Below are 66834 nucleotides of genomic sequence, written 5' to 3'. Positions count from 1 at the left end.
CCTCTGTCCAGTTCTAACTGTTGCTTCCTGACCTGCATACAGATTTCTCAGGAGGCAGGTCAGGTGGTCTGGTATGCCCATCTCTTTAAGAATTTTCCACAGTTTATTGTGATCCACCCAGTCAAAGGCTTTGGCATAGTCAATAAAGCAGAAGTAGATGTATTTCTGCTTTATTATTCTCTTGCTTTTTTTACGATCCAGCAGATGTTGGCAATTTGATATCTGATTCCTGTGGCTTTTCTAAATCCAGCTTGAACATCTGGAAGTTCACGGTTCACATACTGTTGAAGCCTGGCTTGGAGAATTTTGAGCTTTACTTTACTAGTGTATGAAATGAGTGCAGTTGTGCCATAGTTTGAGCATTCTTTGGCATTGCCTTTCTTTGGGATTGGAATGAAAATTGATCTTTTCCAGACCTGTGGCCATTGCTGAGTTTTCCAAATTTGCTGGCATATTGAGTGCAGCACTTTCACAGCATCATCTTTCAGGATTTGAAATAGCTCAACTGGAATTCCATCACCTCCACTAGCTTTGTTCATAGTGATGCTTCCTAAGGTCCACTTGACTTTGAATTCCAGGGTGTCTGGCTCTAGGTGAGTGATCACACCATTGTGGTTATCTGCATCATGAAGATCTTTTTTGTACAGTTCTTCTGTGTATTCTTGCCACCCTTTCTTAATATCTTCAGCTTCTGTTAGGTCCATACCATTTCTGTCATTTATTGTGCCTATCTTTGCCTGAAATGTTCCCTTGGTATCTCTAATTTTCATGAAGAGCTCTCTAGTCTTTCCCATTCTATTGTTTTCCTCTAATTCTTTGCACTGATCACTGAGGATGGCTTTCTTATCTCTCCTAGCTATTCTTTGGAACTCTGCATTCAGATGGATATATCTTTCCTTTTCTCCTTTGCCTTTAGTTTCTCTTTACAGGCTTACAAATGTTCAGAGGTCAATTCTGCTTTAGACTAAATATGCAACCTGTGCCCTGTCCTGGTCCAGTCCCTGCAGAGACAGGGGCTGTCACCCTGACAACAGTGATGCGGGCATGGTCTGAACTCACCAAAGCTTCCACTGTCCCCTAGTTCCTACTGACGAAGAAGGACAATAGACTCAAGTTCTTCCAGAAGCCTTTTGAACACAAAGGCAAGAATCAAAGGGGAAACCTCACATGACCAGACGTCCCCGGATCTGAGTCTCCCCCCATGCAGATCCTGCTCATCCAGATGTGGCCACATATTGGAACACACCCAACCGCAAGCTGTGATTCATCAGCTCCTCAGCTGAATTCAACAATCATTCTATTCAACCTGCTTTATGAGTGTAGGCGAAAAATTTCCAGCCCCAGTTGCTTAGGATGTCATCAGTGATCTCAAAGGCAGTTGCAACAGACTAAAAGGAAAATTTGTTTATTTGCTTTAAGTCATAGACCCTCCCTTTTATAAGCAGGGGAGCTTCAGAAGCCCATCTAGATTATTCCTTAGAGCAACAGCAGTGTATGTATTATCTGTTAGGGATATAAAGGGGTTTTCTGTGTACATTCTCCCATTTGACTCTCCAAAAACCGTAACCCAGAAGGGGAGGTGTGTTGTTACAGGAGGCTCCGAGCTGTCTTGACTTGCCCAAACCTGCTCAGTTTATAATGACACCACCGTGGGAAGTTCACATTGTCGACATGATCTTATTTAATCTTCCCCCAAAACCTGGAAGGAAAGTGCTATGGTCGTCCCCCTTCCAGAGACAAATGAATCTTTAGAAGACATCCTGCCTCACTCAAGCTCACACAGCTTAGCAAGCCTCAGAGCTGGTCTTGAGTCCCAGCTGCCTGATTCTCAGGTGACATTTGTGATCACTAGTCTGTCCTGTGTGGGGCCAAGACAGACCCGACAGCTTCGCTGGCTCTTGACTTTTTTTCCTCCACATTTGGTTCCACAGTGAGAGTTTATCTCCATTTTCAACTGGATGAGATAATATATACCCTTGAGGCATTGCCCTTGATTCTGTTACTTTAGGCAAGAACTTTTGATGGCCAGGCCTGATGACAATGGGGCTACTGTTTAAAGATTTGCCAGATTAAGGGGCTCAGTATCCTGTCAATTGATAGGCAGGAATGTTTACGGGGGCTCACGGATCCCCAGAGTGTTCACAGATAGCCTTTAGAGAAATATCCATATGAAGATCTTATAAGTATATGCATTTTTCTGGAAGGGAGTCCATATCACTTCTCATGAGAATTTGTGAGGTCTTTGTGACCCGAAAATAAATTAAAACCAAAACCAATTCGTATTGTTTTCTACTTGTATGGCAGGCTTTCTGGAAACCACCTGATTTTCAAAAAACAAACAAAAAAAAACACCTCTTGCCTTTGAATATTGCAGTAGACAGAGCACTAAAAGGAGAATTCCAACCCGCACCCTCAGCAGATGCTTGAGAAACACATGGTAAGGGCCATGATACTTTATAGAGAGAGCTCTGGTCCCTGGTCTGAGAAGGAAATGGAGTGATGTGTCTAAGGACCTAGGATGCTCATCATCCAAACAAAATCACCAGCGCCTCTGGGCTCCACCTCCAGAACATGCCTGGGATTCCTGCCCTGCTCCCCCATCTTCCACTTTGCTCTTATATTCATCCTGCCTTTCTGTTTATTGACACTCCCCTGGGGTGTCCCACTGCCCTCAGAATATACCTAATGAAGGAGTCTTTTGGGCCTAAAAAGAGAACAACAGTCTCAAAGGCCCCTTGCTGAATCATCTAACTTCAGAGAAAACAAAGCATAACTTTAGTTCCACCCTGATGCTCCAGGCCGGTTGCATCTATCTGGGACTTATCACCCCCTGTCCGGAAACCTACCACCCCCTACACCTGCCCAGAAGACTTATCACCCCCTGCCCAACTACAAGTGTCATCTCAACAAAAGAATACTCAAAATATCCCGCCTGACTGACGTTTCCCTTATCACTTCCACAAACCTCCCTATAAGTATGAAGCCTCCCTGATCCCTCTCGGCACTCAGCCTGGTCGTTAGGCCGACTGTCGCCCCTCCTTGCCTGAATAAAGGTAACCTACTTCTGTTCAGGTCGTCTTTCCTTTTCTGCCTCGCCGGAACTATGCCTTACACCTAAGCTCCTGGTGATGGCTGCACAGCAGACACGACCTGCCTGGTTCCCTACATTCTATGCTTTCAACCTGGTCCGCTTTCAACCTACTCCAGCCTTTGAACCTTGAGCTTGCTCCTTCCTCAGGCCTCTGCATTTGCTGGAATCTTCTGCTCCTCGATCTTAGCAGGACCACATCCTTCTCATCCATCAGGTCCCTGGGAAATGCTGTCTCTTGAGAGATGCCTCCCTTCTAAGGAATCTATTCTATGGGAATGTGTGTTTGCCTTTCTTTCCAGGCGTTATCACCACTAAACAATGATGTCCTTTACCTACTTACTTGGCTAGCCTGTAGGGTACAAGCTCCATTGGCTTGCCTGACTTAGAGACTCAATAAATACATGTTGAGAAGGAAGGGATGGGCAGGTAGACAGACAGGCAGAAGGTCAGCGTTCTCCCCGAAGCTGAGGCTTGCTAGAGGGAGCCCTGCAGTAGGGAAGTGTTGGAATGTTATGGGGACAGACAGCTTCCTTCAAAGCCCGGGAGGCTCATTTTCACCCCACTTAGTAGTAAATTATGTTACCTGCTGGTGAGGGCGATGCCACAAGGCCCGTAATTAGTTCCTTGATTATTCACAATTGGAGCGATCACGGCTAACGGATGGTGTTCACCACAAAAACCTGTCGGAGAGCCAGACCATTTGGCAGCCACCGCGTTCCCAAGAAGGCAGATCAATTTCCGTTTGATTTGTTTAAAAATAACAAACAAACAATGTGGAGCTGTTTGCAAGGTTTGGGTGCCTCCTTCTCTGAAATCTGGGGAAAAGAGGCAGCTTGAAATTGCCAGTTAGGAGAAGACAGGCAGAGCACGCTCATGGCCCCATCAGATTCCCCTATAATCAGAGCTAATAACTGTGTTTTTCTACCACTAAACAATTCTGTTATTTTAAAGCTTCTAGTTAGCGAGTGGGCTAAATGGTACATGGGGGCTGGCCAAGGAGAAGACTCCTTCTGAAATGTAGCAATGAAGCTTGCTCCCCACTTTGTTCTGATCATATCGCAGGCTGATGTGTGATCTACTGACACTCATGGGGAGAGATACTGGACAGATGAAATGTCTCACGAAACCCAGAAATGCACATCTTTTCCTGGAATTCAAAGGGCGCCAGTATTGCCTCTAGGATCATGAATTTAAAAGCTTCCTCTGCCTCAATCCACTCTTAATCTTGGTTCTTCCCTGACCAATGCTACTTCCCGAATATCTAAGTACATCTCTTTTTCCAGCTAAACCCTTTGGTGATTTCCCACTGCTGATTTTCACCACTCAGGTGTCTCACGTGACCATGTCAGCCTGTCCCCTACATCCTGGCCCCACCTTCCCCATACCCATCCATAGCCCCACCCCTTTACCTTCAAGCTCTCAAATAGTGAATCATCATCTCCATGTAAAAGAGTGATCAACGTTATGTAGTCTGGGAGTTAGGATGCCTGGTTCTAATTCTAGCTCCACTACGTTTCAGCTGTGTGGCCTCGAGCAAGTCATTTGACCTCTCTGGGCCACAGGTGCCACATCTTTAACAAGGGGATAATAGAAGTGTTTACTTTACAAGGTGATTTTAAGTGTTAAATGCATGATGGTTGTACAGTGCTTCCAACAAAATGGTTGATGGATGCTGTGTGCTCAGAAAAGGTAGGTGGGAAGTAGTATTCCCCTACTATGCTTTGTTTTTCTTTGCACATGCTGGTTTTTTTGTCTGAATCCCTCTTTCTGCCCCAATCCCTTATTCTCTAAGTGGACTCCTCTTTTTGTTTTCTGTTGAGATGTTTCCTCTCCCTGGAATCCTTCCAAATCCCATATCTGTGGGTTAAGTGTCTTTCTCTGATCCAAGAGCACTCTCAACTTTTTCCATCACAGGTGTCATCCCCAGTGTATTATTTAATGTTTATTTCAAGATAATTTTATGTTCACACACTGCTGCAATAAATAATACACAAAGATCCCCTGTGTCCTTTGCCCAGGCTTCCCCAATGTCAAACTGTAGTCCCTACAGACTAGAACATTGACTTGATATGGTTCAAGATACACATTTCCATCATCACAATTATCCTTCCGGTTGCCTTTTTATAGCCATGATCACTTACCTCCAGCTATCTCCACCACCTAAAATTTGGCAACCATTCAACTGTTATCTGTCCTCCATTTCTATAAATGTGCCATTTCAGAAGTGTCATATGAGTGAAATGACAAAGTATGTAACACTCTGGGTTTGAAGTTTTTCACTCAGGGTAACTCTCCTGAGATTCATCTACATTGTTTCCTGGATCAATGATTCCTGTGTTACTGAGTGGTTTTTCTTGGTGGAAAGATATCAAAGTTTGTATGCAATCCTATGTTGAAGTCTATCTATGTTGTTTGTGGCTAATGTGAAACTCATCAGCAGGAGAAGGAAACAAAAGCCAGAAAGCCTTCAATGAACAGATGAGTCTAACATGCTCTATGTCATCACCTCTATCCCAATTCCACAGTCTCCTGACTGGGCGCTGAGAATGAGGGGCCTTGGCAAAAGGCAGCATCCCAGGCTGGAGAGCAAACGTGTAAAGACTTTTTTCAGAGGATTTCAACTGCATAATGACTTGGCCATTAGCATACATAAAATTCAAAAATGACTTTACCGTTAGCACAAATCATTATTGCATATATTAAGGTATCTCTAATGGCAAAAATGAGTACGTATGCATAGAAAGTTTTTAAAGATTGTACCATATTACAGTTTGTATTAGCAACAGGAGAGAAAACATTGTGTGTGCCCGTCAGCTGGGAATGCTTCAAAAATTACAGCCATGTGTTACACAGAATATGTGACAATTAAACTTAAATGGGGCACATACATATTTAATTACCTGAAAATACAATAAATTCCTCTGGAGAGAGATAATTCCAGTTGGCAAACATTCACATTTAAAAAAAAACATGTAGTTGACATACAGTGTAATGTTTCAGGTGTATTATATTGTGGTTTGACATTTGCATATGTTATGAAATGATCACCGTAAGTCTGGTAACCCTTTGTTTTCATAACAAGTTATTACAATATTATTGACCATATTTCTAATGCTGTATATCACAGCCCCATGGATGACTTATTTTATATCTAGAGGTTTGTGCTCTTTATCACCTTCACTGTTTCCCACCCTGATCCTCCTCTCCTCTGGAAACCACCCATTGTTCTCTGCATCTATGAGCCTGTTTCTTTGTATTTTGTTTTGTTTGTACACTCCATGTGTAAGTGAGATCAGGCTTCCCAGGTGGTGCTAGTGGTAAAGAACCCGCCTGCCGATACAAGAGACGTAAGAGATACAGGTTTGATCCCTGGGCTAGGAAGATTCCCTAGAGGAGGGCATGGCAACTCAGTCCAGTATTCTTGCCTGGAGAATCCCCATGGACAGAGGAGCCTGGAGGGCTGCAGTCCATGGGGTCACAAAGAGTCAGACATGCCTGAGGCAGCTGAGCACACATGCATAGTTGAGATCACCCGGTATTTGTCTTTCCTGACTTATTTCATGTAGTAGAAAAGTATAATACCTTCTGGATACATCCATGTTGTCACAGTTGGCAATATTTCTTTCTTATGGCCAAGTAACATTCCATCACATACACACACACACACACACACACACACACACACACACACACACACACGTCTTCTTTATCCCCTCATCAGTTGATGGACAATTAAGGTGCTTCCATAGTGCAGCTATTGTAAATAGTGCTGCAAAAACATTGGTGTGCATATGTCTTTTTCTTCAGTGTTCTTATTTTCTCCCAAGAAAGACCCAGAGTGAAGTTGCTGAAATGTATGGCAGCTCTATTTTTAACTTTTTAAGGAATCTTCTTTGGAAAACAGTGGATACATCAATTTACATTTCCACCAACAGTGCACAAGGATCCCCTTTTCTTCACATCCTCACCAATACTTGCTATTTGTTGTTTTTTGATGACAGTCATTCTGATAGGTGTGAGTTAGTATCTCATTGTGCTTTTGCTTTGGATTCTCTGATTATGAGTGATATCAAGCATCTTTTCATATGTTTGTTGGTCATCTTATGTCTTCTTTAGAAATGTCTATTCGGGTCCTCTGCCCATTTTTAAATTTTTTTGTTGTTGTTGAGCTGATTTAGTTCTTTGTAAATTTTGGATATTAACCCCTTAGCAGATACATTTCTTGCAAAAGTCTTCTCCCATTCAGGAGGCTCCTTTTTTTTTGTTGATAGTTTCTTGTGCTGTGCAAAAGTTTTGTAGTTTGATGCTGTTCCAGTTGTTTATTTTCGTTTTTTTGCCTGAGACCCCCCCCCCCCCCAAAATATTGCTAAGATCAGTGTTGTGTTAAAGAATATACTGCCTATGTTTTCTTCTAAGAGTTTCATGGTTTTGGGTATTAACATTTAAGTATTTAATCCATTCTGAGTTTGTTTTTATATATGGTATAAGAAAGTAGTCCAATTTGATTCTTTTGCATGTTTTCCCAGTACCATTTATTGGAGAGGCAGTTTCTTCCCCATTGTATATTCTTGCCTTCTTTGTCATAGATTGTGTGTGTGTGTGTGTGTGTGTGTGTGCACACGCGCGTGCTTAGTTGTGTCCGACTCTTTGAGACCTCATGCACTATGTAGGACCCCAGTCTATGGAATTTTCCAGGCAAGAATACTGGAGAGGATTGCTATTTCCTACTCCAGGGGATCTTCCCAACCCAAGGATTGAACCCTCATCTCTTGCATCTCCTACACTGGCGGGTGGATTCTTTACCACTGGGGTACCTGGGGAGCCCCTTTCATAGATTAATGGATCATGTAAATGTGAGGGTTTTTTTCTGGGCTCTCCATTGTGTTCCACTGATTTGTGTGTCTGTTTTTATGGCTATAAAAACAGCCATACTGTTTTTATATGTTATAAAACATGTTATATAAAATATGTTATAAAACATAAAACATATATATGTTATATGTTTATGGCTATAAAAACAGCCAGTACTGTACTGTTTTGATGGCTATAACTCTGTAGCTATAGTTTGAAATTTGGGAGTGTGGTACTTCAAGCTTTGTTCTTCTTTTTCAAAATAGTTTTGACTATTCAGGGTCTTCGTGTTTTCACACAAATTTTAGAATGATTTGTTTCTGTTCTATGAAAAATACCTTTTGTACTTTGATAGAGATTGCATTGTATCTGTAGATTTTCTTGGGTAATATAGTCATCTTAACAATATTAATTCTTGCAAAACGTGAGCATGGTGTGGTATATCTTTCCATTTGTTTTAATCGTTTTCAATTACTTTTGCCAATATCTTATACTTCTCAGAGTACAAATCTTTGACCTCCTTGGTTAAATTTATTCCTAGGTATTTTATTCTTTTTGATGCAATTTTAAGTGAGATTGTTTCCTTAATTTCTCTTTCTGAGAATAAGTTGCTAGTGTATTTCTATGCAACAGATTTCTGTGTCTCATTTTAGTATCCTGAGGCTTCACTGAAATCATTTGTTAGTTCTAACAGCTTTTGGTAGCACCTTCAGAATTTTCTGTGTATAGTATCACGTCATCTGCAAGTGGTGGCAGTTTCATTTCTTACTTTCCAACTTGGATTTCTTTTATTTCTTTTTCTTGTCTAACTGCTGTGGCTAGGACTTCCAATACCAAAAGTGGTAAGAGTGGACATCCTTGTCTTGTCCCTGATCTTAGAGGAAAAGTTTTCAGCTTTTCACCATTGAGTGTGATATTAGCTGTGAACTTGTTAGGTATGACCTTTAGTATGTTTATTATGAGAGGGTATGTTCCCTATATACCCATTTTGTTGACAATTTTCATCATAAATTGGTGTTGATTTTGTCAAAAGATTTGTCTACCCATATTGAGATGGTGATATGATTTTTATTTTTCAGTTTGTTAAGGTGGTATGTTACATTGATTGATTTGCAAAATTAAACTTCCTTGCATTCCTAGGATAAATCCCACTTGATCATGGCATATGATCCTTTTAATGTATTGCTGCTTGCTTATCTACACTTTGTTTAGTTCTTTTTGGGTATATGTGTCTTATTCCTTCATTTAAAGCACATTTCTCTGACCCTCCACTTTGCTCAATTCTCTGTGTTTATTTTGTGTGCTAGGCAGGTCAGTTATGTTTCCCAACCTTGAAGAAATGGCCGTACACAGGAGACATCCTATGGGGCCTAGCAGCACACTTGTCTCTGGTCTCCAGACCTATGTGCTTTAGTGGTGCCTATGTGGGCTGCTTGTGTCCTTCTCTTGGGGTGGGGCTGATTTCTGTGGGCACTCTGGTAGACGGAGCAGGCCCCCAACCTGGGAAGCTATGAGGTTGTGCCCTGTTCAGGGACTGTGGACTCACTGGAAGGCCAGATAGGCTTCTTGCATGGTTGGCTGTGTGTCGGGGAGACATGGGCCTGCTGCTGGCTCACTGCTGGGCATGGCCAGGTCCCTGTGTGGCTGTCAGTACAGCCTGGGGTGCTCAGCGCTGGTACTGGTCCACTGGTGGGTGGGGCTGGGTCTCTGGTGCTAATTCACTAAAGGGAGTATTTTTAAATGGTGTTTGCCAGTGCTGGCATTATCGCAGTAGAATAACTCCCCCAAATGGCTGCCTGCTATGTCTGTCTCCCCAAGGGGAGTCTCAGTGCTTCCTGCCTCTCCAGGAGGTTCTCCAAGATGGGCAAGAGTGTATGACCTAGGCTCCTTTCAAACTCCTGTCTTGACACAGACTCAGAGCAAGTGAGAATTTTGCATGTGCCCTTTAAGAGTGCAGTCTGTTTCCAATAGCCCTCCAGCTCTCCTAAACACAAGCTCCACTGGTTTTCAAAGCCAGACATTCTGGGGGCTGCCCTTCCTGGTGCAGGACCCCCAGGCTGGGGAGCCCAATGTGGAGGTTCGACCCCTTGCTCCTTGGGTAGAACACCTAGGACTGTGATATTCCTCCCGTTTGTGGGTTGCTGATCTGGTGGTAAGGGTCCTGACTATATCATTTCTCAGTCCCTCCTACCCATCTCATTGTGGTTCCTTCTTCATATCTTTAACTGTGGAAAATCTTTTCCGCTAGTCTTCAGGTCATTCTCATAGGTAGCTATAATTTGGTGTATCTATGTAGGTAAGTGACTCAATGTCTTCCTACTCTGCCTTCTCTCTACCACTCGTGTGTTTTAGTTGCCAGTTTGTGTGTCTGTCTTACCCACTATCTCAGGGTTCCTCAGTCTCAACACCATTGAAATTTGGGTCCCTGTGTTGCAGGGGCTCTCTTGTGCAGACAGTATGTTAAGCAGCATCCCTGGCCTCTCCCCACTAGACACTGTAGCATGCTTCCCCCTCCATCTCCATTGTGACAACCAGAAATGTCTCCAGACGTTGCCAAGTGCCCCAGGTGGGAGCACATGTGTAATCACCTGTGGCTGGAACCACTTCACTAGACTACAGGCTCTGGGAGGACAGAAGGTGTGTCTATCTTTCTCATCCTAAACCTCCAGAATCTAGGATAACACCTACTGCTTATTTGGTCCTTAATTAATGTTTGCTGAATGGCTGAATGAAGACTCTGGGCAAAGTAGCAAAACATGCCTCAGGCAAAAGTCAGAAGACCTGAATTCTCATCTTGAATGTGCCAGTAACTGGTTAGGTGTTCAGCTCTGTGTTCTGAGTTCAGTTCTCTGAAACTGACATGGACAAGCATGACTGCTCCGCAGAGTGTGGCGAAAAGACAGGTGTCAGCATCACCTGGTCGTGGGTGAGACATGCAAATTATTCTCCTCCTCCCCAGACCCAGGGAATTGAAGTCTCTGGGTGTGGAGCCCTAATATGTATGTTTTAACAAGCTCTCTAGGGGATTCTGATTCACGCATCAGCAGTTCTTACCCCTGCCTGACTGATCTTAGAATTCACTTGGAACGCTTTTTAAAGCCGGGATGCTTGAGACGCTAGATTCCCCCAGCTCACTTTCATGAGCAGTTGTGTTGGGGCTGGCTGCTGGCATTTCCCACCTGCCTCAGGACACTCTTCATGCAGACTGCTCTGTGCTTCCCGGCTTAAACCTTTCGGAAATTGCATTAACTCTTTCAGTCCACCAGAGGGCCATTCACAGCGCTGAGAGGGAATAGGGTTCTCATTTCCGGGCAGGGGCAGCGGAGTCAGGGACCCTCAAATACACGGGGAGGAGCAAGTGTCTGCGTCCTTCCTCCCCAGCTCCACTTGGGAAAATATCCAGGCTGGATTAAGAAGCACTATAAATGTCTCTGCTTTATTCATGCTCTACACAACTTCCTTATCCCAGGATAGCAATGGGCAAATCCTAACCAAGATTCTCTGCCAGACTACAGATTTCAAAATCCATGTCAAGAATCTTCCAACAAAATTTATTTCAGAAACCCTCCATGCATCTAGGTCCAAGGGAGCTTCTTACTTCAGAAGGTAGCTGTACTTTAGTGTAGGGACAGGTGAATGTGAAGTCAGCCACACCTGGTCCTTCTTGAGTAAGCCACTTCCCTCTTCTGGATCTCAGATCTTAAATGTGGAGAAGGCAACTTACTGTCTGAGTTGTGGTGCGGGTCAACCTAGGTGAAGAGGTGAAAAAGCATTGGCAGGAAAACAGCTGATCAAAAGTTCAGTGATAATGAACATGACATTGTAAATCAAATATAGGCAATAAAAACATTAAAAATAAAAAGCAACATCAAAAAAGCTCTCAGTGGTTCTCCAAGTATGGTCCAGACCAGCAGCATCACCTGGAGACTTGCTGGAAATGCAAATTCTCTATCTCAGACGTACTGAATTAGAAACTGGAGGTGGGGCAGATGACTTCCCCTTTCCAACCCTCAATTTTCTCATTTGTGAAACTAAAATGATAGCAGTACCTATATTTCAGAGACCCGTTGCAAGGGTTAAATGAGATACAGGCATGCAAAATAGTTAGCACAGTGTCTGGTATACTGTTAAGAACTCAGTAAATATTGCTATTGCATTATCATCTTCAAACCCCTGCTCCATGCAAGGCTCGAGAAGGAGCTTTTGTTAAAACTCTGTGCAAATAAATAGTTCATGCAGGCTTTTGCAAAATATCGTATTTTGTCTCAGGATGCTCCCCGTGGAATACAACATACTGAACAGGAGTTATGGTGTACAAATGTGCCATGCTACTACGTCAGCCAGCTTTATAACTCATTCTGAGAAAGGCCATCACTCAGAGCAATATAGCTATTTATTGTAGGGTCCCATTATGGGCTGTGATCTATTTAAGCCTATCCAGCTGTCAGAAAGACCAGCTTTCCTGCCACCTATCAGGAATAAGAAGATGGGCTTGGGGCAGGGAAAAAAAACCAAAAAACAAATAGCAGACAGGACTTGAAAAATATTCCACTCATGGCTAGAGAAAATGTAAAAGATGCCGAGGGAAGGAAATAGGATCATATCTGAGTGGCCTTGCAGCAGTGGCAGAGAAATTTCTAGATGAATCAACTAAGGCAGGGAATTATCTGTTGTTTGTGGACATCTTGATGGCGAGCTGGAAGAGTGAGCTGAATTTTTTAGGCAGAGACAGGGAAGGTGGGATTGAAATTTACCTTCATGCATTGCAAGTTTCAATAATCAGGGTGAAAAGTGTAGAACCACTCAGCTGAAGATAGTTCATCTTCAGTGAAATTGGGTTTTACTTCCTTCTTGCCTCTTGCAAAGGACTTTCTCTTGCTCAGATTTTCTGAGTCTCTTTTATTGGCCACAACCACTTAAAGTCCTCGCTTCCCTAAGGATTTAATTGATTACTAGCTGAAAATAAATCACAAGACAGTGTGTTCACCTGTAGTTGGCAAGATTTGAGAACACAAACTCATGTAACTCAACAGTAAAAAGAAAAAAAAAATCCAAATAATGCAACTAAAAATGGAGGAAGGACCTGAATGGACATTTTTCCAAAAAAAAAAAAAAAGATATTCAAATGGCCAACAGATACAGGAGAAGACGTTCAATATCACTAATCATCAGGGAATCGCAAATTAAAACCACAGTGAGATATCATTGCACACAAGTTAGGATGGTCATCATCAAAAAGAAAAGAAATAAGTGCTACTGAGGATGGAGAGAAAAGAGAATCCTGTATACAGTTGGTGACAATAAAAATTGGTAAGGCACTATGGAAGACAGTATGAATATTCCTCAAAAAAGTTAAGAACTACAGTATGACCTAGTAATTCCATTTCTGGGTAAATATCCACAGGAAATGAAATCACTATCCTATGTTCATTGAAGTATTATTCACAACAGTCAAGATATGGATGTGTGTCTGCAGATGGATGAATAGATAAAGAAAGAGTAGTACATATACACAAAGGAATATTATTCAGTCATAAAAAAGAAAGAAATCTTGTTGTTTGTGGCAAGGATGGACCTTGAGGGCATTACAGTAAGTGAAATAAGTCAGGTGAAGACAGACAAACACCGGATGGCTTCACTCATATGTGGAAGCTAAAGTAACTGAACTCATAGAAACAAAGAACAGGTTGCCAGAAGCGGGGGTGGGGTTGTGGGGAATGAGGTCAAAAGGTACACTCTTTCAGTTGTGTAATGAATAAGTTCTGGGGATGCAGTACACAGCGGGGCGACCATAGTTCACAATACTACAGTGTATAATTGAAAGTCGCTGAGAGAGTAGATCAAACATTTTCATCACACACACACTAACACACATGCTTGTCTTTCTTTCATTGAAGTTTAATTGACTGATTTCAGGTGTAGAGCAAACTGATTCACATAAAAATTCTTTCTCAGATTCTTTTCCATTATAGGTTATTATCAGATATTAAATATAGCTCCTTGCGTTATACAGTAGGTCCCTGTTGTTTATCTATTTTACGTATAGTAATGTGTATCTGTTAACCCCAAATTTAATTCCTAATTTATCCCTCTCCCTTTTTCCCCTCTGGTAACCATTAGTTAGCTTTTGATGTCTGTGAGTTTATGTCTGTTTTGTAAACAAGTTCATTTGTATCTTTTTTTTCCTTTTAGATTCCACATATGAGTGATTTCATTTATTTGTTTTTGTCTGACTTAGCATGATAATCTCTAGGTCCATCCATATTGCTACAAAAGGCATTATTTCATTCTTTTCATGAGCCATTCTTTTTTTGTAGCTGAATAATACTGTAATATATGCTTCGCTGGTAGCTTAGACAGTAAAGAATCCACCAGCCAATCCAGGAGATGCTGATTTGATCCCTGGGTCTGGAAGATCCCTTGGAGTAGGAAATGGCAAACCACTCCAGTATCCTTGCCTGGGACTGTCTGTGGGGTCACAAAGAGTCAGATGCAACTGAGTGACTAACACTTCCACTTTTCATATGTGTGTGTATATATATATATATATATATATATATATCTAAATATATGTATATATGTACATATGTATACACACCACAGTATATATATATACATATACATATATATATACACATATACATATAGATAGATACATACATACCACATCTTTATCATTTCGTCTATTGGATATTTACATTGCTTCCATATTTTGGCTATTGTAAATGGTGCTGCTGTGAAATTGGGGTGCCTGTAGCTTTTTGAATTAGAGTTGTCATCTTTTCTGGATATATGCCCAGGAGTAGGATTGTTGGATCATATGGTAGTTCTATTTTTAGTTTGTTAAGGAAACTCCATACCGTTTTCAATAGTTGTTGCACCAATTTACATGCCCACCAACAGTGTAGGAGGGTTCCCTTTTCTCCACACCCTCTCCGGTATTTACTACTTGTAGACTTTTTAATGACGGCCATTCAGACCAGAGTGAGGTGATACCTCATTGTAGTTTTGATAATTAGTGATGCTGACCATCTTTTCTTGTGATTGTTGGCCATCTTTATGTCTTCTGTGTATTTTTCTGAACTGTTTGCAAATAAATTTTATATAGCATGAAACTTCAACCCTAATATCTCATCATGCATCTTCTGTAATATATTCTCATCTAACTCTGTTTATTCCCTAGCATTATTGATATACAATTACATATAGCATTGTATTGTATGGAGAGAGAGAGACGAAGAGGAAGGAGAGAGAGCAGAAATTTCAATGAGGCAACGATTATAAATCTAAGGTGGAGGATATGCATGTGGTCACTTACAGATCCTTTAGCCTTCCTCTGAAGTCATACTTCTTGGGTTCAAATCTCCACTTTCTAATTTACTAGCTGTTTAATGCCTCTAGGCAAGCTACATCAATACTCTGTGCCTCTATACTACCATCATGAAATGGAAATTATTACAGTACCTAGCTCACAGGGATTTTATGAGGAAGAAATAAATTAAAGTGATTACAACCATTCCTTGAATGGAATACATGATAAAAAAAAAATGTGAGCCCTGTGGTTATCTGTGATAGATAGATACACGCGTACATAGATAGATGAGTGGATGGGTGGATGTATACATGCATACAAATTATTAAAACAAATATGTAAATTAGACAAGGCCACACCTGGATTCCAACAAGCTAACAGCTGAAAGACTTTGTTTTCCCCTCTGAAGGGTGCCTTGTCCATTGCAGGCACCGGCAAGAGTGAGGAACCGGCAGTAACTGAGACCCATAGTGACTGCCTGGCGGTGCCTGCTCCTCACTCGGGGAGGTCACCCTCCTCCAAAGTCAATTTCAGTCCAATCTCACTCTAAGTGGTGCCCTTGTGGATACAGGAGTCCTGTTCTGCCGAGGATGGAGCCTCCCTAATGGTACTGCATGTAGAATAGGGTCCAGCACCCGGGTTGCATTTTAAACACGTTCCGCGCCATTAGGCAGTTCTCATCGCTGATAGGATTGACTGCCCCCTGGCAGGGTCCTGTGGGCTCCGGCCAAGCTTAGCCGGTCTGGCCCGGGCATCCTGCCAAGAACCTCCCGCCGAGGAGTGGCCACTCTTAGGTGACCACGCACCAGCGGCGTGACCTGGTGAGGAGAAACTAGCCTGGTGTCCACAGCGGGCCTTTGTGAATCCAGATTAGAGAGGGAAGTGGTGAGAGGCCTTTCAGCCATGTTCCTCGGGAGCCAGTCCGCTTGCAGTAATAGAAATACTCCGTGAGGTGCCTCTCTCCACCCGGCTCCAACCCTGCAGTCACTCTGAGCTGACCTTCTTTCCATTTGTCCAGCACAACTGGAACCTCCCTCACTTAGGATCTTTACCTGTGCACATCGTCTCTGGGCATTCTTTCTCCTGCTGGTCCCTGCTCACTGGGTGGGTCAGCTCCTCTGAGAAGCCCTCCTGGATCACACATGGCAGCTAAAGGTTGCTTGTGACTATCCTTGATCTCAACAATGTTTTTTCCTTCCCCCGTGGCTCACCGTCATTTGTCCATAAGGATAACGATTGGTACTGCAGGTTCTCTGTCTGGCCACCCTCCTCAGCCAGCGCCCGGCCTGCGAAGTGGTGGCTCTGTTCCCTCTCCAGGCTCTTGATGGGCAGTAAGTTCTAGAAAGTGCATGCCCCCCTATACTCCCTTAGCACTAAGGAGGTCACAGCTCCCTGATGTTGCCAGCCTCTGGCAGCCTCCCCGCCCTGGGGTATCTTTCAGCCCTGCCCACACCTCGGTCAATATCCCCTTCATCGCACTCAGCTCGGTTGCTCCTTGGATTAGGCCATTTGCTTCCTGCTACAATAATATTATTGTATTATTGTTATATCAATATAATAATTGATAGTATACCCAAAAATAATATCAATCTCACAGGGTTGTTGTGAGAATTACATTAGCGCCCGGGCAGGACGGGTAGTGCCAAGATTATTTACCATTGTTATTATTATTACTAGCTATTATTTTCTTTCCTCACACTTAGCATAATTTACACGTATTTGTGTGATAATTGTACACTACATTTCTCTGCAGGTTTGGGAGTCCATGTCTGGGTCTGTTTGTTCAGCCTTTGATGACCCGGTGCCTGGTGTGAAGCAGATCTCAAAAAATATCTGATGAATGAATGAATGAACGCAGGGTTTCACTTTCACAGCACTTTGATATATCATGCTGAATTGTGTGACAGATTGCTGCTATTAGAACTTTTTGTCTTATAAAGGCAGCAATTTCATAAGATTTTCACCTACTACCATATCCCCTTTGATTCTGGATAGTTAGCAAGATGAGGAATACAATCACCATTTTATAAATAATGAAGCAGGAGAAGTACTGAGGGAATAGCCAGGGGAGGGAGTGGGGGGACACAAACCTACTCTGTGCCTGGTCTCTGTTAGGTATTCAACAGACAGGATTTAATTTAATTTTCATAATGATTCTCATAACGACATCATTATCCTGTGGTTCACAGATGCAGAACCTGGGGGAGAGCAGTTACAGGACTCACCTACGAGGTGAGAAGGTGGCAGAACTAGTGGTATAATCCAGTCTTAGCAGGTTTGACTCTTAGTTTTGTGTTTTTTCCGCACAGCAATTCTCCCATTATATGCCCTGGAGAAACATACCCATGTACACAGAGGAATATACAAAAACCTATACAAAAATATGTTTGTAATAGTGGAAACAAATGGTATCAATCCCAAATGTCTATCAGTGAGAGAAAGGATGAGAAAAAAAAAAAAACTGGAACATTTAAACACTGAAAGAGTATATGTCAGTTAAACTGAATGAACTAGAGATATTCATACCATCTTTAATGTGGAGGAGGAAGCAGTGTGGATGAAAAAAACTGCCAAGGAGTGTATTAGTATAGGATCATTTCATATCAAGTTTCAACAATATATCAAAGATTACCATGTGTCTTTTAAGGATGTGCTGAGCTGTGCTTTGTCGCTCAGTCATGTCTGACTCTTTGTGACCCCATGGACTGTATCCGTGCAGGCTCCTCTATCCATGGGGATTCTCCAGGCAAGAATACTGGAGTGGTTTGCCATGACCTCCTCCAGGGTATCTTCCCAACCCAGGGATCGAACCCAGGTCTCCCACATTGTAGATGGATTCTTTACTATCTGAGCCACAGGGAAGCCCATGAATACTGGAGTGGGTAGCCTATTCCTTCTCCAGGGGATCTTCCCAACCCAGGAATCGAACGGGGCTCTCCTGCATTGCAGGCAAATTCTTTACCAGCTGAGCCACCAGGAAGGGCCATCTTTTCAGGATATAAACGTGTAATCAGTTCTGTTCAGTTCAGTTCAGTCACTCAGTCATGTCCGACTCTTTGCGACCCCATGAATCGCAGCACGCCAGGCCTCCCAGTCCAACACCAACATGTAATAGGCATGCTCAAATTCAAGGGATTATAAGCTTCAAATACAAAATTGTGGTTGAAGGGATGGAGATGATCTTATAGAGAGTAATCAGGGGTCTCATGGTTGCTGGGATGTTTTCCTTAAGCTGGATGAGTGTTTATTACATTATTTTATACTATTTCCCCCAATGCCTTATTTAAGGTCAACGAACTGGCTAAGTATGCAGATAGACAAGTATATCTGCCTCCTAACTTCCCCCCACAGCAAAGCTCTCCAAAAGCAGATAATCACCCCTTTGTGCGATGAGGGAAAGAGGTGAAATGCAACATTGACTAATCCTTATCTTTCCCTCCTTCCTTCCCTGATCACTGCCTTACCATCCTCCTTGACATGATGGTATGGCCAGTGACCAAGTCTCTGTAAAGAGGAAATTTGCAGAGGGGTTTCTGGAAAATATACCTTTTGTTCATAAAAGAGGAGGAGATGTGAGCAGATGGCATTCTCCTCTCTCTCTGTTTTGTATATTGTCCGGATGAGGACGTGATGTTTGGAGCTGTGGCAGCCATCTTGGGACAATGAGGAAAGGGACAAAGACTCATAGAAAAGCTATTGTTGAACTGCTGAGTGAACTCTGGAATCACCTAACCATAATCTATATGGTTAATACACTTTTATTCCAGAGTTATACTACTAGCAAACAAAAGCATGTCATCTGACTGTCCTAAGGAAAGAAAGATAAGCAGGTCTTTGGTTCAGGGGCAAATCATCTGGACTCATGCCCTTGAATGTGATCTGTTAAAAGTCATAAATAGAAGCTCATCACTCCTTTGCTTAGACCCTGTAATGGCCCTTTTTTGCTCTTTGGTTGAGAATCGAAATCCTTAACAAAGTCTTCCAGGCCTGGCTCAAAACTGGCCCCTGCTTGTTTCCGGCCGAGCCATGGCCCACACTTCTCAGTTTGACTCACAATGCTGCAGTCACACCAGCTTTGCTATTGTTGTGATTTTGTTTCACTTCGTTTCTCTCGTTCACCAAAGCCCTTCTTAGCTCAGGGCATTTGCATGAACTGTCCGTCTGCCTGAAATGTTTGCTTTACTCCCGTTGCCTGGTGAACGATTGTAAGCCTTCGATTCTCACCTGAAGCAGGAATTCTTTACGGAAGCCTTCCCCCTTGTTGTATTTCTCACTACCCTGCTTTTTCCTTCCTGGCTCTACATTTACTTATTTTTCTGGCATTGATGCTTCTACAACCTCAGTTTCCACCAATGTAATTTAGGTTCCACTGGGATAGATACACTGTGATGTATACTGTGTTCAGTCAGGTCCAGCTCTTTGTGACTCCAAGGACTGTAGCCCACCAGGATTCTCTGTCCATGGGGTTTTCCAGACAAGAACACTGGAGTAGGTTGCCATTTCCTCCTCCAGCGGATCTTCCCGACCCAGGGATTGCACCTGCATCTACCCGTGTCTCCTGCATTGCAGGTGAATTCTTTACTGCTGAGCCACCAGGGAAGCCCATAGAAGTTGGACTTTAATCTCTCCCATCCAACCCAGAATCTATGCTGTGACGCTGTACATTGTGCCCTGTTTTCCCCAAAGTGATGCTCTGAGCATCTCACCTCCCGTTCTCAAAACTACTGAAGATAATATATGTTAACTAATATTATTATTGTGACTTCTCATTGTCTACAATTAAATTTCATGTCCTTAGCCTGTCATTCAAGATTGTCTGTCATTCACTTCTTTCTTTATTCACTCAAAAAATATTTATTGAACCCTTATCAGAAAAGAATATACCTGCAATGCAGGAGATCCAGGTTTGATCCCTAGGTCAGGAAGATCCCCTAGAGAAGGGCATCTCCAATATTGCCTTATATTCCCATTCCAGTATTCATGCCTACGGAATTCCATGGACAGAGGGGTCTGGAGGGATACAGTGCCTGGGGTTGCAAAGAGTTGGATGCCACTGAACGACTTTCATTTTCATTACCATGTTGCAAGCACTGTTCTAGGCAGCAGCCCATTTGTCCCCTTTCACCTCCTCTGTCCTCACTACTATCAGCCAAGAAACATTCATCTCCGCTCGCCCCACTAGCATCTGTCTCTAAACCACAAACTGAATACTATTCTCTCCATATTGTTGCTCAAATTCTTTCTTTTGCCTAAAGTATTTCTGCTCTGTATTCACCCAATAACTCCTGACCCATTGTTTCAATCCCACTCTCTGTCTTTTACTCAAAAACATGGATTAAACCCTTCTATGTGTCTCCCTGGCTCTTGCATCAGATTGCTGATCCCAGGGGGACATCAATTGTGTGCCTTTCTTTATTGCACCTGTATGACGTCATCCACACAGCCGATGCACATAATCCACTGAATTGTGGAAAGGAAAAAAGAGCCTGAATGGAAACTTACAGCTTCTTTTGCTTTCAAGGCTTAAAACATCTGAGCCAATAGTCCTCAAATATGTTTGATCATGGACACTCCCTTCAAAGAAAAGTGGACAGGCATGCCACTTAAGCTTCCCAGATGGCACTAGTGCTGAAGAACCTGCCTATCAATGCAGGATACTTAAGAAATGCAGGTTCGATCCCTGGGTCAGGAAGATCCCTTGGAGAAGGAAATGGCAACCCACTCCAGTATTCTTGCCAGGAGAATCCCATAGACAGAGGAGCCTGGCGGGCTATAGTCCATGAGGTTGCAGAGTCAGAAATTACTGAAGGGACTTTACACACACACACACACACACACACACACACACATATAATACTCTCCAAATAACATATATATATATATTATACTCTCCAATTCACATATGAAAAAGAACTCTTGAAAAGCATGAGACACAGTCTCCAAAATCACTGCACATGGTGACTGCAGCCATGAAATTAAAAGACGCTTGCTCCTTGAAAGAAAAGCTATGACCAACCTAGACAACATATTAAAAAGCAGAGACATTACTTTGCCAACAAAGGTCCGTACAGTGAAAGCTATGGTTTTTCCAGTAGTCGTGTATAGATGTGAGAGTTAGACCATAAAGAATGCTGAGTGCCAAAGAATTGATGCTTTTGATTTGTGGTGTTGGAGAAGACTCTTGAGAGTCATTTGGAATGCAAGGAGATCCAACCAGTCAATCCTAAACGAAATCAGTCCTATTCATGGGAAGGACTAGTACTGAAGCTGAAACTCCAATACTTTAGCCACCTGATGCAAAGAACTGACTAACTGGAAAAGACCTCTGATGCTGGGAAAGATTGAAGACAGGAGGAGAAGCAGATGACAGAGGATGAGATGGTTGGATGGCATCACCAACTCAATGTACGTGAGTTTGAGCAAGCTCCGGGAGTTGGTGATGGACAGGGAATCCTGTCGTGCTTCAGTCCATGGGATCGCAAAGAGTCAGACACAACTGAGCAACTGAACTGAACTGATTCTATATTCAGAAGTCCAGGGGATCATGTAGCCTGATGTGTTTTAAAGACTGGCTTAAACTCCAGAGAGGGCTGACTCTTTCTAGTCCCCACTGAATGGCCATGAGTACCTTCTGAGGAAAGGCAAGGCATTTTGCTGCAGTGGCAGAGAAGTATTTGGCCTGAGGCTTCTACTTTTGTGGCTCCCCATGACCTTGGCATTTCTGTTCTCTGTTCCTTGAATCTTCCTTCAGTTGGATGAGGGGGCGCCTGACAGTTAAAATAGTAACTTTTTTTTTTCTTGTCTTCCTTGATTACCCATTACCTGAGATTAAGCTGCAGACTGTAGAGCTGGGCTAGATCTGGGAGCTGGCTATGGAGAAGCCAGGCCCTTATCCAGCTGGGGATTTTGCTACAGAGGAAGCAGCATCTTTTACTTCTTGAGGTAGTCAGGGGATTTCTGTTAACTTTGGAAAAAGTAAGCCTGCCAGGAGACTTGTGCAGATATTGTTTCCTTTGGTGTGTCCCAACAATTTACAAGGAGCCAGGCCATCTCCTCCCCAGCTGACTCACTCCTAGGGCCAAATGAGATCCAGCTGCTTCCGCAGCCATCTCCAGCCACCCGCCAGCCCTGCAGTGAGCAGCCCCCTGGGAAATTGAATCCCGAGCTTGGTGTGTGCATCCTCCTGACCTGAGGGCTCAACAGATCCCCTGCCAGATGCCCCCTTGAAGCAGCCAGGGGACTGAGAGCAAAGCCATCAGCTGCCCACTGGGGTGACCAACCCTCCCAGTTTGCTGAGATGGTCTTGATTTTAGCACTGAATGCTCCATGTTCAGGGAACCCCATCCAGGAAGAACCGACTACGTAATTTTGCAGGGCCTGATGCAAAACGAAAGTCCAGGGCCCTCGTTCAGAATGTCTGAAGAATTTCAGGACTGTGACCACAGGGCATTAACGGAAATGTGGTCTCCTTCTGAGTGTTGGACCCTGCACACGTTGCAGGCTCATGAAGCTGGCCCTGCTCGCAGGCAAACCACGACCGCTGGTTACCTACTCCAGATGCAGAGTCCCGACGAGGAAATGTAGTGTTATTTCCACAAGGCTGTTAGTTTCTCATAGCAACCTGTGCTGTTGAGACAACAGAACCTTACACTTCCTGAATTTTCTGAAACACAGACTCCAGCCCTTCAACGCCCTCCCGGCTGTCTACAATATTCTCAAATGTGAGTAATAATACAAAAATTGCAGACTCCTAGTATTGACCTAAATTATGTTTACTACTATATTGTTGTTTAAATATGTACCAACATAAAGCTTGGCATATAGTCTGTATGCTAATAGCTCTTATACAACAAAGCCAAATTTATAAATTAAAAAATGTAAGACTATGAAACCCATAACATTTAAATTAACAAGATTAATTTAATGGGATGGATGATGCTGTTGTGCCAAAACTAAAGTGCCCTTGGCAGAGAGATTGTGGCGCCCTGCTGGCTGCGGTGATGTAGATTCCTTCTCATGGAGATTCTGCTTTGTGCTCTGGTCCTGAGATGGCTCAGTCCTCCCATCACTTTCCTCACTATGAACAAGATGTGTCACCTTTTTTGAACATCATACCCTGACACTTTTGGAACCTCACCTGCTACAAAAACACCCCTGATGGATAAAATCCACCTTTGTTCTTTCCCCATTAATCCACGATGATGAAAGATATGCTAAGTGGTGCCAGTGGGATCACAAGTGCTAATGCAAACACAGGTATTGTAATCCCATTGCTGTCCCAGGCTATAAGTGGGCCACCCAAATGACCTAAAAGTGCCCAGATTCATTTTTTAAACTTCACTGAACTAATAAGAACAACAATAACTGGAATTTATTGAGCAACTACTATGTGCCAAGCTCTATTCTTATTACTTGCCATATAGTAACTTACTTGATCCTTAAAATCCAATAAGGCAGGCACTATTATTATTGTGTTAATGGCCCAGACAATCAGGATGGTATGGTCACTCACCTAGAGACAGACATCCGAGAGTGTGAAGTCAAGTGGGCCTTAGGAAGCATTATTATGAATAAAACTATTGAAGATGATGGAATTCCAGCTGAGCTAATTCAAATCCTAAAAGATGATGCTGTTAATGGGCTGCACTCAATCAGTTAGCAAATTTGGAAAACTCAGCAGTGGCCACAGGACTGGAAAAGATCAATTTTCATTCCAATCCCAAAGAAGGGCAATGCCAAAGAATGTTTAAACTACCACACAATTGTGTTCATTTCACATGCAACCAAGGTAATGCTCAAAATCCTTCAAGTTAGACTTCAACAGTATGTAAACTGAGAACTTCCAGATAAACAAGCTGGATTCAGAAAAGGTAGAGATCAAATTGCCAACATCTGTTGGACCACAGGAATAAAAGGGAATTCCAGAAAAAGATCTACTTCTGCTTCATTGACTACACTAAAGCCTTTGATTGTGTGGATCACATACACTGTGGACAATTCTTAAAGTGATGGGAATACCAGACCAACTTACCTGCCCCCTGAGAAACCTGTGTGCAGGTCAAGAAGCAACAATTAAAACTGGACATGGAACAACAGACTTGTTCAAAACTGGGGAAGGAGTACATCAAGGCTGTATATTGCCACCCTGCTTATTTAACTTACATGCAGAGTACATCATGTCAGATGTGGGGCTGGATGTTTCACAAGCTGGAATCAAGATTGCCAGGAGAAGTATCAACAACCTCAGATAATGCAGATGATACTACTCTAATGGCAGAAAGTGAAGAGGAAATTAAAGAGCCTCTTGATGAAGGTAAAAGATGAGAGTGAAAAAACTGACTTAAAACTCAGCATTCAAGAAACTCAGGCCATGGCATCCAGTCCCATCACTTCATGGCAAATAGATGGGGAAAAAATGGAAACAGTGACAGATTTTATTTTCTTGGGCTCCAAAATCACTGCAGACAGTGACTGCAGCCATGAAATTAAAAGATGCCTGCTTCTTGGAAGAAAAGCTATAACAAACCTAGACAGCATATTAAAAAGCAGAAACAACACTTTGCCAACAAAGGTCTGTATGGGTTTTCCAGTAGTCATGTATGGATGTTGGACACAAAGCAGGCTGACTGCCGCAGAATTGTTTCTTTCAAACTGTGGTGTTAGAGAAGACTCTTGAGAGTCCCTTTGGACAGCAAGGAGCTCAAACCAGTCAATCCTAAAGAAAATCAGCCCTGAATACTCATTGGAACGACTGATGCTGAAGCTGAAGCCCCAATACTTTGGCCACCTGATGGGAAGTGCCAACTCACTGGAAAAGACCCTGATGCTGGGAAACATTGATGGAGAAAGGAAAAAGGGGTGGAGGATGAGATGTTGGATGGCATCACTAACTCAATGGACATGAGTTTGAGCAAACTCCAGGACATAGTGAAGGACAGGGAAGCCTGGCATGCTGCGGTCCATGGAGTTATAAAAGATTAAGACACGACTTAGCAACTGAACAGCAAACGACAATTACTATTGCCATTACAGATGAGAGAAATGAGTCTCAGAGAGGTGACATTAACTTTTCTCTAATTATCCCATCAGAAGTTTTCTAAGAAAAATTCTCAAAGTGAACTCACAGACTCCAGGCTGGGATCACTAGTTCAATTACTAGTTGAATGAAGTTCAGACTCCTGAGTTTGCCAATAAAGGACCTTCTTTATCTTGCCTGTTGACCTCCTCATCTTAACCTCTTGCTGCTCCATCTCATAACATGTCTTTACTGCTGGGCTAGTGAAACTCCAAGAGGGTATCAAGCTCTGCCACACTTTCTGTTCCTTTTGTTTAAAGGTCTTCCTTCTGGTACTGAATCTCAAGTCTGTGTGCCTGATGCATAGTGAGGCCCATTAATACCAAAACATTATAGAGTCTGGAACAGAGAAAGGTTTATTACAGATTTATGCAAGGAGTTGGGTGGCTCATGGCCTAAGAACCCCAAAGTTACTGAAACCTTTCGGCAAGGCCCTTTAAAAGCAAAAGGTGACGGGGGGCAATGACTGGCAACTGTCAATGAGGAGCTATTGGGGAAGTGATTCAGTCAAGGGTCAGTGTGTGGTGGTCATCAGGTGGAGAGTGATGTTAGCGGCAGATTCAGGCCTTCTCCCAGAGGCTCTCCAGCTCACGCAGCCTTGGGCCAGTGGGTGAGCTGGAACAAACTGGAGACTACATCCTGCAGGGCTTCAGAGCCCTCACTAAAGCCCCCCACCAGCCTTGGCCCAGGCCTTGAGGTAGCAGTGAACCTTTCTCTCCCTCCTGTCTCACTCCTGTTAGTTGTTGCTAACTTCTTGGGTGTCAGAACCTTTGTTCTTGAGGTCAGGTCATGGTCAGGTAATGATTTTCCTGTAAATCTGTACAAAACAAGTGCTATTCTCTGTTCTGACCGAGAAAGGACAAAGTCCCAAGGCACAGTTTTCACCCTCCAAGGTTCCAGTCCTGGTTAAGTGCAGGCAGATCTCAATTGGCAGCTCCTTCAGGGCCAGGTTCCCACCTCCCGCCCAGCTGTCGTCCCTGAGGGAGCCAGGCGCCCAACCCAACTGGCCCTCAGTCTCCTCAGGCCACCTAAATGGGGAGGCCGGTTTCACAGACTGTGACCCGGCAGACGGCTTCTGCTATTAGGTCAGAGAGACAGGAGTGAGGATTTCACTGCTGCCTCAAGGCCTGGGCCAAGGCTAGTCCGGCCTTAGTGAGGGCGCCGGACCCCTGCAGGACATAGTCTGCAGTCTGTTCCTGGGCCCTCCAGCTCACCCATTGGCCCAAGGCTGGGTGAGCTGGAGGGCCTCTGGAAGAAGGCCTGAATCTGCCTTTAACCTCACTCTCCACCTGATGATCGCCACACCACTGACCCTTGACTGAATCACTTCTCCAATGGTCCCTCACTGACAGTTGCCGGTAGGCAGGGCCCACTGCAGCGCTGACCAATAGCTGAGCAGGGCAACTAAGGATCGCTGATTGACAGGTGGCTGCTTTTGGGCGGGGCCCACTGCGGCACTGACCAATAGCTGAGCAGGACAACTAAGGGTCGCTGATTGACAGGCGGTTGCTTGTGGGCGGGGCCCACTGAGAGACCAAGCAATGGCTGAGCAAAACCTGTTGCCAAGTAATACAGTGTGGAGTAATGAGGCACAGAAATAGCTGCGTGCTAAGGGCTGGGCTCATCCTGCTCTGCTATACTTCTGCCTGGAATGCTCTTGCCCTCTCCCTCCTGGAAACCCCCTACTTGTCTTCAAGATGCTCAGTCTCACCTCTCTGTGATGCTGTTCCCAAATAAGGCAAGGCTGATACTCTTTTTTGGGGTTCCCACAGCACCAAGGTCTCACCTTCCCAGAGGCACCATTAACCTCCTCACAGCCCCTGCACTGACAGCCCCAGGGAGCCGAGGAAGCCAGAGCCTCTTCCTTCTGCCCAGAGATTTAAAACTAATGAGGACTTGAGGTCAAGGCAATGCTGTGATAGCAGCCAGTGTGGATTTATTTAGTGCTTACTTTGTGTCAGTAGCTGGTCTAAGGCCTTTTGCACATTTCACCTTATTGCAAACTCAGCAATCCTACATGGTGGGTACCACTGTCTCCCTATTTTACCGACAAGGAAGCTGGTGCACAGAGAGTATGACCACGTCCCTACCATTGTATTAACAGCAACAGTGACAGTACCACGATGTGAATCTGAGTCCATGCCCTGAGTCATGGTGCCTCTTTCACTCCTCCAGGAGACCTGGGGCTGGGGCTGGCATCGTGGTGAAAATCTGGGCAAGGTGAAAATAGAGAAGGATTAGGAACCAGTGGTAAAGGAGAAGCTAGTTCCTGGTGAGTAGATAGAGGCACTAATAGGACAAAAGCCAACATCAGGGAGACAGGCAGAGAGTCCTCTGGCCTCAAACAGCTGATGCCCAGCTGCTACTCATGGTGACCTGCTGGACGTCTCATCTTGCAGTCCAGGAGTTTCCCAAGTACGTTTTCCACTGATGTTTTAAAAATCTGACTTAGATTGGGTGCTTTTTTTCCTTTGCTATCAATACTAAAACAAAACCAAAAAAAAGACTAGAAATCCACCCACCTTGTGAAGTCTAAGTTCCTTAGAACTCATATATGCATTTTTTGCTGTACCTAAAAGGATGTTCCCCTGTTAACTCACATTGTTATATTTGGGTCATATTTATACAAATCTTTCTGAGCATAGGTATATCTCATGCATCTATATTTAGAACATATTTATACTAAAAACTTACTTGTTTATATGAAATTTAGATGTAATGGGGTGTTCTGTGTTTTAAGGGCTTCCCTAATAGCTCAGCTGGTAAAGAATCTGCCTGCAATGCAGGAGACCCTGGTTTGATTTCTGGGTTGGGAAGATCCCCTGAAGAAGGGAACGGCTACCCACTCCAGTGTTCTTGGACTTCTCTGGTGGCTTAGCTGGTAAAGAATCTGCCTGCAATGCGGGAGACCTGGGTTCAGTCCCTGGGTTGTGAAGATCCCCTGGAGAAGGGAATGGCTACCCACTCCAGTATTCTGGCCTGGAGAATTCCAAGGACTGTATAGTCCATGAAGTCGGACACGACTGAGTGATTTTCACTTTCACTTTTCTGTGTTTTATCTGGGAACACTAACCTAGAGTTATGTGAGAATTGCAGAATCTCATTCCTCCCTAGATCTCCCAAATCAGAATCTGCATGTTAGCATATGATTAGTATGTACATTAAAGTTTGAGAAGTCCAGCTAAAAGATGAATTAAAGGCAGCCTGAGGTCTTCCAGAAGTTCTTGGTCATCAGGGACCCAAAGTCTTCCTATTTTTTCACTCTAACATCCTTGTCTAATGGTTTACATCCTCAAGGTCACTTCATGGTCCAAGAGAACTTTGGTGGGGTGTGGGGTTCCCCTCACAAGTTTGGCCTCCAGATGGAAGCAAGGAGAAAAGATCAAGAGTCTTTTTCTAAATCTCACTCAATGGCCTCCACTCCCTTCTCATTGGCTGCTCCTTCCTGCAAGGGAAGCTGGGAAATGTCGTTTTTCATCTGGGTCCAGGGTCCTCCTGCGACTTAGAGGTGTGTGTGTGTGTGTGTGTGTGTGTGCGTGCGTGTGTTGTTGAGGGGTGTTATTCAGCAGGTAGCTCATCTCTGCTATTCCACTCTCAGTTAAACAGATCTGACCAGGTTGACAGGAGGCTCTGACCAAGTCAAATGGGCAGGCGAGACGAAGAAGAACCCTGAGATTAGATTACTTTAAAGAAAGGGGAAGTCCTAACTGCATTACAGCCCTGAGATCATTATAGTGCTCAGCTCAAAGATAGAGTCTGTGGTTTTATAAAGAAGAGATATTTTGGGTATAGCCTCGGTGGGTGCAGTAAGCTGCCACTGACTCAGACACCCTAATACCATGCTCTGTTCCTGAGGCCAGTGACTGATTTCTGGAGTGTTAAAGAGATGCAGTTTTACAAAACTGAGCAGAAAACACCACTGGCTATGCTGAACCTTACGGAAGTGTGGTTGTTTTTCCTCAAAGAATCACTGAAGCTTCTGTTGGAATTTACATTCCAACGTGGAGCATGTTGGAGTTGTGCAAAACTGATCCTCAACAGTGATATCTTGTGGCTGCAACAATAGCAACAATGGCCTAAGGAGGCCTAAGGAGGCTCCTTGTCAAAGATGCTTGACTCCATTTGGATTGGATAAGCTACCTAAGTTTTAGGACCACTGAGGTTGGTCCTAAGTGGAGCAGAGATGTGCAAGTGTTTAACTGTAAACAAAAATGAGACATGGATTTATTGGCCCTCTAAGGAGCAGAGAGAATCAGTGTGTTATTGTGATGAGATATTTTAGTGAGGACAACTTTACATGCTCATAAAGTCTCACCAAACCCAAAGACTCTTAAGGTGGACAAGGCCAAACTCATAGCTACTCTCAAATCTTTTCAAGCCAGACTGCTCTCAAGTAATGCCAAACAGGATTGAATCAGGATTTTTTAATGTCTATTATACACCCTGCCAAAATACACTTCCCAAGCAAGAAGCGTTTCTCTTCAAGCAGCCGTTGAGCATGCAGGCAAGTGGTGACTTGTTCCATACCGTGCAGCCTTATTAATGCACCGCTTCTTTTTAAGGGACATACCCTTTGAGGTAATTTACAGAATAAAGATAAAAATTCCCAAATTAAAAAATTTGCCAAATTATAGCTCCTCCCAGGGGAACCACAAAAACTCTCACCTACTGTTTGTTGTGGGTCCGGCAGACGTGGGACTGGAAGGGTGAAAGATGGAGTGAGATGTCTTCCTCCTGGCAAGTAAGGGGACTGATTGGACAAGAAGCCAGTTTGGAGGTTGTGCCAAGTGGCATCAGCAGGAAGAGGAAGGTAGGGTCCTATGTGTGTGTGTCAGTTGCTCAGTTGTGTCCGACTCTTTGTGACTGCATGGACTATAGCCCACCAGGCTCCTCTGTCCATGGAGTTCGCCAGGCAAAATACTGGAGTGGGTAGGCTTTCCCTTCTCCAGGGGATCTTCTCAACCCAGAGATGGAACCCAGTTCTCCTGCATTGCAGGCAACTTCCTTACCAGGTTAGCTACTAGGGAAGCCTGGGTAGGGCTCTGGTTGGCCCAAAAACAAAACAACCAAAACACTTTCTATCTCTGCACATAAGAAGAATATTTATAGAAGAAGGAGGAGGAAAAAGAAAGGAAAGACAGGAGATATTAAGATAAAAAAAACTGAAATAGCAAATGGATTGTGTAAAACCCATCTGAGGGGTTCAGCATCTGTGACTCACTGGTGCCACTTGCCTTCAATTTCCTTTGAAATCCAGATGTGTTTGAAAAGAAGGCAGAACCAGGGCAGAATGAAGGGGAGCCTGAGCCTCACAGTTTCCCTCAAGATCAGGTTTTTGGTATTTTGGGTTGCCTCCCCTCAGGGCCTAGTGGATCAATCCAACTGGATGATGAGTCCCTCATCTGGAGAGAAAGGGTTGGCAGATATTGGACCATAGACCTCAGGTCCTTTAAGGTGAGCAGAGATTGCAACCAACTGGATTCTATTTTTTTCAGGGGCTCTAAATTCAGACTACCTGGAAACTACATAAGGAACCCTGCTCACCGTGCAATTTGTCAATGTTGTTACCAACTGTGTAGGGCTCTGCGCAAACATGCCAGCAACTGTAATTTCCTTTAGTCCTGTTGGTCCTAATGCTGGTTTGAAGAATGCGAGCTTTGTTCCAGACCTCCCGTAGCTCACTCTTTCTAGAAGTCAGATTGAATCAATGCCTTTACTGTGAGCTCCTTCATCTCTCTGCCCTCACTTCCCCCACGTTCACTCCAGACACGCTGATCTCTTCATAATCTCTTGAGCATGGCAGACAAGCTCCCACTTCAGGGCCTCTGAACTTACTCTTTCCTCTGATGAAAGTTCTCTTTCTTCAGACACACGCTTGCTCCTTACATCCTCGCATTTCCCTGGAATATCATGATCTTCCCCGATCTAAATTTCTCAACTGCCCATCTCTTCCCAACTCCCTTGTCTATGTTATCAGATTTTCTCCCAAGCACTTACTCTTGCCTCATATAGTATATAATTTATTATTTTTATGTATGTCTTGTCTCTGTCTCCTCCAAGTAGGAATGAACACCCACAAGGATAGGTATTTGGTTTGAGCATGGCATTCCATTTACTGCTCAAACCCCAGTACTGATGAGAGAGCCTGCAACATAGTAGACCCATAATGAACATGGGTTAAATGAACTAATGAAAGAATGAACGGGAATGAGCATTTAGGCAATTCTGGAAGCTGAGAGCCCAGCAGAGTCTGGAGTTGGGCAGTCAGTGGAGGACTGGGACTCATGTTCACTCAGTTCCATTTCCATGAAGACCCACCCAGTGTACCTGTTATACTGCGCCCACACTGGTCCATGGCCAATGCCAGGACCTCCCTGGTTGTGGCACATCTGCCCCCCATTGTGCCATGCCTTGCTTGGCCAGAGCCACTGATGGGTTCTCCAAGGCCATTTGCTTCAACCTGGCATTCAGGGCCCTCCCCAGCCTGGTACCAATCAGCTTTTACATCCATGTCTCCTATACTTTTCTATTTAATGTTCATTCACTCGACAAAATGTCTCATGGTTTGTCTTAAAAAAAATCCATCCTAAGGTTGCTTTCAACTCCATTTTAGACAATTGCCAGCAGAATATGAAAATGATATTTTTGCTGCCAAAAGTCCTACTTGTAACTCAACTTCTCCACCTTTGCTCATCTAAATGCAGCGTCACAGTATCTCATAGATTCAGGGATTCAGAATCTCAACATCTAGGGCTCTTGACTATACTAGGCATGGCTGAGTTTTCTTTGCTGGCATTTGTAAGCAAGCCACAAAACATAATCTTGGAGACCAGGCAAAGGCAACATCTGCTGGTCATTTAACCCACATTGCGTATCAGCACTGACATGCAGAGATATGAGGATCAGACACATAAAAGGCACGATCATTGTAAATACATACATGGTGTAGACATATATGAGGCAAACATCCATAAACACATTGAATTTCTTGGTCTTAAGTTCAAGTAGGCTTTCAATTCCCTCTTTAGACTGTCCTGGAAGATAAAATTGAATGATTTCAATAGCTAGATGCTTCATAAGAAGAGGTAAGAATCTTCACCCTCATAGGTGGTTCTATTCCTTTATATCTTCCTAGAATTGACTGACTTGACCAAACCAAACTTTTGACTTGGTTTTGTATTGAAATAACCACAGCCCAGCCTATACCAGGGGGCTTTCCCAGGTGATGCATATAGTAAAGAACCCACCTGCCAATGCAGGAGATGTAAGAGATGCGGGTTCAACCCTTCGGTCAGGAAGATCCCCTGGAGGAGGGCATTGCCATGTATACACACTCTAGTATTCTTGTCTGGAGAATCCCAAGGACAGAGAAGAGCCCGGCAGGCCACACAGTCCACAGGGTTGAAAAGAGTCGGACACGACCGAAGTGACTTAGCACACATGCACACAACCTATACCAGGTTATTCTGATATGCCCTTACTTAGCGAAATTGTTAAATAGTGTATATTAAGGAAAGGTGTTTGCACTGGGTATGTGCTGCAGATACAGTAGGAAATGACTATATTTGGGATTCTGCTTTGAGAAGCAATAGATAATCGTAGGCAGGGGAGAATCAGAAGAGGGACATTCTGTAACCCTTTTTATTTTTTTGATCCTTGAAACTGGGGTAAATGTTCTAAGGATGGTTTCCCTGATAGCAAAGTCACCATAACCGATCTGATAATGGAAGATAAAAAAGGAAACATGTTTGTTTCAGGGGAATCAGGAATCACTTTGCCCTCTCACTCTCTCTAGTCTCTTGTGTCCTTCACCTCTTCAAGCTGTTTCTTGCTGGAAACAATCTCAAAAGGCTTTCTCTGTTAGGTACAGAATTATTTATCATAGTTTCATAACTCTGGGATAAAATGTATCCATATGCATGTGCACACACATGTGTGCATATAAAATCTGTTGTGATAAAAAGGTTCAGAAAAGGTTGTGTGTTTTGTTTTTTTTAATGAAAAGCAAGGCAGCATCACTTCCAAACTTGGTGACAAGAGGAACATCCATCTAGCTGTGAGAACTTTGTAAGGAAAGAAGGAATTATTCTCATTAAGCCCTAAAAGAGTATTCTTTTCCATTGATCAGCCAAACCAATTTACTCTATGTAGAATCATTGTGTTAAAAAAAAAGAATTAGCTGTTGATACCATTCAATTCCAATTAGATGGATTTTTCCCTCAACATAAGGTGCACTTGTAGTTTTTCTCAATCTCATAATTAAAAGAAGGTGATAAGCTATGTGTTCTGAATCAATTCACTTAGATTTCAAGGAGCATAATGGAACGTCTGTTGTTCCTGAAATAAACAACAAAATCTTAACGACTCAGTCAGCCTGCCTGAGTGTTAGTCTCTCAGTTGTGAACTCTTTGCAACTCCACAGACTGTAGCCCCCCAGGCTTATCTGTCCATGGGATTTCCCAGGCAAGAATACTGGAGTGGGTTGTCATTTCCTTCTCCATGGGATCTTCCTGATCCAGGGATTGAACCCGGGTCTCCTGCATTGCAAGCAGATTCTTTATTGTCTGAGACATCAGGGAAGCCTAAGAGGGTAGGCCTAATGGATATTTATCCCAGCAAGGGTTCTCACCTCTGGACCACTGACCCACAATATCTGTGAATAGAATTCAGGAGTCTGTGCATTGAAAGAGGAAATTTTACATATCAGTTTTAACTAACTTCCACTAAAAATTAGCATTTCAATCAGTTATGAATACAAACAAAAATGATAATGGTATTAGTAGTATCTGTGACTTTCACTTATAAAAATCACGAAGAAAGTGAAAGTTGCTCAGTTGTGTCTGACTCTTTGTAACCCCATAGCCTGTACAGTCCATGGACTTCTCTAGGCCCGAATACCGGAGTGGGTAGCCTTTCCCTTATTCAGGGGATCTTCCCAAACCCAGGTCTTCTGCACTGCAGGCGGATTCTTTACCAACTGAGCCATCAGGGAAGCCCTATAAAAATCATAGCTTATGCCAAATTATAGGCTTCTTTTGTAACCCCATGTAGTCTCTCTTATGCATTTAAACACATTATTGTAAGGAGGAGTCATGGGCTTTCTGACTGCAAAGGGGTCCATGACTTGCAGGGTGAAGACCCCTGTTCCAGGAGACCTGGGTCTTGAATGAGGGTCAGAATCTGGCACAGCTGGTGGAGGTGCCCAAGATGCCATTAGGAAACTCTTGCCTTTGGGTATCGAAGGCTTCTCAACCACTTGCAACATGCTCTTCCTAACACTCCAGGGTGGAACGTGTTGTTAGATATTTGAGGTTTTCTGGAGCAGCACCAGGGGTTCTGGGGAAGGAGAAGAAGGAGCTTTGTACCCATTCCCCTTCCTCTGCATATTTGAAAAATGAGATCATGCTCTATATCAGTATTTTGTAAACTTCTTCCCCTTAATATGCTGATAGTAAAAACCTTGATTTGAGCGCTGACTCTGTTCCAAGCACTTGAGCTGTGTAATCTCATTTGTTTCTCACAACCACCCTTTGGGGAGTTACTGTCATGAACTCTTCTAAATGTTGGCTAAATGAATCATCGCTCTTATGTATTGAATACTTATGATGTGCTGGGCTCTGCTCTCAGAGCTTAACACATAGTCTCATCTACTCCTCCCCCAAGAGCTTTTATTATTATACCATTGTACAGATGATAGAACTAAGGTGCAGAGAGAGGAAGTGCCCTGTCCAAGATCACACAGCTAACAGGTCACTGGTGGAACATTCTGGACCTCAGGGGAGGTACTCTGTTGGCTGAGACCTTGCTCTTAGCCAGCATACAATCACCCCAACGCTGAACTTTGGTCACAGTGATTCTTTAAGCATACTTCAGCTTTTACAATTGCTGCATCATTGCTGGAATTGGATGCATTTTTTTCTTTCATACGGGGTGTTGCAGAAAGGTGAGTCTACCCTAAACAGAGTACCATTTCTTGAGAAAAAGCCGAGAAACAAGGCAGTGATGTTAGCAGTTTCTCTTTTATTAGTCTGTAATCAAGGCCATGACTTTAGACTGCAGCTCAAATACCTGATTTTTTTTTTTTTTTAATTCCAACAGCTTCTAGCCTGGGATACCCACTCAGCCATGCTTCCTTCCTGGGAAGTCACCCACCACCTTAGTGATGGAATGCACCTCCCCTTGGCCCAGAATGGAGATCAGAGAGGAAATATCAGGCTAGATGAGGCTGAGCACTGCCCCCCTTCCCACGCTGATAAAGCAGAACCACTGCACTCAGCATGTGAGTAAGATGTCCATATCTCCAGTCAGTCTTCTCTGTGACCATATCTGGATGCCTGATGGAATTATCTCATTGGCACATCTCACTGAGTAGGTGTAACACAGCCGCCAGTTCAAGTTCATGTTAACTGAGCAGCTTTTCAAAAAAAAAAAAACTAACCTCCCAGGGAGAAAAAAATGCACAAACATAACACACTTGTAATTTGTTAAATCTAAATTATTCTGATAAGCAAATTGCTCTTTTTATTGAGACTTTCTGTCTTATGCTAGGCACTGTGCTAAATATTTTGCATACAGACTCTCATTCGTTCTTTTTTTTTCCCTAACAGCTCTGAGAGCTAGAGATGAAACTATCCTGTGATGAAACTGAATATCAGGGAAGATAAGACATTGGTAAGGCTCTCACAAATGCTGTGTCACAGGACTGGGAGCTGAGTGCAGATCTTTCTGACTTTGGGAGATTTTTACTCCCGAAGCCTGGAGTAGACTACTGTGCTGTACTGCCTCAACCACACACACACACACACACACACACATACACACACACACACCCACACACATACACACATACACATACACGGGGACAGGCACACGCAAGAACATATATATGTTTAAGAATATAAAAGATCAGTTATTTAAGCTATCATCTATACTTCAAAGTAAAAATCTAGTGCAGTTGCTAGGAGGATAAGTTAATTATATGTAGGCAGGAGACAGAGAGCTCCTCCTGTTCATTACAATGTGGCTACAGTGGATTTTTGAGGATTTGACTTTTATTAAAAATGTTATTTTAAATCAACAAATACTACCAAATAGAATCTGCTGCTTCTAACAGCATATTAAAAAGATTATATATCATGGCCAAGTGGGATTTTTCCCAGGAATGCAAGGGTGGCTCAATGTAAGAAAGTCAGTCAATATAACACATAAAACTGATAGAATGAAGAAAAACATGCAATCATCTCAGATGATAAAGAAAAGGCATTTGATAAAATTCAACACCCTTTAATGGTTAAAAAACATGAAAAAAACAAAGGATAAAGGAAACTTCCTCAACATAATAGACAGCATTCCTGAAAAAGTTACAGTTAACACATTCAATGGGGAAAGACTGAAAACTTTTTCTCTAAGACTAGGAATGAGACACGGATGCCTGCTTTTACTACTGATAATCAAGATTGTACTGGAAATTCTCATAAGAGCAATTAGACACGAAAAATAAATGAAAAGGATTCAAACTGGAAAAGAAGATCGAAAATTATCTCTGTTCATAGACAGAGATACACAGAAAATCCCCAGAATCTACAAAAAAGCTACTGATGAGCTAACATAAAATTTATCAAAGTTGCAGGGGACAAAATTAACACAAGTTGAATATATACACCTGCAATGAACAATCCAAAAAAAAAAAAAAATTAAGAAGGCATGAACGCCTGCTAAATTGCTTCAGTCATGTCCAACTCTTTACAACACTATGGACTGTAGCACTGTCCATGGGATTCTCTAGGAAAGAATACTGGAGTGGGTTGCCATGCCCTCCTCCAGGGGATCTTCCTGACCCAGGGATTGAAGCCGAGTGTCCTGCATCACCTGCATTGCAGGTGGATTCTTTACCACCAGTGCCACCTGGGAAGCCCAATCTCTTGCATAATAGCATCTAAAATAATAAAATATCAAAGGAAAAAAAATTAACCAAGGAGGTAAATATTTATATCTTGAAAACTACAAAAATGTAATTACTTTAACTACTGAAAGTAGTTTAATAAGACCTAAATAAATAAGAATACATCCTGTGTTCATGGACTGGAAAACTTAATATTGTTAAGAAGTCAATATATAGAAGTGATGTACAGATTCAATGGCCTATGAGTTTTATAATGGCCTTTCTTGCAGGAATGAAAAAGTGGTTCCTCAGATTCATGTGGATTTTCAAGGGGCCTGAGTAGCCAAAACAATCTTGAAAAATAATTATGTTGGTGAACTCCTACTTCCCCATTCCAAACATATTACAAAGCTATAATAATTAAAATAGTGTGCTTCTGACATAAGGATAGACATATAGACCAATGGAATAGATTTCAGAGTCCAGAAATAAATCCATATATCTATGGCCAATTGATTTTTAACAAGGGTGACAAGTCTATTCAGTGGAGAAAGAACTGTCTCTTCAACAGCTGGTGCTGGGACAACTGGATTTCCATGTGCAAAAGAATGAGGTTAGACCCCAACCTCACACCAAAGACAAAGTTCAACTCAAAAGGGATCAAAGACCTAAATATAAGAGCTAAAGCCATAAGACCCCTGGAAGAAAACATAAAGGTAAAACTTCACAATCTTGGCTTTAGCACCAAATTCTTAAATATAATACCAAAAACATTAGGTTTCTTGTATTAGCAAGAAAAGAGATAAAATTGTGTGTGTGTGTGTGTGTGTGTGTGTGTGTGTGTGTGTGTGTGTGCATGCATGCACATATCTCCAGGACAAGGGGAGGACAAACAACAAAAATAATAACTTTTTAGAGCACCTCACCCAGGAGATGAGTCACAGCTCAGATGTTAGGCAATGTCAAGAATATGTGTAGATCATTTTCAGTATATTGACATCTTAACAATATTAACTTTTCCAATCAATACACACAAGGTGTTTTTGAATATGTTAAGATGCTGAAACCCAGACAGAATAGGTGATTTATTCAGGATCAAACAAACACATATGGGAAAATATCAATTGGAACCTGGTTGAGTTCTCTTTCCCATGGCTCAAATTTGAGTTCTCTCTCCCAGGGAGTACTGGGATAATTATTAATTTGTAATCTGTTATAATTCAGGCAAAGGGTTGGTCTCTGGTTTCCCCATTCTTAAGAAATGTAAATAGCATGGAGGAAAGGTTGCAAAGAGAATGCTTAAACTACTGAGAATCAAATTGCTTTTAAGCATACTTCAGCACTTTAGAATAACCCATTTATATATTAAGAATGAGTATGCTAATTGCAAGCCATTCTTGTGTGTTCTTGAGGGATCTCTACTGCCATCTTTGTGTGTCCTTGAGGGATCTCTATCGGGCAAGCCTCATTTGAATTACTCTCTTCCTTTAACAAACATCCATACTTGAGACTTGCTGATTTCTGGTATTGAGTCTGAATCACCAAGATTTTTTTTTGTAAAGACAAAATGATGAAGGTAAAATGGGAAGGGAACTAACTGTGGGTTGCCATTTCCTTCCTGACCCAGGGATCGAATCTGGGTATCCCACATTGTAGGAAGATTCTATACTGTCTGAGCTATCAGGGAAGCCCAACTAGCATTTACTGAACCTTGAATGTGCCAGGCAAGGGAGCACTTGTCCTAAGCTCATGCCTTAAAGCCCCCTAAAAACAAATGGACCCGACTCTGCAATGCAGTAATAAGAAAGTCTCATGCGGGTGAAGGGAGAGATTTTATATCAGATACCACATACAGCATGAAAATCCCTTTCAAACACCTGTTTTTATTTTTTTACCAAAATCTTCCCTTCTTGCCAGTTGCTTCATCTTTCTCTCACCTCTTTCCCTAAAGCATTACAAAGAATGTCATCTGTTGTCCTGAGCAATTCAGCTGTGCCTGTAGACTGTAAACATCAGTTGGGAGGACAAAAGCCAGGTTGTTGGCTGAGCACGGACAATCAAAACTGTATTTGCAGGGCACGTGCCTGCACATGTGTGTACGTGTTTGCTGGGCGATTCTCACTTCACCTGGAATCACTTAACATTGTCTCCTTTGCTCTTTAAAAAAACCCTAAGGGATTTTGTTCCATTTTATAGGAGAAATAATTTGGTAACGTGGCCCTGGTAGCCCGGATGATAAACAATCTGCCTGCAATGTGGGAGACCCAGGTTTGATCCCTGGGTTAGGAAGATCCCCTGGAGAAGGGAATGGCAACCCACTCCAGTATTCTTGCCTGGAGAATCCCATGGACAGAGGAGCCTGGTGGGCTACAGTCCATGGGGTCACAAAGAGTCAGACGTGACTGAGTGACCAACACACACTCACGGCTGCATACCTTGTCTGTGGGGGAAGCCGTAATAGATGACAGGCTTGATTCCCACATTTATGATGTGAAAGACTTCTCCCAGAAAAGGAAGACCATGGACAGGGCTTTCTTGATTGCCATAGCAGTGGGTGAATTCTCATCTCTACCATATTGGACATTCTTCAGTGGGCCCTTAGTGAGTGGTGGCCAGCCTTGTATTAAGGTTACTCCTGAAACTTGTAAACAGGATTTAGAAAACTATAGCCAGTGGACCAGCTCCAGCCTGTCACAGGTCAATAAAGTTTTACTGTCAATAGGAGGCCTGTACCTTTACATGTTGTTTCTGACCTTTTGCACTACAATGGCGGTGTAGAGTAGTTGTGACAGAGACTGAATGCCTCCTGGAAAAGGTAGCATGGGTTCTCTGTCACAGCTACTGAATGGGGCAAATGTTTACCATCCGGCCCTTTGCAGGAAAAGTGTACCACTTCTTTGTCTAGGGAGTCAACTGACAACCTGCAAATTAACACTGGAGCATGAAGGGAAATGGCAGAGGAGCTCAGTGAGCTATGGGGCTTCTCATGAGTGGAGCTTTGTTGTAAAACCACTCACAAGGGATCAGCAGCCCTCAACTTCCCCATTCTCCACCACCTTCTTAAGACTCTGAAAATAACTGATTAATTGATCAAGTCAACACAGTAAGTACCTGCTATGTGCCTAGTTCTGTCATAGTGCTGTGGATGGATGGTTAGCAAAACAAGACTAAAAAACCAGAGTGGAATGTGGGAGGGACAAACGCCCAAGTGATGGGAGCCAAAGGAGAGTCTGGAGCAAGGTACTAGGTTGATAAGGAGGCGGTGTGGAGGACAGAGCCAGGTCTTGGAGGCTCTTGGCGATTTCCTGTCAAGTAGAGTGGGAAGCCAGGGGGAACTTTAAGCAGAGTGGAAGTTGGCATGATCTGATTTAAAGTGATCACTCTAGCCACTCTGTAGTGAATGGATATTAAAGGTTGAGAGTGGGCAGCAGGGAGAACAAAGAACTTGCTTTGTGCTAGCTATTGAGGCCTGAAGTGGGAGTAGCTTGATAAGGCTGGAAACATGGGAGATGGAGAGAACTTTGAATTCGGGATAGATCTGGAGTTAAAAGCTTAGAGGACTCAAGGATGTTTAAGATACAGAGTGGATTCTAGTAAAGAAGCTCGAAGCTTGCTAAGGCTCTCCAAAGAACTGAGGATGGTGTGGCAAGTTATAATGGGATTATCGTGATTCCACCCACATGGCAGGGCGGAAGCAGCAGGCAGCGCCCAGAAGCCCCTGCGGTAGAGGACGCCATTTTGTTCTCCGCAGGCTCTTCTGGCGCCTGTTCACCTCCCCACAGCAACCCGGGCAGATGCAGCCTCAGAATAAATGAACCGCTTTGTGCCGGGCAGCTGGTCTCTTTGTAAAAGGATGGATAGGACTGGTTAGAGAGAGCTTGACACTTGTGTTGCAGATCCATTAATGTCAGCCACAGGTTAATTCTGAGCAATTTCCAGGTGATCCAATAATTCATTAAAGTGACGAAAACAAATCTTTGGAAAATCGAGCCGGTGACAGATAGAAAGCCAGTGATTTATTGTCTGGAGAGGAATAAGTGTCTCCCGTTCCATTCCTCAGTCTGTTGAGTGAATCGAAGTGTGTAGTAAGTACAAGGTAGGTGTGAATTCCACTTAATGGGCATTGTTCCGGCCCAGCGTGGCGTGCCCTTCATAATGGTTGTTTCATCCAGTATTTAGGTGGAGAGAAGCATGATGTAGAAGGAAGACATGGACACTGAGATCAGGCAAAACTGAGTTTGAATGCCTACTCTGCTAGTTTCTAGCTCCTGCGACCTTGGACAAGCACTTCACATTTCTGAGTCCCCATCTGATTCACCTCTTCAATTGGAGTCATAATATATTCTCTCCTATACTCAGAGGTGCTTCTCATAAGTGAAAACTCTGGAGCACAGAGCCTAGAACATTATCAGGGACTCCATAAATAGCCAATATGATAGATAGTTATTGGTGATAACAAACATGAGTGAGCTTTTTTCCTTTAGTGAACATAACAGATTCAATGTGAACATTCATACTGCTGCTGCAAGAATGTTCAGAATGCTGACTGAGACCAGCAAGGACAGCAAAGTTTTCCAAGGAAAGTCATTGGGGAAATGAGGGAAATCAGAAAACTAGGAAGATGAGTGATGGAATTTGGGGTGGTGGTGGAGCTAGTGAATTGGAAGAAAAGGGTCCTTTGTTTAAATAAAATAGTTAATGAGGGACAACTTGGGAGCTTCTTTCCTAGTGGCAGTGGGGAGAGTGAGTGGTGTGAAGGAAAGTATTATATTTAGAAAATGATTTTGCAGTTGGTTTGAAGTCTGGGTAGAGAAATTAATTTTTAAACTTAGAGTTAAAGCATCTTAGATGTGGAAGAAATTTCAGGCACCAATGGAAGAACTGGTATCCCTCAATCCTTGTAGTTTTGGCTGTTCACCATCCTTTTTATTATTTGGTGACAGCATTTCTATATTCCTTTGGGGCCCACTCCTCCCAAGGTGCATACATATCCCATTTTCTTTATATGTCCTTTCATCTTTTACTAATGTGAAAGCTATCATAGCCATGAAGGAAAGTGGAAGTGTTAACCATTCAGTTGTGTCTGACTTTTTGGGACCCCATGGACTATAGCCTGCCAAACTCCTCTGTCCACGGAATTCTCCAGGCAACAATACTGCAGTGGGTTGCCATTCCCTTCTCCAGGGGATCTTCCTGACCCAGAGATTGACCCTGGGTCTCCTGCATTGCAGGCAGACTCTTTTCATAGCCATAGCAAGTCTAGAAAGAAATTATAATATTCCTCTGCTGAAAATGCCTGAAAGCCACAAAGATACCTGAAAAAGATGTTGTCATGGGTTATTGTCCTCATAACTGGATTCCTCCCTGCTCTAACAAAATAAATTTAAAGAGTAGGGGATCTGTTGGAAATCTGTTAGAAAGACCCTAGTTGGAGTCCATGGACCCTAAGAACCTTCAGGAGGATTTGAGATTCGCCTTCTCTTTGTGTGTATAAGAAGCCTTTCACTTGGTTTGTCTGCTCAAAATTGAAAATTTGTTTGAAATCAGAGAAGGCTTGGAAATGCTTGGAGCATAAGCCACCTCTACCCTCCACACAATTCGGAGATGTATCCTTACATATTCACTAGTTCTTTCTGTTGTCTGACCCATTGATGTTAGATTTATCCACATGACTTGCTCTGCCCAATGGCATATGAGTAGATGTAATGCAAAGCATGTTCAAAGAATCGTTTTAAAATTGTGTGTTTCAGTCAGATCTCTTTCTCTTTCCCTTTGCCCTATGATTGTCATGAGGTTTTGTTTGACAGATGCTGTTCCTTCAACCTGTATCCTGAAATGAGAATTTATGTGGAACAGAGGTGAAGAAGATCTGTGACTCCAAGCAAATAAAGAAATGGTGGAATAAAGCTAAGTTGTAAGCCACTGAGATTTGTGGGTTGCTTTTACACACCATAACCTAGTAAAAGCTTACTGATACAGGAGGTGAAAGGGGTCATTAGCCAAAGAGCTGATAAATATTTTAATAGAGGCCTGGGTTAGGAAAATCCCCTGGAGGAGGGCATGACAACCCACTCCAGTAATCTTGCCTGGAGAATCCCATGGACAGAGGAGCCTGCTGGGCTACAATCCATAGGGTCACAAAGAGTTGGACCCAACTGAATCGACTTAGCACACACACACAGATTAGTTTCTCATGCTAAACTTAAACTTATCCTGTAGAATATTGCTTCTGTTCTTTTCCTCTGATTCAGGAGTTTGGTAGCCCAGTGGATCTGATTTTTCAGGCTGACCACATTTGCATGTGAATTGTGTGTGGTGAAGCTTCCCACACCGAGCTCATGATCAAGCTGAACATTCGATCCTGCTTAAAGGCAGCATGGACTCAGACTTTAGGATCTGTGTTTCCCAAAGTGATTATGCATAGTCAGATGTTCATTATTCACAGACTGACTATTTTACCTCTTTCCGTCTCTTTATATACATCTAGACCATCTCATGTACATGAGCTCTATTCTTCAATCGTTGAGAGCAAGAAGCTAAGGGAGAAGCCCAAAGCCACTTCTCTGCCTTCTGACCCAGTGCTTTGGCAAAAGGGAGCCGCCAGTACCTGCCAGGCACTATCTAGATGCTTAATAGATATGATTTAGTTTAATCTTTATGGACATCCATGAGATAAGTGGTACCACTCCCACTTTAAAGATGATAAAACTGAGGCTGAGACATTAAAGCACTTGCCCAGAATCACACAACCAGTGGTAGAGTTGGAATACAAAATTGGACATTTGTCTATATTTTTCATTGCTTCAGTCAGTACCCAAAGAACCCCAAACTGATTTAAATGGGAGATGAAGTCAAATGATAGGAACACATTATATGTGCCAGGTAGAAGTTGGGCTGGAGAGCTTCTATAACAATGTAATGGAAAAACTTGAAGCTAAGAGGCAAGCTCACAATCCTGAGACCACAGGGAGAAGGAAAAAGATAAGCCAACTCTGAGGACCAATCTTTTTTGTTTTTTGGTCCACCGTATGTAAATTGGCTCCTTGAGAAGATCTTGCAGAAAGTGGCAGGATTGGAGGGTGAGCAGACTCTGTTTCTATTTGGGGAGATTCCTCTTTCCTTCAACATGAAAAGCAACAGCTTTTGTTTAAACCCCTAAACAAACTGTTTACTCTTATACCTCATGTGATACGAAACTGAGAAATGGGTAACAGTGTACTCTGAATGGTATTATTGTCCTTAGCCAGTGTTATTAGTGATGCGATGGAGGTATTTAATTAATTACCACTGACATATGTTTGTGCTAATTTATAAGACTGGTTAGCTTGCACATTGCATCTGAACTCTTGCCTGCTGAGAGAGCTTCCTGAATATAAAGCGATTCGTAAATTGAAGCTAAAGAAAGAATGAAAGAAATTATCTCAGAATATTTTAAGTTTGGCAAGTCCTGATGGGTGACTGCTCAGTGGCTCTTAACCAGGGGAGAGTCCCTCCTCCACATCTATGGTTATCACAATGGAGAAGGGGATGAGCAGAGGGACGCTCCTGCCATCTAGTGGGCGGAGGCCAGGAATGCTGCTCTACATCCTATGGTGCTCTGGACAGCCCCTGCCACTGGAATGTCAGTAGAGTTGAGGGTTAAGAAATCCTGACCTAGCTTATTACTTCTGCTTTAACCAATACCCAGAGGGGGAAGGGGGCTGACTTGAGGTCACACAGCAATGTGGTGGTAGAATTGGGCAGCAGAATGATCTGCAGGCTCTCTGTCAGAAGGAGGCTCTTGAGTCCAAATGTTGTGTGGCTCCCAATCGTGGATTTGCCTCTCATTAACTTGGAAAACTTGGACAAGCTACTTAGCTGTGCCTCTGTTACCTTGTCCAGAAAACAAGGAAGGTACCACCAGTAGGCTTTTGAGGGTAATTCAAAGGAGATAAAACATGTATAGACTTGGCACAGAAAGTGTGTTCTATTTGTTGTTAGAATTCTGTACTTCTTATCAGTAAGATTCATGGTAAGGTGAGACCCATTACTGTAATGATTACTAACACAAGACAAGAAACTTCCAGGCAAACCTTGTTAGCTCCTTTTCTGTCCAGTGGTGAAGAGGGCTGCAGGAAGACTGGAGTGGGTTGCCATTTCCTCCTCCAAGGGATCTTCACAAGCCAGGGATTGAATCCACATCTCCTGTGTCTCCTGCGATGCAGGTGGGTTCTTTACCTGCTGGATCATTGTGGAAACCCTAGATGTTTGCAACAGCTTGTAAACATTTTTCTTCTTTAGTTTGATGACTTCAACACTCCCACTCTCTTTTATAAAGTGGTGGAGAGTATGGTGGGCTGACTGATGCCCCTTCACTCACCCAAAGATCAGTTCAGTTCAGTTCAGTCGCTCAGTCGTGTCTGACTCTTTGTGACCCCATGAATCACAGCATGCCAGGACTCCCTGTCTAACACCAACTCCTGGAGTTTACTCAAACTCATGTCCATTGAATCGGTAATGCCATCCAGCCATCTCATCCTCTGCCGTCCCCTTCTCCTCCTCCCCCAATCCCTCCCAGCCTCAGGGTCTTTTCCAATGAGTCTGTTCTTCACATGAGGTGGCCAAAGTATTGGAGTTTCATACCCAAGTCCTAATTCCTGGATCCAAGGAATGTTCCCTTATTTAGCAGGAGGAGCTCTTTAGCTCTGGTAAGGATCTTGCTGGGGAGGGTGTGATCCTGGACTATCTGGGTGGGCCTCAAATCTTATGGAAGGGAGGCAAGGAGGTCAGTGGAAGAACAGGTGGGATGATGATGAAAGCAGAGGGAGAAAAGGCCATATGATGCAGGGCCATGAGCCAAGGATTGAGGAAGCTTCTAGAAGCTGAAAATGGCAAGGAAACAGACTCTTCCTTGGCACCAACAGAAGAAATGAACTCTGTCGACACCTCATCTTTAGCCTACAGGACTCAATTCAGAGGTCTGCTCTCCAGAACAATAGAGAATTCATTTGTTTGAGGCCACTCAGAGTGTGGTCATCTGTTACAGAAGCAACAGAAAACTAATACATTAGAGGGTTGTTACAGCTAGTAGGGCACAGCTGCCTAGGGGCTGAGACCCCTTCTGGGGAGAAAGGGATTGACATGCTGACCCCTGAGTACCTGAGGGTCAAGGTTATAGGATATCTCTGCTGATTCGTGTATTTTTTTTTTTTTTAAGTATTTTATTGATTTCACTGTGGTGCACAGACTCTCTAGTTGTGGCCTGCAAGCTCAGTCGTTGTAATGTGGGCTTAGTTGCTCCATGGTGTGTGTGATCTGTTCTCTGATCAGGGATCGAACCCCCATGTCCCCTGTATTTGCGAGGCAGATTCTTAACCACTGGACCACCAGGGAAATCCTAACTCATGTGGTCCTGCCTGATGTCACCACCAATCCTGAGGGATGCCCTGGGGGTGGGCAGTTGGGAGACTCACTGCAGAGGGAGAGAAGCTGTGACCAGGTTGTCATGGGGGGGCAGGTTGGTTCTGGGCAAGTGAGCGAGTCATGAGGCCATGACTGAGACCTTTCTAGAACCAGATGCCCTGACACTGCAGGGGTGAGTTAGGAACCAAGGCCTCGGTCATGAAAAACTTGGAACAGGTGTTGTCCTAACAGGGGTGTGATGGCTATAGATGGTGGATTTGAGAAGCCCTGGTTGGGGGTGGTTGGGGATACCCAACCACAGCGAAAGTGTGGGGTGGACTTGTAATGGCCATACTTGAACAATGTCACCATAAGGACAGGAGCTGCAGTGAGACAGGGAGAAAATGGAACCACATGTGATTTCCAGTAAATTATCAGGTGAAACTGAGGCTGACAGCAACCTCTCTTGCCACAGATGCATAGTTAGGCTGGACAGCACATCATAAAAACATGAGGATACCCACTCAAACTTAATAGCCCGAGAGGAAACTCACCAGGGACCAGAAATGAAGACAGAAGTGAAATTAAGGGCAGTGCATGGGGAGTGGGTGTTGAGATCTGCTTATAGGCAATAAGGACTGGGCCTGGGGGTTCAAACCAGAATAGAAGAGGTGAACTGAGGCTGATGGAAAGCTGGGAGAATGCTGCCTGAAAGTAAGGCCAGTGGTGCTCCTCGGAGTACCCCTGCCCCTTGGGGGACGTTTGGAGGACTTGGGGAGCATTTTGATCATGGTGATGATGGAAGGGCGCTAGTCACATTTGGTAGGCAAGGTCCAGGAAATGAGACCGCCAGTGATGCCTGGAGCCATCCTGCCATCCTGCACAATGTTCAGTTCAGTTCATTTCAGTTGCTCAGTTGTGTCCAACTCATTGCAACCCCATGGATTGCAGCACTCCAGGCTTCCCTGACCATCACCAACTCCCAAAGCTTGCTCAAATTCATGTCTGTCAAGGCGGTGATGTCATCCAACCATCTCATCCTCTGTCGTCCCCTTTTCCTCCTGCCTTCAGTCCTTCCCAGGACCAGGGTCTTTTCCAAGGAGTCAGTTTTTCCCATCAGGTGGCCAAAGTACTGGAGTTTCAGCTTCAGCACCAGTCCTTCCAAGGAGTATTCAGGACTGATTTCCTTTAGGATGGACTGGTTTGATCTCCTTGCAGTCCAAAGGACTCTCAAGAGCTTTCTCCAACACCACAGTTCAAAAGCATCAATTCTTTGGTACTCAGCTTTCTTTATAATCCAAATCTCATATCCACACATGACTACCGGAAAAACCATAGCTTTGACTAGACGGTCTTTTGTCGGCAAAGTAATGTCTCTGCTTTTTAATATGCTGTCTAGGTTAGTCATAACTTTTCTTTTAAGGAGCAAGGGTCTTTAATTTCAGGGCTGCAGTCACCATCTAAAGTGATTTTGGAGTTCCCCCCCACCCAAATAAAGTCTCTCACTGTTTCCATTGTTTCCCCATCTATTTGCCATGAAGTGATGGGACAGGATGCCATGATTTTCAGTTTTTGAATGCTGAGTTTTAAACCAACTTTTTCATTCTCCTCTTTCACTTTCTTTTTTTTTTTTTAATTTTTTTAATTTTTTAATTTTTTTATTAGTTGGAGGCTAATTACTTCACAACATTTCAGTGGGTTTTGTCATACATTGATATGAATCAGCCATAGATTTACGCGTATTCCCCATCCCGATCCCCCCTCCCACCTCCCTCTCCACCCGATTCCTCTGGGTCTTCCCAGTGCACCAGGCCCGAGCACTTGTCTCATGCATCCCACCTGGGCTGGTGATCTGTTTCACCATAGATAGTATACATGCTGTTCTTTTGAAATATCCCACCCTCACCTTCTCCCACAGAGTTCAAAAGTCTGTTCTGTATTTCTGTGTCTGTTTTTCTGTTTTGCATATAGGGTTATCGTTACCATCTTTCTAAATTCCATATATATGTGTTAGTATGCTGTAATGTTCTTTATCTTTCTGGCTTACTTCACTCTGTATAAGGGGCTCCAGTTTCATCCATCTCATTAGGACTGGTTCAAATGAATTCTTTTTAACAGCTGAGTAATAGTCCATGGTGTATATGTACCACAGCTTCCTTATCCATTCATCTGCTGAACTAAACAGACATTTCTCCAAGGAAGACATACAGATGGCTAACAAACACATGAAAAGATGCTCAACATCACTCATTATTAGAGAAATGCAAATCAAAACCACAATGAGGTACCATTACATGCCAGTCAGGATGGCTGCTATCCAAAAGTCTACAAGCAATAAATGCTGGAGAGGGTGTGGAGAAAAGGGAACCCTCTTACACTGTTGGTGGGAATGCAAACTAGTACAGCCGCTATGGAAAACAGTGTGGAGATTTCTTAAAAAACTGGAAATAGACCTGCCATATGACCCAGCAATCCCACTTCTGGGCATACACACTGAGGAAACCAGATCTGAAAGAGACACGTGCACCCCAATGTTCATCCTCTTTCACTTTCATCAAGAGGCTCTTTAGTGCACAATGCTCAGCAATTTGTAAAGGCAAAAAATCCATTTATTACTATCTAAGTCTATTGCTAAGAGAACTCTTTTAAATTTAAACATTGTATTTTTTGCACTTTTAATATATATCAAATTTTCCAGAAAGTTAAACACTCTTAAGATACTGTGAAAATCAAGGCAACGGTGTACTCTATATGTTCAGAACCATAGTAAGAGTTATTCACCATCTCAAAAAATCATGTTACCACTGGCCACACTGCTTGTGAATTTGAATCACCAAATACAAGCCCCCTGACACTTGTGTTTGTAGCTGTCACAGTCATGGTGTTGGTATATGCAGGTTTGTGTGTGTCCACGCATGCTAAGTCATTTTAGTCGTGTCTGACTCTTTGAGACCTTATGGACTGTAGCCCCCCAGGCTCCTCTGTCCATGGGATTCTCCAGGCAAGAATACTGCAGTGGGTTGTCATCTCCTTCTCCAGGGAGTCTTCCTGGCCCAGGGATTGAGCCCGTGTCTCTATGTCTCATGCATGGGCAGGTAAGTTCTTTACCAATAACACCCCCTGGGAAGCCCATGAAAGTTTACACATTTCATTATTTCCCTAAGCTTTCTAATTGTAATCATGCCTGAGTAGTTACACATTGAAATACAGAGTCTAATAGATTATTTTTATGTAATGTGACATTTTTAAATAGTTATGAGTAGAGATAGGCGCTATTACGTGTGGGTTTCATTTGGGGACAGTAAGGAGTCCATTAATATTACTTATTATAATAAAGGCCTTTGGGTTAGATAAAACTGGCGGTCCTTGGTCCAGAGTCTCAAAGCACTGTCCTATCCATTACGATGGAAATGGACAGATTCTGTCAGCCAGACACAGGAGGGAAGAAAGCAGTTGTCTATTGTCTGTCTGAATCCTTTAGATGAAATCCTCAAACACGAGACAGTCAAGCCTCCCATCACAGACACTTCGGCAGCTGGAGGAACTGCAGGCTGGGTAAGAACAGACTTGATTGAAGTTGAAAAATCTTGGTGGGCAAGCTGTGGCCAGAGAGTGGGTGGGAGACAGGAGGACTTTGGGGTGCCGTGCCCCTCTGCAGGGCTATCTGGCCTTCTGGAAGGGTTTGTGAAATGGGGCACTGTCTCTCAGAAACATAGTTGCCAGCCCCAGAGTTCTGCGACAACCAACAGTGTCAGAGGCTCAGTAGTTCAGTTCAGTCAGTCAGTCGTGTCCGACTCTTTGTGACCCCACGGACTGAAGCATGACAGGCCTCCTTGTCCATCACCAACTCCTGGAGTTTACTCAAACTCATGTCCATTGAGTCGGTGATGCCCTCCAACCATCTCATCCTCTGTCGTCCCCTTCTTCTCCCGCCTTCAGTCTTTCCCAGCATCAGGGTCTTTTCAAATGAGTCAGCTCTTTGCATCAGGTGGAGTATTGGAGTTTCAGTTTCAACATCAGTCCTTTCAATGAACACCCAGGACTGATATCTTTTAGGATGGACTGGTTGGATCTCCTTGCAGTCCAAGGGACTCTCAAGAGTCTTCCCCAACACCACAGTTCAAAAGCATCAATTCTTTGGCGCTCAGCTTTCTTTATAGTCCAATTCTCACATACATACACGACTACTGGAAAAACCATAGCCTTGACTAGATGGACCTTTGTCAGCAAAGTAATGTCTCTGCTTTTTAATATGCAATCTACACTGGTCATAACTTTCCTGCCAAGGAGTAAGCGTCTTTTAATTTCATGGCTGCAATCACCATCTGCAGTGATTTTGGAGCCCCAAAAAATAAAGTCTGACACTGTTTCCACTGTTTCTCCATCTACTTGCCAAGAAGTGATGGGACTGGATGCCATGTTCTTGGTTTTCTGAATGTTGAGTTTTAAGCGAAATTTTTCACTCTCCTCTTTCACTTTCATCAAGAGGCTCCTTAGTTCTTCTTCACTTTCTGCCATATGGGTGGTGTCATCTGCATATCTGAGGTTTTTCATATTTCGCCCAGCAATCTTGATTCCAGCTTATGCTTCTCCCAGCCCAGAGTTTCTCATGATGTACTCTGAATATAACTTAAATAAGCAGGGTGACAATATACAGTCTTGATGTACTCCTTTTCCTATTTGGAACCAGTCTGTTGTTCCATGTCCAGTTCTATCTGTTTCTTCCCGACCTGCATACAGATTTCTCAGGAGGCAGGTCAGGTGGTCTGGTATTCCCATTTCTTGAAGAATTTTCCACAGTTTATTGTGATCCACACAGTCAAAGGCTTTGGCATAGTCAATAAAGCAGAAGTAGATGTTTTTCTGGAACTCTCTTGCTTTTTCTATGATCCAGTGGATATTGGCAATTTGATCTCTGGTTACTTTGGCTTTTCTAGAACCAGCTTGAACGTCTGGAAGTTCATGGTTCACATATTGCTGAAACCTAGCTTGGAGAATTTTGAGCATTACTTTGCTAGCGTGTGAGATGAGTGAAATTGTGCAGTAGTTTGAACATTTTTTGGCTTTGCCTTTCTTTGGGATTGGAATGAAAACGGACCTTTTCCAGTCCTGCGGCCACTGCTGAGTTTTCCAAATTTGCTGGCATATTGAGTGCAGCATTTTCACAGCATCATCCTCTAGAATTTGAAATAGTTCAACTGGAGTTCCATCACCTCCACTAGCTTTGCTTGTAGTGATACTTCCTAAGGCCCACTTGATTTCACATTCCAGGATGTCTGGCTCTAGGTGAGTGATCACACCATCGTAATTATCTGGGTCATGAAGATCTTTTTTGTACAGTTCTTCTGTGTATTCTTGCCACCTCTTCTTAATATCTTCTGCTTCTGTTAGGTCCCTACCATTTCTGTCCTTTATTGAGCCCATCTTTGCATGAAATGTTCCCTTGGCATCTCTAATTTTCTTGAAGAGATCTCTAGTCTTTCCCATTCTATTGTTTTCCTCTATTTCTTTGCATTGATCACTGAGGAAGGCTTTCTTATCTCTCCTCACTTTTCTTTGGAACTCTGCATTGAAATATGTATTTTTTTTTTCCTTTTCTCCCTTGCTTTTTGCTTCTCTTCTTTTCACAGCTAATTGTAAGGCCTCCTCAGACAATCATTTTAATTTTTTGCATTTCTTTTTCCTGGGGATGGTCTTGATCCCTGTCTCATGTACAGTGTCACGAACCTCCATCCATAGCTCACCAGGCACTCTGTCTATTAAATCTAGTCCCTTAAATCTATTTCTCACTTCCACTGTATAATCATAAGGGATTTCATTTAGGTCATACCTGAATGGTCTACTGGTTTTCCCTACTTTCTTCAATTTAAATCTGAATTTGACAATAAGGAGTTCATGATCTGAGCCACAGTCAGCTCCCGGTCTTGTTTTTGCTGACTGTATAGAGCTTCTCCATCTTTGACTGCAAAGAATATAATTAGTCTGATTTTGGTGTTGACCATCTGGGGACGTCCATGTGTAGAGTCTTCTCTTGTGTTGTTGGAAGAGGGTGTTTGCTATGACCAGTGTGTTCTCTTGGCAAAACTCTATTAGCCTTTGCCCTGCTTCATTCTGTACTCCAAGGCCAAATTTGCCTGTTACTCCAGGTGTTTCTCGACTTCCTACTTTTGCATTCCAGTCCCCTATAATGAAAAGGACATCTTTTTTGGATGTTAGTTCTAAAAGGTCTTGTAGGTCTTCAGAGAACCATTCAGCTTCTTCAGCATTACTGGTCGGGGCATAGACTTGGATTACTGTGATACTGAATGGTTTGCCTTGGAAATGAACAGAGATCATTCTGTCATTTTTGAGATTGCGTCCAAGTACTGCATTTCGGACTCTTTTGTTGACTATGATGGCTACTTCATTCCTTCTAAAGGATTCTTGCCCACAGTAGTAGATGTAATGGTCATCTGAGTTAAATTCACCCATTCCAGTCGATTTTAGTTTGCTGATTCCTAAAATGTCGACGTTCACTCTTGCCATCTCCTGTTTGACCACTTCCAATTTGCCTTAATTCATGGACCTAACATTCCAGGTTCCTATGCAATATTGCTCTTTACAGCATTGGAGCTTGCTTCCATCACCAGTAACATTCATAACTGGGTGTTGTTTTTGCTTTGGCTCCATCTCTTCATTCTTTCTGGAGTTATTTCTCCACTGATCTCCAGTAGTATATCAGGCACCTACCGACCTGGGGAGTCTATCTTTCAGTGTACTATCTTTTTGGCTTATAAGCCCTCTTGGAGGAGGTTGCCGTTAACCCCCCCCCAATGAGCTGCGAGAGCTTACACAGGACTGGAAGAAAGTCTCTTGCAGGGCACAAACAGAACCTTGTGCAGCAGGACCCAGGAGAAAGGAGCAGTGACCCCACGGGAGACTGACCCAGCCTTACCTATGAGTGTCCAGACGTCGCCAGCGGAGGCTGGAGTGAGTTGGTGGTGGCCTGCTGCAGGGCTGGGGACACTGAGGTTTGCGGTACATGCATGGGATCTTTTGAAGGAGGTCACCATTGTCTTCATTACCTCCACCATAGTTTGGCCCCAGGTAAACAGCGGGGAGGGAACACAGCTCCACCTGTAAACAGAAAATTGGATTAAAGATTTACTGAGCATGCCCCCCGTCCTTCAGAACAAAACCCAGTTTCCCCCTCAGTCAGTGTCTCCCATCAGGAAGCTTCCATAAGCCTCTTATCCTTCTCCATCAGAGGACAGACAGACTGAAAACCACAATCACAGAAAACTAACCAATCTAATCACATGAACCACAGTCTTGTCTAACTCAATGAAACTATGAGCCATGCCATGTAGGGCCATCCAAGATGGACAGGTCATGGTGGAGAGTTCTGACAAAATGTGGTCCACTGGAGAAGGGAATGGCAAACCACTTCAGTATTCTTGCCTTGAGAACCCCATGAACAGTAGAAAGGCATAGAAATGAAAAGTTTCAGTAGAAAAGCACAGAAATCAGTAACTCATAAGTTCTTACCCTAGGCATGCAAAAGAGGATCTGGTCATAAATTCACTTCCTAGCCAGTGGGCTGGTTGCTTGGCTCTCTAAATGTCATTTATTCATCTGAAAAACAACCATGAGAATTACAGCTTTGTAAAGATGATTTGAAGAACTGACTCATTGGAAAAGACCCTGATGCTGGGAAAGATTGAGGGCAGGAGGAGAAGGGGGTGACAGAGGATGAGATGGTTGGATGGCATCACCGACTTAATGAACATGACTTTGAGCAAGCTCTGGGAGATAGTGACAGATGGGCAAGCCTGGTGCGCTGCAGTCCATGGGGTCACAAAGAGTCAGACACGACTGAGCAGCTGAAGAACAACAAAGATGATGTAAAGCAGAGAGATTCTTAATGCAGGGAGACTTTGCCCCCGCACGTGGTGGGGACACGTGACGGTGTCTGGAGACATCTATGATGGAGGAAGGGATGCTCCTGGGACCTAGTGATTGGAGGCCAGAGATACTGCTCAACTTCCTAGTGCACAGGACAGGTCCCCAGCAAAGAAATATTTGGCCCTGATGTCAACAGGGCTGCAGTTGAGAAAGCCTTGCATAAAGAGCAAATATTATGAGATCACGCCTGCAAAGAGCTGGTCTGGCTCCTGGCTCATGGAAGGGGCTCAGGAATTAGAACCATTTTTCTGGAATTTAGCCATCTACAGGTGGCTGTTTCCAGACCTGGAGCATGAGCTGAGGCTTGGGAAGGAAGGGAACAACACTCTCATATTGCTTTTACCGCCACCGTGGTAAAAGCACTTGTTTCCAGTGCTTTCCATGTAATGACTGACAACAACTCCACAAAGGACCTGCAGTCAATCTTATTATTACCTCTGCTTCACAGAGAAGGAACCAAGTGCCTGTCTCTGTCTGTTGAGGCTGTTGTAAGAGGAGGAAGCTCTTGGGGCCATTATTGTATGCTCAGTGTCCAACTCTGCGGCCCCATGGAAACAAGAATACTGGAGTGGGGCGCCGTTTCTTACTCCAGGGGATCATCGAACCCACATCTCTTACGTTTCCTGTATTGTCAGGTGGATTCTTTACCATAGCACCCCCTGGAAAGTCCCCGGGTCCTTATTATAAGGACAATAATCTTATTCATGGGGGCTCCCTGCTCATAACACAGTCACGTCCCAAAGACCTCACCTCCTGATGCCATCACCTTGGGGGTTAGGTGTCACCTTATGAGTTTTGAGGGGACACACACAAATATTCAGTCCCTAATAGTACCTGTGTGTTAGGGGCTGGTCCCAGAGAGCACTCATATGTCTGCTGCTGATACAGCCGTTCACAGGATCTCTTCCAAATGCTTTCTCTGATGATTTCAATGCTCAGGAAACAAGATCCCCTCCTGACCCATCAGTGCTTTTCCAAAAGATCATGGGGCATTCCTTTGGATGGAGAGTGGGATTTAACATCTAATTTATAGTTCCCAGGGCTTCCCTGATGGCTCAGCTGGTAAAGAATCTGCCTGCAGTGCAGGAGACCTGGGTTCGATCCCCGGGTTGGGAAGATCCTCTGGAGAAGGGAAAGGCTACCCACTCCAGTATTCTGGCCTGGAGAATTCCATGGACTGTATAGTCCACGGGGTCACAAAGAGCCGAACACAAATGAGTGACTTTCACACACATAGCTCCCAGGGTTCAGAGAAGTTAAGCCATATGCCTCAGGTCACACAGCTGGTGAGAGAGCTCTGCCGATGACCACTGAGACAAATTCCACTCTAGAAGCCTTAAGAAGAACTGCTGATGTTCTGTTTGTCCCGGACTACATTCCTCGGAGGAGGGAGGCAAGGCTTATGCTAAGACCTGCCGGCATTCCAGCTGTAGTCCTTCCTGCCTGAATCAGGCAGGTGGCCGTTAATCACCCACTTCCTGTGGCACCCCTCAGGCTGTGAGGGGCTGCTTATAATTCTCATCTTAATTAATTTTCAGCTGCTGTTTGTGTTTGTTTCTTTGTTTGTTCCGCTGTTGACAACCTGGGATTGTACATGCTCGTCTCAAATTTCCTTGGTTTCCCGGCCATGTCTAGCACATTATTCAGAAAAGAGAAAGATGGAAACTAAGTGTTTATTCAATTCTAAGTATACACACACACACATATACCTGTTTCAACACAATCTCATTATTTCCATATTCTGTATCTGCAAGTTTGCCTACTTGCTACAACTTACTTGTTGTCGTTCATTGGCTAAGTCGCGTTTGACTCTTCGCAGTTGCATGAACTGCAGCACATCTGGCTTCCCTGTCCTTCACCATCTCTTGGAGTTTGCTCCAATACACATCCTTTGAGTCAGTGATGCCATTCAACCATCTCATCCTCTGTCGCCCCCTTCTCCTCTTGCCCTCAATCTTTCCCAGCATCAGGGTCTTTTCCAATGAGTTGGCTCTTCGTGTCAAGTGGCCAAAGGATTGGAGCTTCAGCTTCAACATCAGTCCTTCCAATGAATATTCAGGGTTGATTTCCTTCAAGATGGACTGGTTTGATCTTGCTGTCCAAGACAATGGGTCCGTCATCCCCAAACCAAAACTCACAGTACTGTGGTGATCCTTCGCAGCCATGCACAGAGTTGCAAAAACTTCCAGTCACTCCATGTGCATATTCCAGCTGATGGACACAGCTTTGATGAAACAGCCAGGTTTTGTCGTTTCAGTTCTTATACTGTAAACAAGAGCTCTTTTTGAGGCCTGTTTAGTACCACTGCTCTTTGCATTTTTGTACTTTTCATTGGGGACTTTGCTGTTTACAGTGATCCCCACGTGTAGAGCTGGGGTGCTGCCTCATGCTCCTAAGTGCAAGAAGGCATGGATGTGCCCTACAGAGAGAATGGCTAGATAACATGCTGGGGTCACAGTGCTGCCGGCCCTGAGATCAACATTATTGGATCACCATTAATATGAAAGTGTTTTTAAACACACACACACTGAAAACAAAGTGATACATTGATGGTTTGATGAAAATGCCATGACCAGAGTCTCACAGGACCCTAATCTGTATTTCCCCTAAGAGCAATGGTTCAGTGTTCACCAAATCGGTTTTCTTGCAACTTTGTGGCACCTGACTCTTGCGAATAATGAGAATCACCTGGAGACACATACACGCACCCCTCTTGGTCTCACTTTATGTTCCCAGTAGCCTGTAAAGGAGGTACCATTCCACCCACGTGACAGTGGAAGACACCGAGTCTCCAAGAGCAAGAGGCTTAGCAGCTTGCCTGTGGTCACACAAAACTAGAAGTCCAATGCAGCTCTGGCAGAATGAATCGTCCATGCTCTTTCTATACAGTTTTGCTGATTCTAGAATTTTCTGGTTGAATTGAATCATGTTGAACTCTCAAAAGCACCTCATTTTTAAATTGGGGTTCAGGCATACCTCAGAGATATGGTGGATGCGGTTCCAGACAAATGTAATAAAGTGAATATTGCAATAAATTGAGTCACATGAATTTTTTGGTTTCCCAGCACATACAAAAGTTATGTTCCCACTGTACTGTAGTCTATTAAGTGTGGGAAAGCATTAGGTCTAAAAAAATCCAATATACATGCCTTAATTAAAAAATACTTTATTGCTAAAAAAGTGCTAACCATCACCTGAGGCTTCAGTGAGTCATAATAACATCACAGATCACAGATCACTGTAACAAAGATAATAATAACAAAAACTACTACTTTGAACTACTTTGAGAATTACCAAAATGTGACACAGAGATGTTAAGTGAGCAAATGCTGCTGAGCATATAGACTTCCTCAATAGACTTGCTCAATGCAGGATTGCCACAAACCTTCAACTTACAAAACAAATAAACAAACCATCTGGGAAGTGTGGTAAAAGGATGCTCAATGAAACAAGGGCTAACTGCAGCTTTTTCTTGTTTCTATCTCTTCTCATCTCAGAAAGATGTCAACCACAGGGTGATGAGCCCAGGCAAAACAAGATACCCTCAAACAAGACTTATAAAAGTTCTTACAAATTCTTATAAAATTCTTATAAAAGTTCCTATAAACTTTTAAATATATCTTTTTAGGAACTTCCCTGGCAGTCCAATGACTAAGACTCTGAGCTCCCAATGCAGGGGGCCGGGTTTCGATCCCTGGTAAGGGAACTAGGTCCCACGTGCTGCAACCAAAAATCCTGCATGCCACAACTAAGACCCAGAGCAGCCCTATAAATGTATAAATATTTTAAAAATAACACTAAAAATGAATAAATAATACCTTATTTATCTAGAAAGGAAAGTGAATCTTAAATCAGTACAACCAGTGCATTCTTGCCTTTTTATTGATTTCTTTGTTTCAGTTAGCAAGATTCTTTTTTAAAGTTAGTTAGGCTCTAAGTTTTTAGGTTGAGATTTTTATGCTTTCAGTTACTTTGTTTTGAGCACCTAATGTCTTCTTTTATTGTCTTTTATTTTTTTTTTAATTTTTTTATTAGTTGGAGGCTAATTACTTCACAACATTTCAGTGGGTTTTGTCATACATTGATATGAATCAGCCATAGATTTACACTTATTCCCCATCCCGATCCCCCCTCCCACCTCCCTCTTCACCCGACTCCTCTGGGTCTTCCCAGTGCACCAGGCCGGAGCACTTGTCTCATGCATCCCACCTGGGCTGGTGATCTGTTTCACCATAGATAGTATACATGCTGTTCTTTTGAAACATCCCACCCTCACATTCTCCCACAGAGTTCAAAAGTCTGTTCTGTATTTCTGTGTCTCTTTTTCTGTTTTGCATATAGGGTTATCATTACCATCTTTCTAAATTCCATATATATGTGTTAGTATGCTGTAATGTTCTTTATCTTTCTGGCTTAGTTCACTCTGTATAATGGGCTCCAGTTTCATCCATCTCATTAGGACTGATTCAAATGAATTCTTTTTGACAGCTGAGTAATATTCCATGGTGTATATGTACCACAGCTTCCTTATCCATTCATCAGCTGATGGGCATCTAGGTTGCTTCCATGTCCTGGCTATTATAAACAGTGCTGCAATGAACATTGGGGTGCACGTGTCTCTTTCAGATCTGGTTTCCTCAGTGTGTATGCCCAAAAGTGGGATTGCTGGGTCATATGGCAGTTCTATTTCCAGTTTTTTAAGAAATCTCCACACTGTTTTCCATAGTGGCTGTACTAGTTTGCATTCCCACCAACAGTGTAAGAGGGTTCCCTTTTCTCCACACCCTCTCCAGCATTTATTGCTTGTAGTCTTTTGGATAGCAGCCATCCTGACTGGCGTGTAATGGTACCTCATTGTGGTTTTGATTTGCATTTCTCTAATAATGAGTGATGTTGAGCACCTTTTCATGTGTTTGTTAGCCATCTGTATGTCTTCTTTGGAGAAATGTCTGTTTAGTTCTTTGGCCCATTTTTTGATTGGGTCATTTATTTTTCTGGAATTGAGCTTCAGGAGTTGCTTGTATATTTTTGAGATTAGACCAAAGAATTTCACAATTTGTATGGAAATACAAAAAACCTCGAATAGCCAAAGTAATCTTGAGAAAGAAGAATGGAACTGGAGGAATCAACCTGCCTGACTTCAGACTCTACTACAAAGCCACAGTCATCAAGACAGTATGGTACTGGCACAAAGACAGAAATATAGATCAATGGAACAGAATAGAAAGCCCAGAGATAAATCCACGAACCTATGGACACCTTATCTTTGACAAAGGAGGCAAGGATATACAATGGAAAAAAGACAACCTCTTTAACAAGTGGTGCTGGGAAAACTGGTCAACCACTTTTATTGTCTTTTATGTCTGACTGCCCCAAAGAATCATAAGAATGGTTCATAAACTATTTCCTCCTGTGATCCATGTATTACAGTGTGAAACATTACAAAGGAAAGGGGCATATGACTCACAATTCATCTGAGAACACCCTGCCCTGTTTTCTTACTATTGAGACAAACCCCCACCCCCCACCCCCAACCGTGTCCCACACTCAACTGGAAAATTTCATCTCTGCTCCAAGATTTCTGCAGATTCCAGGGTCATATATTCTTAAGTTTATCTTTGAAAGTGAGTGATAGTGTTAATTGCTCAGCTGTGTCCGACTCTTTCTGACCCCATGGACTGTGGCCTGCCAGGCTCCTCTGTCCGTGGGATTCTCCAGGCAAGAATACTGGAGTGGGTAGCCATTCCCTACTCCAAGGGATCTTCCCGACCCAGGGATCAAACCTGGGTCTCCCTCATTGCAGGCAGATTCCTTACCCTCCCTCATTGCAGGCAGAGCTACCAGGGAAACTACCTCTAGTTACCTGTTAGTCTCACCACAGTGTCACTCTGAGGATGACTCTGCAGATATGGACACCAGAAACTTTTCCTTAATTTTCTGCACCCAGAATTCACAAAAGATGCTTATATGGTGTGTTCAGTTCAGTTCAGTCGCTCAGTCACGTCTGACTCTTGGTGACCCCGTGAGCCGCAGCACGCCAGGCCTCCCTGTCCATCACCAACTCCCAGAGTCCACCCAAACCCACGTCCATTGAGTCAGTGATACCATCCAACCATCTCATCCTCTGTTGTCCCCTTCTCCTCCTGCCTTCAATCTTTCCCATCATCAGGGTCTTTTCAAATGAGTCAGCTCTTCGCATCAGGTGGCCAAAGTATTGGAGTTGCAGCTTCAGCATCAGTCCTTCCAATGAACACCCAGGACTGATCTCCTTTAGGATGAACTGGTTGGACCTCCTTGCAGTCCAAGGGACTCTCAAGAGTCTTCTCCAACACCACAGTTCAAAAGCATCAATTCTTTGGCGCTCAGCTTTCTTTATAGTCCAACTCTCACATCCATACATAACTACTGGAAAAACCATAGCCTTGACTAGATGGACCTTTGTCAGCAAAGTAATGTCTCTGCTTTTTAATATGGTGTGTAGCCATCTAAAAAGAAAGTTTAAGGTGATGGATAATTTCTACCCATCACACAACTTTGAAATTGACTTTCAGGCACATGTGACCTAAAAAATCCTTCAGTTATGCCTATTTCTGAGATATATATATATATATATATATATATATATATATATATATATAAAAACACACACACACACACACACATTTTGGCCATTCCTGGACTCTTTTCAGGATTTCTTCTGTGGCTTTTCCCATTTCCTCTCTCTCTCTTTTCCCAACTCAAAATGTCTGGAGTACAAACCTGGTCATCTATCTCTCTTTTTAAAATTGTCCTTCTACAGTTAAAGCTTATCAAAATGTTTTTCCAAAAAAGACAGGATCCCCTAAAGAGTATTTTAGTACCTGCTATAAAAATAGCATGTCACTCCTTTTTATGGAGTAGAAGCTTCATAGAAGGGAAAATTCGGATGTGTTTATCCAAAGAATTTGGGATTCTTTGGGATTTAAAGAATCGAGATTATGAAAGTGAGTCAAAAATACTACCAGTGGAGAGCATTTGGATTTTGCATCTTTGACATTCTGCCCCCTGCAGGTCAAACACTAACTGTCCACTTTTCTAAGAAGAATGTAGGTCCCATTCCCAGCCTCAGGTGCTGTTGCTATCAAAGAAAGATGGTCACTTTCTTTGAAAATTCACTTCAAAATGATGAGATTACAAAGAAAATGTGAGCAGGTAAGTACTTGAGTGGCTAGTCCATCTGAGACATGTGCTTTCTCACCATTTCCCAGAGAAGAGGGACAGATTTCAGTGGCGAAGACCTGATCCAAATAGCAATTAACAATATTATTCCAAATAACAATATTAACTCTAATAATCATCAATACTTATGCAGAGTTTATGAGTGTTTCCCATTATTCAATAATTTTATTTCGCTCATTTGATCTTCACCAGGAAACAACAAAAAAGGAAAGTGAAGTCACTCAGTCGTGTCCAACTCTGCGACCCCATGGACTGCAGCCTCCCAGGCGCCTCTGTCCATGGGATTTTCCAGGCAAGAGTACTGGAGTGGCTTGCCATTTCCTTCTCCAGAGGATCTTCCTGACCCAGGGATTGAACCCGGGTCTCCTGCATTGCAGGCAGATGCTTTAGTAGGTGCTATTTTCACCCCCATTTTACAGATGAGAAAACTGAGGCAGAGAAGTCACCCAAGGTGGTTACAAACCAGGGGAGTTTGGCTTCAGAATCCATGTTCCTATCTGCCATGCTGTTCCATCTCTGATTTCACAAATAGTCATGCCAGGGAACTGCTGAACCCCGTGGCCCAACACACAACAATTAGAACACCAACATCATAGGTTAATCCTGCCAGATCCTTCCAGCATCAGCTCAGATGCCACATCCATAGAGCAGTCTTCCCTGGCTCCCACCCTGGACCATGTACTGTTTGGGGTCCTGCACCATAACTGTTAAGCAATTATTTGTGGAGTTACTTTTTCTCCTCAGCTTACACGTACTCTCCATAAGAATGAGGATCATCTCTTGGTCACTGTTGCCTTTCTGGCATGCAGCAGAGTGTTTGACACATAGTGTGGTTTCAACAAATATTGGTTTAAAGGACGCATGCGTGAGTAAGAATGGACACTGCCAACTCCCTCCACAGCAGGGCTCCTCACTATAGACGAGATTCCACACTATTGACATCTCAGCCAGATAGTTCTTTGTTGTGGGGGCTGTTGTACACATAGTAGGATGTTTAACGGTGTCCCTGGCCTCTACCCATCAGATGCTGGTAGAAACCTCACATGCAGGTGTGACAAACTGTCCCCAGATGTTATGACTGACTGCTCATCCACAGATGATCAAAATGCCCTATCTTATTCTAGGGAAGCAGAGAAAAGAATGGTTGAATTTTACTAATACCACCAGCTTTTTTTTTTTTTTTGGTTGCACTGGATCTTTATTGCTGCAAGCGGGTTCTTTTCTCTAGAGGCGGTGAGTGGGGGCTACTCTTTGCTCCAGTGCTTGGGCTGCCCATTGTGGCTTCTATTGTTGCAGAGCACAGGCTCTAAGGTATGTGGGCTTCAGTAGCTGCAGCTCGTGGGCTTGCTAGTTTGAGGTTCCAGAGCTCTAGCGCACAGACTCAATAGTTGTGGCACACAAGTTTAGTTGCTCTGCAGCATGTGGAATCTTCCCGGATCAGGGATTGAACCTGTGTCTCCTGCATTGGCAGGAAGATTTTTTACCACTGGGTAAAAATTTTTTTGCCAGGGAAGCCCCTCTTGATGTCTTATTTTTACACCTTATTTCTTCGTTTATATTCATGGAAAGTCATCTGAAGACAGAAACACGGATCTTTGCACCTAGAGCAGTGCCTGCCACTTAAAGATGTTTGTTGAATAGATAGATGGTTAGAACGCCTTTCCCACTCCATTGTATGTTGTTAAAAGAAAGTTCCCATTTTAAAGTGTATGTCTATTCTTATCTATTTCTAGTCTATTTCTAAACCAAGCAGTTGAGCCAAGTTTTCCATCACTGGAGATTCTGTAATCTCATGCCTTCCACCCTTGCCCTTTAAATCTAAAATATTTACCAAGATATTTTCCCCAAGATGAGACAGTCTTCTCCCAACTAAGGCAAATTCATACATCCCACTCCTCATACATCCATTCTTTCATGTAGTTGAGGCTATCTCCCCTATTTTAACAATGGAAGAAAACGAAGCTGGCCCAGTATGTCTCCTAGATTCTTAATACACACACACACACACACACACACATATATTTTTGCAGTAAACTCTTTTCTATATTTCTTTTGCAAGCCACGGAAATGGGATATGAAGACGTCCCCCTGCAGTACAGGGCTTCCCAGGTGGTGCTATTGGTAAAGAACTGGCCTGCCAGTGCAGGAGATGGAAGAGACATGGATTGCATCCTTGGGTCAGGAAGATTCCCTGGAGGAGGGCATGGCAACCCACTCCAGTATTCTTGCCTGGAGAATCACGGACAGAGGAGCCTGGTTGGCCACAGTCACGCACAGAGTCACACGACTGAAGCGATTGAGCACACACCTCGCCGGACAGCCAGGATGCTGCTCTCTGATGCTCCTGGTTTCCTCTCGTGGTGCAGATGATGCTCTGAGATGTCCCTCCCCGCCTGATTGCTGCTTCGAGACAGTGGGTGTGAGCCAGGAAAATCTATTCAGCCATTTGTTAGCTCCAAAAATGGCATCAGTGAGCTAGAAGGCCTCAAGCTACGGGGCCCAAAATGTGGATCTGAACATTCTGGTGCTTCTATTTTCAGAGGTGGAGCGGAGTAAATGGCACCCATGAGGTTTTGGATAGAAAATCTGCAAAAGAACAATGAAAATAGCTCTTGCTGTTGGTCCCCTCCCCCGTCCCTAACTCCAGCCTGGGCCAGGGAGGGACTTAAGTAAGTGAGGAGAAAACAGAGGAGTCGCCAGAGGAAAGGAGCTTCTTACCCTGAGCGGCCCCGTGAGGCCGGAGGTGTTCTTTAAGCAACTTAACTCCTGTGATGAGATCAGCACAGATAGACTACTCTCTCCAAAGAGATCTCCTCTCTGAGCTGAATACTTCTAGAAGAAAGCAAGCCACAAAAGAATACAATGACAGTGTCAATTCTTTTGCTCCCCGGCAGTAAAAACCTGCATTTGAAAGCTTTAGTATAGTCTTGGGAGCTTGCACAGAGCACCTGAGTATCATTTGTAAGTTGCAAGAGTGTCTGATGAGTATAATGTCTGTTTGGGTACTTGTGTCCTTCCTGGAAAACAGGGTCATTGGAAGAAGAGGCTCTGGCTTGCTCATTTTAGAATCCAAGTTGCACTGAACACAAGGGCCAGATAAAGAGGATGTGGTCATCAGGGAGTGAGGGCGGAGGCGGGGAGAAGGACCAGGTTTGCAGAATCAGTCTGGGCCTGGCTCCTCTTCAATTTTCTTTGTTGATTTTTCAGCCATTAAACTAGAAGACCGAGCTTTTTTTTTTTTTTTTTTTTTTTTGGGCGGCTTGGACCTCTTTGGCAGGCAGACGAAGCTTGTGGATATCTTTGCAGAATAATGATTTAAAAAAAAAAAACCCATGAAATGCATTGCCTTTGCAAACAAATAGTTATCAAAATATTTAATGAAACAAATGTGTGAAATGGTAAAACATGGGCTTCTTTATTAACACATTAAAGGAAAAGATTCAGTGGCAAGTTTAAAGACTTCCTGATTTTTAAATAGTGATAAGTGTGAATGATATTTTGAAATATTGGTAACACTCGTAACATGATAATTAGCTGTGATTCCTATTGATGATGTGGTCACAGCTACACTAATACTTAATGCTGCTGTGTTTTATTCCCTCATTCATCATTGAGGGACATATCAAATTTCAGTTAGGAGTCAGTGAAAATGAAGATGCATTTTATTTCCCCCTTCTGAGTTCATGGCCTTCCTGGCTAGAAGCCTCTGCTTTTAGCACTGCAGTGGTCCAGGGAGCAATTCCTCGGAGCTTTTTTCTTCTTTGTCTGTCTTCATATCCTCCACCTTATCTTCTAGTCTCAAGGGTTGCAGAGTATTTGTTTATACATTGTTGCTGTTCAGTTGCTAAGTCCTAAGTCATGTCCAACTCATTGCAACCCCATGGACTGCAGCATGGAGGCATCCCTATCCTTCACTATCTCGTGGAATTCACTCAAACTCATGTCCATTGAGTTAGTGACGCCGTTCAAGCATCTCATCCTCTGATATCTCCTTTTCCTCTTGTCTTCAATCTTTCCAAGCATCAAGGTCTTTTCCAATGAGTCAGCTCTTTGCATCAGGTGGCCAAGGTGTATATATGTTGATGGCTCTCAAGTTTCTGCTTTCATATCTGGATGTCTCTGCCGAAACTCCTTCAGTAGCTCTGCAGGTGGCAGAGCTCTGCCTCATTGACAGCTCACACCAAGTGGTCCAATGGGTTCCAATCCACCTGCTTCCCACCTGTCCAACTGTAGCCTCTCCCATCTCAGAAAACAAGGCTCCATCCTTCCGGCTGTCCAGGACAAAAAAGTGGGTCTCCTTGTCTCCTCCTATTCTTTGACCCACGTCCAACCAATCAGCAAGTCCTCTCAGCTCTACTTTCAAAACCTTCCTATTCTACCTGGCTACCTGCCACCTACGGGACTGACACCTGGGCTCAGGGCACCCTTATCCCTTGCCCAGATTCCTGCAACAGCTTCATAACCAGTTTTCTTTCTCTTCCTTTGCCTCCCTGAATTCTGCTCTCAGCACGGCAACCAGAATAATCTTCTAAAAGCAAGAACGATGCAATCTGTATCACCCCTTTGTTCAAAACTCTCCAAAATCCCTTCCAGTGCACCAAGAATAAAATGCATGTTTTAAGCACAGACTATAAGACTTATCCTCCCTGGCGGTCTCTCTGATGGCATCACTCAGTCAGCTTGAGTCACTCTTGTCTCCTGTTCTTCAAAGTCACCCGGTCAGCTCCTACCCAAAGCCAACCCTTGCTGTTACTCTGCTGAAAGACTCTTCCCAATGTCTGCGTGACTCCTTGCTTCCCTCAAGTTCCCATCACGTGTAAGCTTATGAATGAAGCCTTCTGTAACCTGTTATAGACTGCATGGCATCCATTCCCCTCCTTCCAGATTCGTAGATTGACATTCTAACCCCCAGCCCCTCAGCATGTGACTGTGTTCAGCGATGCGGTCTCTAAATAGGTAGTGCAGTTGGAACGAGGCTGTTAGGGTGGGGCCTAATCCAGTCTGACTGGTGTCCTTATAAGAAGGTATTAGGGCACAAAAAAAGACCCCAGGAGATATGTGACGGGGCAGCCAAGGGCCAC

General features: G+C 43.4%; 1 long non-coding RNA gene across 1 annotated transcript; it reads left to right on the top strand.

Annotated features, from left to right (window-relative positions):
• Window positions 1–29724: 29724 nt before the first annotated feature.
• Window positions 29725–50146, top strand: LOC122701458. Its single transcript, XR_006343088.1, has 4 exons — window positions 29725–30139; window positions 35937–36000; window positions 43018–43124; window positions 50073–50146. It is a non-coding gene; the product is annotated as an uncharacterized LOC122701458 (long non-coding RNA).
• The last annotated feature ends 16688 nt before the right edge of the window (window positions 50147–66834 follow it).

This window comes from Cervus elaphus, chromosome 10, assembly GCF_910594005.1.
Source record: "Cervus elaphus chromosome 10, mCerEla1.1, whole genome shotgun sequence".
Lineage (NCBI taxonomy): Eukaryota > Metazoa > Chordata > Mammalia > Artiodactyla > Cervidae > Cervus > Cervus elaphus.
This window is presented reverse-complemented; position numbering and strand designations above follow the sequence as displayed.